At 40.5% G+C, this 71167-nt stretch overlaps 5 protein-coding genes, 1 long non-coding RNA gene and 3 pseudogenes across 17 annotated transcripts in view; 2 read left to right on the plus strand and 7 right to left on the minus strand.

Annotated features, from left to right (window-relative positions):
- Positions 1–17136: 17136 nt before the first annotated feature.
- Positions 17137–22060, minus strand: LOC133717977 (TMV resistance protein N-like). 2 transcript variants are annotated; one of them, XM_062144744.1, is made up of 5 exons: positions 21436–22060; positions 20099–21194; positions 19555–19830; positions 18384–19463; positions 17137–18297 (listed from the first exon to the last, which is right to left on the minus strand). In XM_062144744.1, exons 1-5 carry the CDS (start codon positions 21936–21938, stop codon positions 17677–17679), a joined length of 3576 nt encoding a protein of 1191 aa, XP_062000728.1. In that variant the 5' UTR covers positions 21939–22060; the 3' UTR covers positions 17137–17676. The 2 variants fall into 2 exon arrangements, with proteins under 2 accessions (XP_062000728.1, XP_062000729.1); XM_062144745.1 differs by having other exon boundaries at positions 21440–21567.
- Positions 22061–36743: 14683 nt separating this feature from the next.
- LOC133717176 (calcium-transporting ATPase 5, plasma membrane-type-like) lies at positions 36744–40411 on the minus strand. 6 transcript variants are annotated; one of them, XR_009849449.1, is made up of 8 exons: positions 39865–40411; positions 39695–39761; positions 39462–39533; positions 39008–39107; positions 38467–38533; positions 37649–37765; positions 37427–37525; positions 36744–37045 (listed from the first exon to the last, which is right to left on the minus strand). XR_009849449.1 is itself a non-coding variant. In XM_062143840.1 (7 exons), the coding sequence occupies exons 4-7, from the start codon at positions 38482–38484 to the stop codon at positions 37037–37039; spliced, it is 243 nt and encodes an 80-aa protein (XP_061999824.1). In that variant the 5' UTR covers positions 38485–38533; positions 39008–39107; positions 39462–39522; positions 39695–39856; the 3' UTR covers positions 36744–37036. The 6 variants fall into 6 exon arrangements, 3 of the variants coding, with proteins under 3 accessions (XP_061999824.1, XP_061999823.1, XP_061999822.1); XR_009849451.1 differs by lacking the exon at positions 39865–40411 and having other exon boundaries at positions 37649–37719; positions 38467–38527; positions 39695–39856; XR_009849450.1 differs by lacking the exon at positions 39865–40411 and having other exon boundaries at positions 37649–37719; positions 39695–39856.
- Positions 40412–42505: 2094 nt separating this feature from the next.
- Positions 42506–43431, plus strand: LOC133714267 (uncharacterized). The gene is made up of 3 exons (XR_009848528.1): positions 42506–42751; positions 42867–42983; positions 43071–43431. It is a non-coding gene; the product is annotated as an uncharacterized LOC133714267 (long non-coding RNA).
- Positions 43432–49633: 6202 nt separating this feature from the next.
- LOC133718406 (transcription initiation factor TFIID subunit 4b-like) lies at positions 49634–51006 on the plus strand (annotated as a pseudogene).
- A 618-nt stretch (positions 51007–51624) lies between these two features.
- Positions 51625–52955, minus strand: LOC133716135 (DNA (cytosine-5)-methyltransferase DRM1A-like; annotated as a pseudogene).
- LOC133718205 (DNA (cytosine-5)-methyltransferase DRM2-like) lies at positions 52773–53857 on the minus strand. The gene is made up of 2 exons (XM_062145024.1): positions 53690–53857; positions 52773–53580 (listed from the first exon to the last, which is right to left on the minus strand). Exons 1-2 carry the CDS (start codon positions 53690–53692, stop codon positions 52981–52983), a joined length of 603 nt encoding a protein of 200 aa, XP_062001008.1. The 5' UTR covers positions 53693–53857; the 3' UTR covers positions 52773–52980.
- On the minus strand, positions 53711–61132 carry LOC133718199 (TMV resistance protein N-like). Its single transcript, XM_062145009.1, has 9 exons — positions 60636–61132; positions 59245–60340; positions 58796–59071; positions 57570–58703; positions 56659–57467; positions 54965–55008; positions 54354–54453; positions 53996–54123; positions 53711–53739 (listed from the first exon to the last, which is right to left on the minus strand). Exons 1-5 carry the CDS (start codon positions 61130–61132, stop codon positions 56847–56849), a joined length of 3624 nt encoding a protein of 1207 aa, XP_062000993.1. The 3' UTR covers positions 53711–53739; positions 53996–54123; positions 54354–54453; positions 54965–55008; positions 56659–56846.
- A 2450-nt stretch (positions 61133–63582) lies between these two features.
- On the minus strand, positions 63583–64307 carry LOC133718204 (urease accessory protein F-like; annotated as a pseudogene).
- Positions 64308–64821: 514 nt separating this feature from the next.
- Positions 64822–71167, minus strand: part of LOC133718202 (disease resistance protein RPV1-like) — a 13709-nt gene continuing 7363 nt past the window's right edge. For 2 of the 6 annotated variants that reach the window (XM_062145022.1, XM_062145019.1), the window contains one exon: positions 70991–71167. This exon is cut by the window's right edge and continues 182 nt beyond it. The gene's annotated coding sequence lies outside the window, so the exon portion shown is untranslated. The other 4 variants (XM_062145017.1, XM_062145018.1, XM_062145020.1 and 1 more) reach the window with 4 other exon arrangements.

A 71167-nucleotide genomic window follows, 5' to 3' on the forward strand; every position in this document is an offset into this window, starting at 1 on the left:
ATTAGATTTATTATTTGAACATAATTAGAATTTTCGGGTAAAACCGAACCTATTGGGCCTAAACGATTGTCGGGTTTTTGGGTGTGGACTTGGGCTTCACTAAATGAGATTTAAATGAAAGCCCAAGACACATTTTTAGTGCCCAATAACATGTATGGACCAGCCAAAATATTGGTTTTATGAAAGTCAATATTTTCTTTTAGTAATTGGAGTTATTTCCTATTATATAAAAGTGAAAGGATAGACATAATAATGGTAGCATCTCTACACCATTATTTTCAGATTAGAGAGAGAGAAAGAGAGTTCTCTCTTGGTCCATTTTTCAGAAAAAAGGAAAGAAGAACACTTGCATAATTTCTTCTTTTCTTTCATCTTTCTTCATCTCTTGATTCACTTGGTGAAGATCCTTAGAGGCCATATATTTTTGTGGCTTTACTTGTTACATCAAGGAGGAGATTACAAGCACAAGAAGGAGTACAAGAAGGAGTTCTTAATTCAAGGTGCTTCAAGGTGGAGGAAACACACACAAGGAGAGATCAAGGAGAGGAACTTTGGTGGTTCACTTGGATCGGATTAAAATCACGCTCCAAGGGTGAGTAGAACATAAACTCCCTCTTTGTTCTTCCTTACTATGCATGCTTTGTTTATATACATATCACAATAAGCCAAGATCATGGGTTAAAGGAATGGATTTTATGTTTAGTTAGTAGTTTAATTGTTAAACTTATTCCGCACTAATTAAAAAGTTTTGAAATCCATCCATTCCTTCATACAATTGTACAATTATATAGCTAAGATCTGCTCTACTGTTACAAGATGTTACCAACAGAATTCAATGCTATAAACACAAATATTCAAAACTAATCTACAGTTACACAATCAGTTTTGATTGTGAATAGGTTACACAATTAGTTTTGATTGTGGAGAGGAAATCAATGTAGGGGAGTGATTTTCTCTAACACCCCCCTTCAAACTGGGCGGCTTGGGACGCACAAGTTTGATACACAGGAGATTATGGCGCTGCTTGTGAGTGGTTTAGTAAGAAGATCAGCTGGTTGATCGACGAAAGGGACAAAATGAACCTGACGACTCCCAAGTGCTAACTTTTCACGAACAAAGTGATAATCTAACTCATTGTGCTTGGTGCGAGCGTGGAAGACCGGATTAGAAGCCATGTATGTGGCGCTTAGGTTATCATAGTAAAGCAGAATGGGGTACTGAATATGGACACCAAGTTCATATAGAAAGAATCCTAACCAAGTTGTCTCGACATTGGAATGAGCAAGGGATCGATATTCAGATTCAGCACTGGAGCGAGCAATGGTAGGTTGCTTTTTGGAACACCAAGAGACAAGGGTGTTTGGCTCCAATTTTGTTGCAGCTGGTCAACAGTCTCTTTTATGCGCGGGCGTGCCAGCACCGTTCGGGTGCGGTCGTCGGGGGTGTCCCTTGACCTGACTTCTATCAAGCGATTGTAGACGAGGAGAGCACCAACCTCGTCGTGGGATTCTTCTTTGCCTCGTGGTGAGGACTTTATCTTGTGTTACCAAGTCGATACTCAATATTGCAGATTGAGCAGAGCGAAATCACCGGGAAGTATTGAGATCTTGCTAAAGCGTGACTTTAGCTTGGCTGGGTTGCTAGGGCGTTACCCTTGCTTGGCTGGTTCTGTAACCGTTGTGGTCGCGGCACTACCGTCTGCTCCCGAGGAGACTAGGACCGAAGCACGTTGACAGAGGGTTTGGTGGCACTGAAAGTCGGCTTCTGAGAAGACTAGGACTAGGAGTGTGATCACCGATAAGAGAAAGAGAAGGAGAGGAGTTGCTCTTAGAGAGGTTTGCTCTAGAGAGAACTTAGATCATCTTAGAGATGTTTTGATGTATGAATTGGTCTTTTGTGGTGTTTTTGGTCGTGGTACTACAATCGGCTCCCAAGGAGACTAGGACCGAAGTACGTTGACAGAGGGTTTGGTGGCACTAATAGTCGGCTCTAAAGGAGACTAGGACTTAGAGTGTGATCACCGATAAGAGAAGGAGAAAGAGAGGAGTTGCTCTTAGAGAGGTTGCTCTAGAGAGAACTTAGATCATCTTAGAGATGTTTTGATGAATGAATTGGTCAATTGTTCTATGTTGTAGCCTCTATTTATAGGCTACCAAGCAACACTATTTGGCCTTAAAAACAAATCATAATGGGTTAGGTTTGAGCACTTAAACACTTAATGGAATGTTAGGTTTGAGCACTTAAACACTTAATGGAATGTTAGGTTTGAGTCATTTTCTGCTCCCTTATCCTTCAATTTTTATCTCCATCAAGCACTCAGTTTTTGACCATGACTTCTTCATACGAAATGTTCCACTATGAGTGTAGATTACCCTGATAAATTTTCAGAGCTTTTCATATAGTGGTTGGGCCGAAAAAACCGCTGGACCTCTTACAGGTCCAGTTTCCAAGTTTTGCTTCTGCAGAAAATTGGACTGTTTGTTTGAAGGTTTTCCACTTCGAACGAGCTTTGGTACTCTTCATAAGAAATGATCAATGGGATGTCTAGAATTAATCTGGAAAGTTTCAACTCATTTGGAGTTTGGATGGTTAGTCCGCCATCCCTCATTTCTTGTCTAGCTCGCTTTCTCCTAGCCGAAGTAGGAAAATGTGCTAAAGTTGATTTTTCATTTCCATGTTTGGTAGGCCTTATTTAGCCTCTTAATAATATATTTTTGAACTTATCGAAAATATATATGTGAGCCACTGATATTGGCTCAATTTCTCCAAGACACGCTTTGTCAAACCAAAATGCTCATTTTGGGTCCAAACAAAGGGTATTGCCAAGGTAAATGAGATAGCCGGAAGTTGAACGGCGAGATTCTGGGTAGCCGGCCCAATCGGCATCAGAGTAAGCAGAAAGGTGGGCAGGTTGGCGTTGAGGACTAAAATGGAGACCATGGCCTAGTGTGCCTTTGACATAGCGGAGAATACGTTTGGCTACAATGAGATGTGGAGCACAAGGTTGACTCATGAATGGTGACACAGAATTGACCGCAAAGGCGATGTCAGGGACTATAATGGTTAGGTACTGCAAGGAGCCAACCATCTCACGAAAGACAGTTGGATTTTCAAGAAGCTCCCCATCATGTGTGGTGAGAACATCCTTTGCCGACATTGGGGTGCTCACTGGTTGACTGAGTAATAGATCATGCTTCTCTAAAATATCATGAGCAGACTTGAGTTGATTGATGTGAATGCCGTTGGAATGAGGCTTGACCTGTAAACCAAGGAAATAGTGAAGGGGACCAAGATCCTTAATGTCAAATCCACGGCCCAAGGCATCAATAAAACTTTGAAGAAGCCGATCACTGCTGCCCGTAATGACAATGTCATCAACATAGAGTAAAAAGAAAATTGTATGCAGTCCATGTTGATAGAAAATCGCTTTCTCCTAGCCGAAGTAGGAAAATGTGCTAAAGTTGATTTTTCATTTCCATGTTTGGTAGGCCTTATTTAGCCTCTTAATAATATATTTTTGAACTTATCGAAAATATATATGTGAGCCACTGATATTGGCTCAATTTCTCCAAGACACGCTTTGTCAAACCAAAATGCTCATTTTGGGTCCAAACATTGCCCCCCAGACCTCGAAGTCAAAGGTCTTCGTCTTGACTGAAGAGGTCTTGAATCAGCACTGCTCTTATAATGTTGTTGCTCCAAAAGCCACTGGTATTGACTTGACTGATTCCATATAGGCCTCTAAATAGGCCATAAAACTTGAATGCCATAATCTGGATTGTCTTTGTCATGAACTGACGCATCCTTTGCCAACTTTATTGCCCCCCATGGATCTGGCGAAACTTGGGCAGGTTGTAGGAGATCAGAACTTTTGCGTGCCCCCCATGTCTTATGCGAAGAAACTGTCTACGACTCCTCCGAGTCCCAGACATTGGGAAAGTATTTCTTCAAGTATCTGCCATTGATAGGGTTATGATGGACAACTCCATCCAGGTCCTTGAGATGAAAAGCTCATTTCTCTAAGATTTTATAAATGAAAAGCTCCAGATATTTCTTCGCTAACCACTTCTAATGTTGCGACTCGATCATAGGCCTCTTTCTCCACTAAGTACGAAGATAACCTATCGTACAAGGAGTGGAAGGCCTCTACCCTTTCCTCTGGAAGGTCGTAATCCATTAATTATCCATTGCGTGGGGCACAGCATGGCCGGGCCTCGCTAGGTCTTTTTTTGCAAGCGTGAGCCCCCACTGTGCCAACTCAGAAGCCGTCACTCCTGTGGGGCGGCCCTTGTTGTCGATGTTACTGACTTGCAATGGAGTAATTGGCTCAAAATAGTACCTGGCATCTACGTAATTCGCGGAAACAGGGAAAGGGCGAGGGTCTGCTTTAATTATCTCAGCCTTATCTGTCACCCTGTTCCACATGATCAACTCTTGGTGGAGTGTTGACGGAACACAATAGCTCCGATGAATCCAATCTCTTCCCAGGATGGCACTGTAGGCCGCGTAACAATCCGTAACGAAGAACGCATAAACGCCTTCCGCGGGACCCACCTTGATTTTTAGGAACAGTAAACCTAACGTCTTGGTTACTGTGCCCGCGAAGTTCTTCAATGTGAGAGAGGTAGACTGGATCTTCTCCTTCTTGATTCCCAAAAGCTGCATGGTCCTTGTAGTAATGACATTCACAGCCGCGCCGGTATCAACCATTATCTTGCTGACCTTAGTCCCATTAATTTCCACTGTGATATACAAAGGTCGCATGTGTTGCACCATGGCGGGCGTGGGTCTTGTGAAGCTCATGAAGAAACCCTTGCTGTTAGCATCTTCAGTCTCAAGGAACACTGCTTTTTCCACCGGTGTTGTTGCGGCTGAAGTGATCTGCAACTGCTGTTCTTCAATCGCGTTAGTTTCTACGCATTCCTGCGCAGCGACTGGTAAGGCATACTTAGCAGGGAGCACATAAACCATATTGCAAGAGGTATCCACCATTTCTGTTTCGTCCATGTCATCATCAAGATTGAGCTTGGGTTCATCTGCTGGGATATCGGCGTTGAACCTTTTAACCATGAAAGCAACCAATGATTCCTCTGCGGGGTTTACCGCCTTGGCTTGTTCGTGCTCCTGTACCATGGGAACCTGGTTCAGCGACTCTGAAATTTGTTTTGCCGCTGGCACTTCCTCTGGGAGAGCGACCACCAAGCTTTGAACTTTCTTACGCCTCCACTGAACAGTCGCGGACCTATTGTTTTTGCCCCCCAGCCTGTCAAATATTGAAGGCTCGCTATCTCTTCCTTCGAGAGATATTCTCCGCCAAACGCTAGGTTTGCGGGTTGGTGGTGATTCTCGCTTCGCGGGAGCTAGGGACTTCTCCTAACTTTCCTTCTGGCGAGCGCTGGTTTTTGAAGCCCGTTGCGACATCTTAGGAAGCTGCTGGAGAACCCGCGGGGCGATGAACCTTTTGGAGGTCAGTGCCTCCACCTGTCTCTGGTATTCTTCTGGAGATCTCACCAACTGCGATGGTTTAATCAACCCCTGATCCAGCGCTTCCAAGGTTCGCTTTGCTTCTCCAAACCTCCGTTGGAGTTTTCTCTTCCTTGAAGAGCTCATTTCCACTGCCTTGCCCTTCTTCTGGGTATACCATCTCCCTTCCTTGATAGTGGACGTCGGCACCGGAGGAATATACGGTCTGGTCATAACGTCTGACCGCTCGTTTGCTCTTTCTTCTTCCCTCGCAACCTTCAATTTTTTGAACAAATTAGAGTCCCTTGGAGAAGAAGTTCCTGACCCAGCGTGCATTCTCAGACTACCTGGTTGGAAGCTTCTAGAATGTGCTGGTAACTTTATTGGTGGTAAAGTACCAAAGTGAACGGTATGTTCTTCCTCTTCGTGCAACGCCTGGATATCGCATTGCTCCTTGCACCTTGAACATAGCACGACAGGTGGAGCCGGCTTTGATCTCCGCTTTACGGACTGCTCCATCACCTTTTCTAAGCCCCCAGTGGTACGATTTGGGCTCAGCCTCTGTTGATCCTTTGTGTCCCAAACTACGTCAACCATGTTGACTCTAGTGTCTGGGAAAGGATCCAAATCTACCAGCGCCGCAGCTGTTGCTGGCGCTTCAACCTGTAAGCTACCATTATTCAACCAGATCTGAATCTGATCCTTCAACCTGACACAGTCGGCTGTGTTGTGATTCCACAAATTGTGGAGCTTACAGTATTTTTTCCCCCTTAATTGCTCTGGTTTGGGGAATGGTCCGAAGTCGGTCTTCACCATCTTCGCAGCGATCATCTCATCTAAGATCTCATGAGCTTTATTCGCATCATAAGTGAAACTTGAGAATTCAGGTTTGGTGAAGACCACCGACTTGAGTTTCATTGGCTCTTTACACAGCTTCAGCTGTTTTAGCGTTGATGCCTTCTTCCCAGTGAGCTCAAGCGCTGCTACCTCGTCCTCTTCGGACTCTTCAGCCTCTGCCAGTCCGGATTCCTCACACCTATAGTAAGGATCAAAGGAACCTGAGTAGTGGTTCACTGCTGTCACAGTCCTCCGTTTCCCCGGAATGTATGTCCCTTTGGAGGAGTTCTTCACAGCGTCCATTTCTCTAAGCAAATGCTCAAAGCTTCCTACTTCTGTGATCAGTTCCCCCATAGAGTTGAACATGCTTCCATTCTGCTTCTTGCGTTGGCGAGGCTCTAAGCCTTTGATTGCCAACTTTACCAGCTCTTTCTCCGGAAGAATCACGTTCAGCTTCCCTTTTTGGATCTGGAAACGCTGAAGGTATGCAACAGCGGATTCAGTTGGCTGCTGAGCCATTTGAGTAAGTGAAGCCAGATCTACCTCCGGCTCGATAGTCCCAAAGGTTTCTTTAAACAACTTTTCCATCGCGGGCCAACTCGCGACAGATCCTGGTTGCAGCTTAGTGAACCAGGTGAAGGCAGACCCTGACAAAGAAGTGGCGAAGATATTACACTTCAGGTTGTCATCGTTCTGGTACTGGCCACACTGTACTCGAAACCTGACCAAATGGGTCGCGGCACTTTCGACTTCCTCTCCCGAGAAAGTAGAGAACGTGATGTTCTTATATCCCCTAGGATAAGGTGATTGCATAATGTGCGGTGGGAAAGGCCCGTGATAGGCCTCCTCCAAGTTAGGCCTTTGGTTCGCGGCCCTAATCATCTCCTCTACCTCTTCTCGTCGCACATAACCTGGGCCAGGAGGAGGAGGTGCAGCCACCGTCTGATGGGTAGTTTGCACAGGAGGCACCGCGTGGCTAGTAGTTGCTGTTCCATCTTCCAGGCGAACGACCCGAGGAATACTGTGTTGTTGAAGAGTAATCGCTGGTACGGACACATCCTTGGCCAAAGCAGTGATTTTGATTGGAGTGCCCGTCTGATCAATCCCATAGTAATTCCCTGGGAGCTCTTGGTAGACATTCTCTGCCCCATCGCTATCATACTGAGCAAAAACAACAGGATCAGCCAGGGTACCGTCACCGAACTTCAGAGTTTTGCTCTTTTGCCCAATCGATGGTGTTGCTTTGTCTTTGCCACCAATCAACAACGCTTTGTCCTTGGTTTTGGTAGACATTGCGGTGGCAGCTGCAGAGGGTGTGGCAATACTGCTGATAGCCTTCTCGCGGGCATTAGGCGGAATGTACTTACCGGATGCAGAGAGTTGGTCAAGGGAACCGAGGATGGCGTTGGGATCTCCCAATGCTTTATTCAGAACCTCCTTGGCATGTCCCAATTCGGCTTGCTGCATGGCAACTTGGGTCGCGAGATTGGACCCCTCTTTGCGCACTGCCGCGATGTCAGCTGCAGTATCTTTGCTTTGTGTGTTAAAGGTGTTAACAGCACTTAGAAGCTCCTTATATTGCGTGAGATTCGTGTCAGCAATCTTATTTGCGTGAATCCTGGCTTCATTGGCAAGATTTTGTGCATGCTCCTCAGCCTTCTGGGCTTTCTCGTTCATTCGTCGATCGAAATCGCGAAGCCGCTGCTCAGTCCTCGCAATTGACGTGGCCAGGTGCCTCCTATAGTTGTCGCTGTTGACCGTAAGGATGCGGAGTCGTTCATCGATGCTAGCATCCTCTGGGATGACGAGGGGGGTGAACTCATCGCTCTCAATTGTTTCGCTAACCGCAGCAACTACTGTGGTAACGGGGACATTGGCCACCTTGCTAGTAACAGAATTCTTGCCCTCAGTAGCGGGCTGTTGACTTTCTCCTCGTTCGGTCGTCATCTCTGTTGATGGCGTGTGGAGAAAAAATCTTTGAATTACTAATTCTTCCGAAAGACCACGACAGTCTGCACGCGAGTGCGGTCTGTAACTGGAGGTCTTGTGTTTCGGGCAATTAACGTAAACCTTTTGATAAGGGTTTGCGCTTGACTTCCCAATGGCTTCTGGATGTCTGAATTGAAAAAGTAGCTGAATTCAATAAAACATTATGAATCAAGGTTTAGACATGCGGCCCAAGTATAGTTGCCTAGACACAAATTTTCTTTCAAATCCTTTGGGCAACCTTACTGAAATGGCCAGGTAGGGGAGGGCGAACAAGAGAGGCAGAATCTATTTTGGCATGAGCTACTCCCACTTAGTGGTTTAGGCTCATTTGCACGCACTTCTGGATTCAAGAACCTGTCATGAACGTTGTCCCCTTTCTAGACACCATTTCACATAGGCTATACTTACTAAGATGAGAAAGATCATAAGTGTGAAGACAGTTCAACAAGTGTTAATAAAAACCGCCCTTAACCTTAAGGGAACTGAATTAGGCACCAATAAGGAGTTTAGGTCAATATTAACAAAAGAGACTTCACCTATTCCGTTATGATTCACAACCCCTTACTAACCTCAACTTCTTAATAGTGGTGTGATTTACAGCTCACAGGAGGTCCCACCGGGTGTGCCAAAATGTTTGTTTTGAAGCCCGGTGGTTGAATGTGCTTCAAGAGAAAAGACTCTTCTGATGTTGTCCCACTGGGCGTGCCAAAATGTTTGGATTCAATAAGACAATGTGAATCAAGGTTTAGACATGCGGCCCAAGTATAGTCGCCTAGACACAAATTTTCTTTCAAATCCTTTGGGCAACCTTACTGAAATGGCCAGGTGGGGGAGGGCGAACAAGAGAGGCAGAATCCATTTTGGCATGAGCTACTCCCACATAGTGGTTTAGGCCCATTTGCACGCACTTCTGGATTCAAGAACCTGTCATGAACGTTGTCCCCTTTCTAGACACCATTTCACATAGGCTATACTTACTAAGATGAGAAAGGTCATAAGTGTGAAGACAGTTCAACAAGTGTTAATAAAAGCCTCCCTTAACCTTAAGGGACCTGAATTAGGCACCAATAAGGAGTTTAGGCCAATATTAACAAAAGAGACTTCACCTATTCCGTTATGATTCACAAATGACGAAAATAAAAGTGAAAACTGAAAATTGACAGGAAATTTAAAACAAAGAAAGAAGTTAGCAATACTATGTTTGGCTAACCTCCAGAAGGCCACGGGGGAGGCCATCTATGCTTCATTCCAAGCTCAGATGCGTAAAAATTTATAGCATGAAAACCCCCCTTGTGAGAGCTTGAAGGAAAGCAACAAAGATACTTCGCGTGCCAAAATTGGAAGAAATTTAGCTTGTAGGAGGAGTAATCTTGCCCCCCAAGTATCTTTGTTGGTTGGCGAAACATGATCTTCAATTGCACTTTTGGAGATGAAGATGTTCCAAGATCGGCTTTGTCGCCAACTACCATGTCATAGAACATGGTGTCTTCAGGATTAGCCACAGATTGGCCATTATAGACGACCACTTGCTGGCCACAGAACATGGTGTGACGTGTAGCAGAGTCACAATTAAAATGATCATGAACTTGCTTCTTTTGATCAAAGGGATGATCATGGGCCATATCTTGCCCCCCATGCATCTGATCAGTAGCCACGTATTTGGCTTGATCAGTGGAGAAATTAGATATTTGTTCAAAGACAATTGTATTGTCAGAAGAACAACCTTGTTGATGACCTTTTCCATGCACAGCCTCTATGTAAGGCTGTGACTCACCAGTGAGACCCTTAGGTTGATTGCCACCTATAGGCAAGTTAGTCTCAGAAACAACCTCTTCGCGTGCAGATTTTTGACGTTCGAATTCGCCTTGATGCGAATTAGCCAAGGTAGAACCTTCCTCGCGTAAGGTCGTGAACTCAGATGTGATGTTCGCGGCAGGTTGGGCAGTCTGTTTGTCTCTGCTCGAGAAAAGCTTTTGTGACTGCTCTTAGCTTTCTGAGCATTCTGATTCATTCGCTGCTCCAACTCGCGAATTCGTTGTTCCCTTTTCGCGATCGAAGCTGCCAGATGCTTCCCATAATTTTCACTATGCAGTGTAAGGATGCGAAGCCTCTCATCCAGGCTAGCATCTGGTGGAATGATGTGACAGGACCCGCCCCGGATTTCACCCCGAAATCCGAAGTGGCCCTGCGGGGCCCACCTTAGAAGAAACTCTACCAAAAATTTGGCAGAACTTCCCCTAAAAGTAGGCTACCCAAACCCTGTAGGAAAACATTTACACTTCTAAATTAACCCATCCTTATCCTCCTGGAGCCACCTGCTCCCCAAAACACAACTCCAATTTCATCGGATAACAGTCTCAACCCACATTACAAGATTAATTTCACAAATTATCAGAGCAATACTATTCCATTAGGTAACAAAGAACACAGAAATAGAATGAGTACGCGGAAGCAATGCTGTTGGCTATGCCTCGACTCCATGTACGCCCGACCTCATCTAATTTCGCCTGCAAACTGGGCATTTGAAAACCGAAGGGCCCAGGGAAAAGTACGTAAAAACGTTAGCGTGAGTGGACAAAAATAAACAATTTTAAACCAAATGGATTTTATACTTTCCCACATTTATTTCTTTAAAAAAAATTCCCGATGCATGCAATGATTAACGAAAATAAAATAAGAGGAGTTCCGCTCATGAAAACCGACTAGCCCCGCTAGTCACAAACGATTAAAAGAAAAGGTTGAAACTCTGATACTCAAGGAAATAAAACCAGCCCCGCTGGCTCAAATAAATCGGACTAGCCCCGCTAGTCGAAAATAGTATAATGAGTAGGGGAAGACGATAGCCATACGAGTGAGCCTCCCAGGCTCGGGTGATAGCCTCCCAGGCTAAAGTACTCCCATTACTCCCGTAATATACCCTTACGCCACTATGTGTAGCGATAAGATACTGGGCTTGAGAATTACTGTCACAGAGACAGTAACCAGCGCCACAAAGGCGGAGGGCTTCGGTGATCCCATCACCTCGCCACAAAGGCGGAAGATCAATGCTAGCAATGATAATAGTCACCCAAAGTATGGCAACAGAAAATCCGAAAACCAAGTAAATCCATAAATACATAAGGCTCCCCCATCTCTCGTAAAAGAATTTCCAATGACGTGTCCCACACGCCAAGATAAACTCAAATTCAAAAGTAAATAAAAGAAAATAAGCATAGTCCAATGACGTGACCCCGCACGCCATAAAATCTTCAAGTAATCAAAGTTCTCAAACCGACATTATTGCTAAGGCATTCCCAATGCCAAAACCAAGGATCAAATAAATAAACAAGAAAATAATTCCATCGAAATCCCATTTCGAAAACCTTTCCAAAAATCTCAAATCCATGATTAGGAATATAACTAAAAAGTAAAATTCCGGAAATCACCTCGGAAATAAATAATTCATCAAATAAAATTATAAATCATAAGCAACTTCGGAAACGAATCATTATCGAAAGTAATTATATGAGATAAAACGAAATCCATCTCCGAAATCGAATCACATGCTCGAAATGTAAAATGATAAATAATTAGAGCATAATCAAAGAATAAATGCATGCATCATTTACTTAAAAACAAAAGTCCACTCACAGTACTATTCTGACGATCACGTATACGAGTTCCTTCATCGAGCCAGAGCTCGGTACGACATCCTGTACACGATTATATTCCGTGAATAATTATTCAACAATTTAATACGATTCCTAAAATCAAATCCTCATAATTACATCTCCCATTCTCCTCGGATTCAGCCCAAATTATACCACTAATACCAATTCGTTAATTTAAAGGTTCTAAGGCAGAACCGAGAGATATCCGACGGTCGGATTCTCGTAATTCGATAATCGAAACCCTAAACTTCAAAATTCATAATTAATTCCAAGTTTCTCCAAAAATTACCAACTTCACATACAAGCTCTACACAATTTATAGGATTTAATGGGCTAAAAACCGGAATTAAAACACTGCCCTACACGCCTCCACGCGCCACCAACAGTGGCAGCACGTGGGCCCCACGCGCCGGCGGCCGCCACCTCTGATGGCTACCAAATTTTGGCAGCACCACCTACTCAACAGACCCAACATTTTTCACAACTACAACAAGTTCCAATTTTACCTTTAAGTGCACGAAATCGACCGGTGAAGAAAAACCCAGAAAACTCAAGAACCCTAGGATCGGGTTTTGATTAATTCTCCCTCTACACTGCAAATCGTGGCTCAAGGCTAGGGGCAAAGCGATCCTTGGCAAAAACCGCGCCTTCGACAGTGGTTTGGTGGCCGGAAATGGCCGAAATCGTCGGAAATTGCCGGAAAACGTCAACTGCTACAGCAAACTTCCAAGCTTCAAATCGTGCTTCTCCGGCCAAATCGTGACAACCCACGACCACCAGCATGTAGAGGAGGAGGAGGCGAGTCGGCAGCCACCAAGGTCTCGCCGATTGATGGCCGGACGACGGCAAATCGAAGGAGAAAGGGAAGAGGGCCGACGCGGGGAGAAAGAGGAAAGAGAGAGAAAATCTCGGGGGGGGGGGGGGGGGGGGGGATAGGTTTCCGAAAATGGAAACCTACCACAGTAACTTTCCATATATATAGAAAGTTACCATAAACAGTAACCGTGAACAGTAACTTTAATCTTTCCCTTATAACTTTCACGTACGAACTCCGATTTTTACGTACCATATATCCACGCGCTCGGTTTAACGTCCTCTACAACTTTCATGCAGAACATCTTCTCAAATTTTGACCCGAACAAAAAGTCAACAATTTAGGGCCACTAAAAGTATCGTAACGACGGTAAAAGTGAAAGTAATTGTCGTTTACCGTCCAAATGACTAGTAAACGGGTAAATTAAGATACAGGACGTTACATGATGAGTGGTTCGAACTCGTCATCAATGTCAATATTGCCAATGGTGGCAACATTGGCCATCTTGTCACTTTAGGAATTTCTTTTGGTAAAGATTTTCCCCTGACATCCCAATGATGGCGAACACAAAAAGACTCTAGTGTTATCCAGATTGTCCCACTGGGCGTGCCAAAATGTTTGGCTCCAATTTTGTTGCAGCTGGTCAACAGTCTCTTTTATGCGCGGGCGTGCCAGCACCGTTCGGGTGCGGTCGTCGGGGGTGTCCCTTGACCTGACTTCTATCAAGCGATTGTAGACGAGGAGAGCACCAACCTCGTCGTGGGATTCTTCTTTGCCTCGTGGTGAGGACTTTATCTTGTGTTACCAAGTCGATACTCAATATTGCAGATTGAGCAGAGCGAAATCACCGGGAAGTATTGAGATATTGCTAAAGCGTGACTTTAGCTTGGCTGGGTTGCTAGGGCGTTACCCTTGCTTGGCTGGTTCTGTAACCGTTGTGGTCGCGGCACTACCGTCGGCTCCCGAGGAGACTAGGACCGAAGCACGTTGACAGAGGGTTTGGTGGCACTGAAAGTCGGCTTCTGAGAAGACTAGGACTAGGAGTGTGATCACCGATAAGAGAAAGAGAAGGAGAGGAGTTGCTCTTAGAGAGGTTTGCTCTAGAGAGAACTTAGATCATCTTAGAGATGTTTTGATGTATGAATTGGTCTTTTGTGGTGTTTTTGGTCGTGGTACTACAATCGGCTCCCAAGGAGACTAGGACCGAAGTACGTTGACAGAGGGTTTGGTGGCACTAATAGTCGGCTCCAAAGGAGACTAGGACTTAGAGTGTGATCACCGATAAGAGAAGGAGAAAGAGAGGAGTTGCTCTTAGAGAGGTTGCTCTAGAGAGAACTTAGATCATCTTAGAGATGTTTTGATGAATGAATTGGTCAATTGTTCTATGTTGTAGCCTCTATTTATAGGCTACCAAGCAACACTATTTGGCCTTAAAAACAAATCATAATGGGTTAGGTTTGAGCACTTAAACACTTAATGGAATGTTAGGTTTGAGCACTTAAACACTTAATGGAATGTTAGGTTTGAGTCATTTTCTGCTCTCTTATCCTTCAATTTTTATCTCCATCAAGCACTCAGTTTTTGACCATGACTTCTTCATAAGAAATGTTCCACTATGAGTGTAGATCACCCTGATAAATTTTCAGAGCTTTTCATATAGTGGTTGGGCCGAAAACGCTGCTGGACCTCTTACAGGTCCAGTTTCCAAGCCTTTCTAGACAAGGAAATTCCTTCAATTTTATCTCCATCAAGCACTCCGTTTTTGACCATGACGTCTTCATAATAAATGTTCCAATATGAGTGTAGATCACCCTGATAAATTTTCAGAGCTTTTCATATAGTGGTTGGGCCGAAAAAACTGCTGGACCTCTTACAGGTCCAGTTTCCAAGTTTTGCTTCTGCAGAAAATTGGACTGTTTGTTTGAAGGTTTTCCACTCCGAACGAGCTTTGGCACTCTTCATAAGAAATGATCAATGGGATGTCTAGAATTAATCTGGAAAGTTTCAACTCATTTGGAGTTCGGATGGTTAGTCCGCCATCCCTCATTTCTTGTCTAGCTCGCTTTCTCCTAGCCGAAGTAGGAAAATGTGCTAAAGTTGATTTTTCATTTCCATGTTTGGTAGGCCTTATTTAGCCTCTTAATAATATATTTTTGAACTTATCGAAAATATATATGTGAGCCACTGATATTGGCTCAATTTCTCCAAGACACGCTTTGTCAAACCAAAATGCTCATTTTGGGTCCAACTAAAGGGTATTGCCAAGGTAAATGAGATAGCCGGAAGTTGAACGGTGAGATTCTGGGTAGCCGGCCCAATCGGCATCAGAGTAAGCAGAAAGGTGGGCAGGTTGGCGTTGAGGACTAAAATGGAGACCATGGCCTAGTGTGCCTTTGACATAGAGGAGAATACGTTTAGCTACAATGAGATGTGGAGCACAAGGTTGACTCATGAATGGTGACACAGAATTGACCGCAAAGGCGATGTCAAGGACTATAATGGTTAGGTACTGCAAGGAGCCAACCATCTCACGAAAGACAGTTGGATTTTCAAGAAGCTCCCCATCATGTGTGGTGAGAACATCCTTTGCCGACATTGGGGTGCTCACTGGTTGACTGAGTAATAGATCATGCTTCTCTAAAATATCATGAGCAAACTTGAGTTGATTGATGTGAATGCCGTTGGAATGAGGCTTGACCTGTAAACCAAGGAAATAGTGAAGGGGACCAAGATCCTTAATGTCAAATCCACGGCCCAAGGCATCAATAAAACTTTGAAGAAGCTGATCACTGCTGCCCGTAATGACAATGTCATCAACATAGAGTAAAAAGAAAATTGTATGCAGTCCATGTTGATAGATGAATAGAGAGGAGTCAGCTTTACTATGTCAAAAACCAACAGAAAGCAGAAAAGAACTCATGCGTTGAAACCAAGCACGGGGTGCTTGTTTGAGGCCATAAAGTGCCTTGTGAAGCTTACAGACATAGGATGGCCAAGAGGAATCGACGCAGCCAGGAGGCTGGGTCATGTAAACGTCTTCCTGAAGATAGCCATGGAGGAATGCATTTTTGACATCCAGCTGACGGAGAGGCCAACCCCTAGACACAGCAACATAGAGAACGGTTCGAATGGTAGCAGGCTTGATAACAGGACTATAGGTTTCACCATAGTCGATCCCGTGCTGTTGATGGAATCCTTTGGCAACAAGATGGGCCTTGTAACGCTCGACTGAGTCATCTGGGTTTCGCTTAATGCGGAACACCCATTTGCACCCCACAATATGTTGAGATGGAGAGGGAGGAACAAGGGACCATGTATGGTTTTTCAACAAAGCATTAATCTCCTCGGTCATTGCAGCTCTCCAATTCACATCTTTGGAAGCCTCAGTATAACAAGTTGGTTCCATGAAATTAATAACAGATAAAAGAGCTTTTGGAATCGGATACTTTACAATGCCATCCGTGCGAATTCTGGGCTGGATGATGCCATCTCGGAGCCGAGTTAGGGGCGGCGGAGGAGGCAATCGGACTAGTGGAGGAGCTAGTGCCGGAATTGGTGGAGGAGCAGGTGGAGGTACTACAACCGGCGATGGAGAGTCAGCGGCGACAGGTGGTTCGGCAACGATTGGAGGATCGGCGACGACTAGAGAAGATTCATCGTTTGGTGGCTGAGCGACGGTCGATTGAGCAGGCAGCTCAGGTGCAGCTATCGTTCGATGACGGCGGCGGTAAGTGACGACCGGAGTAGCACGACTAGGGGGCGGCGATGAAGGAAGTGGAAGCACGAGATTGATGGAGTGCAGGTCTTATGCGAAAGACGCCAAGGGTGGATTTTGACCAGAGAGTGAACTTGGGTCATTAGGCTGCAGACTTGGACTTGGGTCATTGGGCTGTGAACTTGGACTTGGGTTATTGGGCTGTTCTGCACGAGAATGAAGGGCAGATTACTCAATTTGGTGATCAATTAGGCTAGGGCCAGATGGCAATGAGCTCGGCAGGATGGCCTGTGGAGGTGCAATGTTAACTCGATTGGAGAGAAGAGTCAACTCGAAGTGATCTGAAGATAAATTTGTGCTGGTTTTTGTAGGAAAAATTGGTTTCGTTAAATAAAACACGACACGAGATATAGACATGACCGGTGTTTGGATCGAGACAACGATAACCTCTGTGTTGGGGACTATAACCAAGGAAGACACACTCGACACTACGACTAGACAATTTGTTGGGAACATTTGTACCTAGGTAAGGAAAACATGAGCAACCAAAAACACGAAGAGAGGAATAAGGAGGATGATAAGAGTGATTTTGTCTAACAAATGGTACAATGATGGACTTCCAGAGAAGATTTAGCATCCATACATTTTGTGGGTTTACTGTAATAAAAAGGCCTGGTAATCATTCGCAAGGGGAGCCACATAATTTCATACAAATTGCTAAGAATGCAATGCAAGGTTACTTAAAATTCTTTGTAACAGCACACCATTCTACATGAGTACATGGTATAAAAGTATAATATTAATGGTGCAAGCCTACAAGTGTATTGATAGCTTATAGACTAATCAATATGAGAAGCTTCATATGCTTTTCCCATCAAACCAACTACAGACAGGCAATTCAGTTTATAGTAAAACTACTTTAATAATATCGGTTATGCAAGTAAGATTATAGTGTCATTTGCAAATAACTTGGGGAGTCCACTAATAACTAGGCAAAATATCAAAACTAGAGTGATCAAGACTCTCCTAACTGTAAAAGATGAAGGCAAGAGAGCTCCAGAAAGTAATTACTGCAGAAATTCAAATGGGAGAAGAGGAGACATTGTCCATTCATTATCTGCAACTCATTTCCAGCCATGGGATCAGAAAGTCCTTAATTATGGTCTTTCAGAGTGGCCAGTGGTGGATCCCCTATATTTCTGCCAGTCCTACAATTCTTCAAGCGTGCAAGTTCTGCTACCAGTGCCACTGGTTTCCCCTGCAACCGGAATGTCAAAACCAATCAATATATCCTCATAAGGAGACATCCTACTGCTTGATTGAGTGGTTGTTTGGTTCAACTCTTGCACATCTTGCTCATATATCAGACGGACTCCACACTTCTTCAGCTTCAGACCCGGCCCTCTGGTTTTAAATAAGAACTCAAGCTGACTGCAACTGTTATGCCACCACTCTGCACCAAAGTATTTATCACGAGATACATAGAATAGCCACAGGTGATCTGACTTAACCTGGCAAAATTCTTCACTAAAGCGAAATGCAGGCTGTCTGCCATATACTTGCAATTTTCTTCCATCGAGCTTCAGGCAACATATAAGATGATGTGTTGCTTTAAAAGTCTTGAATTCATCTATATAAAGCTTATCCACCCGATGGTGCTTATGGAGTACAAAAACAGCACACAAGGCAAATCCCAAACATCGCCTGTTATTCCAATGTGCAGGTAGAGATACACTTAAGGAACACCCAACACTCTGATGGCTGAACCACTCAGGAATATTACTTCCAGGAATTACAATTTGAAAAGTTTCCCTGTTATTAGAGATTCCCTGTGCAAGAAGAGATAGGTTGTTAGTTGATTAATTTCTATAAGCATATGAGCAGAAATGCGCACACACACTGAGAGAGGGAGTACCTGATATATGAATGTCTTCAGCATTTCAAATGCTAGGTTATTGCATCCTTGATTGCCATTTAGATTGAAGCAATTGATGAAATTGAAATATGATTTGTTTAGGCTGTTCAAATTTGATGCATCAAACAAGTATTTCAGTGAAGTACAACCATCTGCCCGTAAATCAAGTATACTATTTGATGGAAGGTCTGACAACTCTTGAAGTCTCTTGCAATTCTCCAAGTTGAGGTTCTCAAGCTTAGGAAGCAATCCAATGCCTGAAGGAAGGTGAACAAAATTGTTTCCACTTAGATTCAAGGTCACCAGAGAGGAAAAGTAACCAAATTCATTGGCAAATGCTCCTTCACCAAGATTGGAATTACTCAGGTTCAGATATGTTAAATTACACAAACCAGATATAGGCAAGCGGAAACTCATTGGCTCTTTTTGCACCAATCCAGAAGGTAAGAACTTATTTAAAGATCGCCTAACTACTTTGCATCCATGAAAGATTGAACCTCTCACATATTTTATGCGATCATGGGCAGATGACATTTCTATTGCAAACCCACTATTCACATCAGTTTCCTCAAAACAGTCCACCTTCCCCACATATACCTGATGTTTGCCGAGTTTCAAGCATCCAGAAAGATTAAGAGTTTCAACAGACTTCAATTTATTGATGGTGCTTGGGAGACAAACAAGATTTCTGCAGTTGCTTAGATTCAATGACACAAGGCCACTCAGCCGTTCAATTGAAACAGGCAGTTCCTCAATGGCAGTCTCATCAAGACTTAGCACCAACAAACGTTCCATATTTCCAACAAACTCGGGAATCTTCTTAACTTTTAAGCAGTTAGAAAGAATTAGTGTTTCAAGAGATTCCATTTCAATTCTACTTGGCAGAGTCTTGAGACTTTTGCAGTCTTTAAGATTCAGGAAAATAAGCCTTTTGAGAAATCCAAGGGATTGATGGATTCTTACCAAATGAGAACATCCTTCAAGATCTAAAGTCTCAAGATTCTGAACACCTGCGAGGTCTGGGGTCTCCACAATGTTTTGAGAATGGCACAGTTTGATGAACTTCAACTTGTCGAAATTCTGCTCATAAAATCAAAACAGTGAGCCACCACACAAAACAAACAATTTTCATAATAGAGACAAACAAGTAGACTATAACTAATAGCCATACCTTTGTTCCCTTCCAAAGCTGTTTAATGTTGCTGTGGCACAAGTTAAGTTCAATAAGTTCATCTGCTTCAAAATTTTGTGGGAGAGATCTTAAGGGATACCCAATCCATTCGAGCAGTCTCAAGGAATTAGAAAGATGAGTGAGGCCTTTGGGAAGGTCCACATTACGAATATGGAGAAGACTAAGTTGAGACAAATTTGAAAAGGCTTCTGGCTTCCAATGAGCCACTTGTAGTTTAGTCAACTCCATTACCATGCCTTGGATTGAATCTGTTCCCTGATAATGAAAAACAAGAATAATAACTTAAGTGCAGAACACAAAGAATACCAAGACCTAAGCAGATTACAAGTAAATCTGCCTTGGATTGAATCTGTTCTCTGATAATGAAAAACAAGAATAATAACTCAAGTGCAGAACACAAAGAATACCAAGACCTAAGCAGATTACAAGTAAATCTGCCTTTTTTTTTTCTACACAATAATTGAAGTGCATAACACAAATAATAATAATACGCTTATCTTTTTTTTCATTATCAAACTCTTACCTTATTTCTCTTCATCACATTGTTGATGTCTTCAAGAGACCATAATCTACTACGTTTGCCTGGCTCTTTAGGAGACTGTTGACGAACAATTTCCCAGCCCATTTCTTGGAGCAAATCATGCATCAACAGTTCGTTGTTATATATAGTTATGAGAGATCTATCAGCAAGAACATCTAAACCAATGCTAGGGTCTAGCTGGCAGTAGTCTAGTATTTGTGTCACACGATCCTTATCCTTCCCCTTGTAAAAGCAAGCAATGTGTAGGAATATTTCTTGGTCTTTTTCATCCAGTCCATCAAAACTAATCCGAAGCACCTCAATAATGCGTTTATCTGGTGTGTTCCTTACCCTATCTATTGCACTTGCCCATTTATCAGCACTTCTACCAAATAGATAAGAACCTAAAACCACGAGAGCCAACGGAAGTCCCTGAGCATACCCTAAAATATGGTAGCACAGATGCAAATAATCTTCTGGTGGGGGACATTTCTTAAAAGCCTTCAAACTCAAAAGTTGAAGTGCTTCACCAGAGTTTAACCCGTTAGCCTTGTATGTAGCATCGACATCATGTGCCTTTAACAACTGAATATCTGTGGTGGTTATGATAATTCTAGTCCCTGGACCAAACCAGTTGCGACTTCCAGCCAATTTCTCTAATTGCGTCAACTGATCCACATCATCAATAACAACAAGTACCTTCATTCTACACAACCGCCTTTTTATCATAGCAGCTCCTGTGTATTCATCCTCTATATTTTTAATTTTTGCCATTTGGATTTTGGAAAGAAGTTTTTCTTGTAGAGAAACTAGGCCATTGTTTTTAGACATTTCTCTAACATTGGAAAGAAAGCAGGCTTGGTCAAAATCCTGACAAATTTCATCATGGATAGCTCGAGCAACTGCTGTCTTACCTATGCCTCGCATGCCATGAATCCCTATAAAACGCACCCCATCAAGCTGTGGACATATGTAATTGCTTAATAAATCATCAATGCGGGAACCCATTCCTATGAAGCCCCTGTCAACACTTGAAGATGTATACACGGACCTCTTTAGTATGTGATTAGCAATTTCCTCAATTAGGATTGTTGGATTTCTGAGAAAATTTTGATAAAATTGTGAGTTAGAAACTTAGTAATGTAACATAACCGGCAGAAACAATATTACAATTTGGCAACATTAAGTAAATGGAAAGTGCTAATCCAGTCTCTCAGATTTACTGGATGTTCATTACTCTCGATTCGTATCAGAAAAAAATCATAAAGAATAGTTCATTTAAAAAGAAGAGATCAAGTAAACATATTAAGGTATGAGTAGTATGGAGGAAGGGGACTTACCCACCCGTCAAATGCCAGCCAGAAAGATTGGCCACCTCTGTCAAAGCAGCTCTCCACGCATTTAGTCTCCCCTCAGTCTTCCCATAAACTTCTTCATGTTCCCTTACTTCCAGATCTACTTGGTGTTCCCATTTGATGAGCTCAAAAAATCCCCTTTGGTGCCGCACATCAGAAGGATCCACCCTGAAGAAGACAGGGAGGATTTGTTGGCCCATCTCCTTCATGCATTGAATAATCTTGACGAGTTCATCCAAGCACCACGACGAACGAGCATATCTGCATGAGAGAATGACAATCGCAGATCTAGAGTCCTCAATTGCAGCTAAAAGTTCAGGCCTAATGAATTTTCCTTTCTCAAGCCCTGGGTCATCCCGAAAGGTGAGAATTCCTCTCCGTTCTAGTGCAGAATACAGATGAGCGACAAACTCCATGCGGGTATCTTCCCCCCTGAAATTGAGAAACACATCGTATTTCCATTCACGACGAGAAGAGGTTGACTCCATCGATCTGAATCAGAGTCGCCTGTTGTTCACGGAAATACTCTCTTTCTAGTCAATGACCGGACTTGATTCCACTCTCCAGCTAAAAGGATGCTTAATTTCCACCCAACATTGTACTTCGAATATTCAACTTGTCTTAGTTGTCTATATCTTTTGTCAAATATAATATTCAACATTGTCCTTTGAATATAATATTCAACTTGTTTTTTTTTTTTTTTTTTGATGACATAATATTCAACTTGTTTACTCTATAATTGATTCTAGTATTTAGGTTGTACCATCTTTTGTCAAATTATTTAGGTTCTAGTAATTATACTTTTGTCAAGTATAATTACTGAGAATGATAAGTTGGAATGGTGAATATTAAGTCTAATTACTAGCATTTTGTTTGATTGGATAACTGAACTTGATTGCTCGTCTTTGCAGGCAGCAACAGCAATAGGCAGCTTCTCTGACGCTCCTGAGGCACAGGGGCTTGCACACTTTCCAAGTCCGTTTTATATGTGCGCATATGCTTAACCAAAGCGTGGTTAAATTTTTGATGTGCGGACTTTAACTTATACATTGCATGCTGTGCGTGCATAACACATGTACAGAATTTCCAGATGAAAATGAGGTATGTTTGGCAATCGAGTATTTTCTTCTTGCTAGTTAACTTGGTTTTGATTCGCAAATCTTTGGGAATGCACGTGCTCCTTTGTGTTCTTTATCATAAATTGAGGTTTACTGTTTCTTTCTAATACAGGTTACTACATGGAAAATCAAGAATTATATATATCTACTTGTCATTTACCTACATGGCTACATCCTCAACTCGCCTTTCTATCCATAAAAGTAGGGGACACCTTGCTTGTTCTTTTTGCTGCAAAACCGCTCGCCTATATGTCAGGCTGCATTTAACAACTAAGTAAATGTTGTGATTTCTTTAACTATCAGTGTTTAGGAGATTAAAAGATAGGTTTTTGTGTTATTCTCACTTGATTAGGAAATAACTGCTGTTTCGTTCAATTTGTTATGCCTTGAGAAGATTTAATGATGTTTAGGGGGACACAGCGTATGGTACTGTGAATTAAGAATCATCTTAGCTGTTTGACTTATAACTTACTGGATTGGATACTAATAGTTTATCTTGGTTAATGGTAAATAGTTTTTGAATAAATAGCGTTTACTTGATAAAACTTTCAAAGCTTGCATGCAAGTTAATATGGAAAATTATGTGCTACACTGCTATAGTGCTATGTTATGGTTATCACTTGTACTTGTTCTGACTCGATTCTTTGCTAGCACGACAGTTACTTATCCAAGCACGGAGGGTGTTCAAATGCATACACGGAAGTAGAGCATACTTGCTACCATTTTGAAGTGAAACGAGAGTTTCTCAAGGGTGCCTTGAGAACAAATTATACAAAAGGAGAACAAAGAATGGCACTGATGTTTTGAACGAAATGCTACAAAAACATGAAGTTTCCTAGCATGTATAAGATCAGCAAAACAGGTATAACCTGGTAAAGACTACTATATAGAGAAGTACTGTCGCTTAGTTGTCCTGCATTGAAATCAAAGAAGCGATTAAGCGCAGTTTACTGAAAAGAAATCGATTTTAACAGTTGAACATAGGCAATGCTGTTATATTTTTTTAACAAACCCACAGTGTAATGACACAGATAATTGAGACTTATAGATTGAGATATATTGTTCTCTTCCTACCCAAATCAAAACCCAATAATTCCTCAATAACAATAAAAGAACAAAGTAAGACCATGAATTTTCAAATGGCTAAAGACTATGACTTTAGCTGAAAGACTAACCAAAAATCAAACTGAAATTAGCAAACAACTCACCTCAAACCAGTCCAATCAATTACTGAGATCTCACACTCCAACACAAAGAAAACCCCTAAAAAATCAAACCCCCAATCAGTTCAAAACCAACGGAAACAGAAAACAAAACCAAAACCAAAACCAAACCCATCAAAAGGACAAATTGGATATCGTCGAAGACAAACCCAAACTGATTCATCCTTTTATCACTCAAAATCCAAACTAATGAAACTCAGCAGAAAAAAACATCATTGATCATTTCATATATCGCCAATCAGATCACTGCAGCTCTTCTCATTCGTCGAAATCCAGATGAACAAAATAGCTAGGCGAACGATTAACACTCTATTCTATTTACGAAATTAAACTAAAACCTTGGAATTATGGGAAACAAATGGAAGTGAATTACCAACCTTTTTGTACCGATCTCTCTCTATATCTGCAGCGAAACTTTTGTGCCAATCTCTCTCTGCACCAATATCGAAGGTTTTACACCAATCTCTCTCTATCTCTGAAGGGTTATTTGGTTTCCTGGTAGTTTTAGGATTATTGCTGATTGGGTTTTAGTTTCAGTTTAAATAAGTCCCTAGTCTTCAGAAGGTTGTTCACAGCTTTGACACTTTCTTCAGGGATTTCTGTTTTGATTTTTTCCTTGTTGCATCTACCACGTTTCTGTAAGCGTGGGCTGCTTTCTAGCTATTCTGTTTATTCATGTAAGGCTATAAAATAGCCACTGTTATTCAATAAAGAATCAAGTCATTCAATCCAGTTATTGTGTTTGAGTTCTTTGTTCTCTTGTTCTCATTCCCAACAAACTGGTTTCAGACTATCAGAGCCCCCACTGGGCCTGAAAGAAAAGCTGCAGTCTTTTCGAGTGATTTCCAAACCACAGAGTCAGGAAGTGAAAAATGGCAGCAGAGTCAAGTAACTTTGCGCAACCTTGCATCCCAAAGTTTGATGGGGATTATGAGCATTGGAACATGCTAATGGAGAATCTCCTACGTTCAAAGGAGTTTTGGAGTGTTATTGAGACGGGTTATGCAGAACCTGCTACTGGAGAAGTTTTAACTGGTGCACAGAGAAAAACCTTGGAGGAGACAAAGCTAAAGGATCTGAAGGCCAAGAATTATCTTTTCCAATCCATTAACAAGTCCATTCTGAAGACAATTGCTCAGAAGGAGACGGCAAAGCAGCTGTGGGATTCCATGAAGGTCATGTACCAAGGAAACGCTAGGGTGCAGCGTGCCCAACTTCAAATCCTTCGCAGGAATTTTGAAGTGTTGGAGATGAAACTTGGAGAATCTGTCACAGATTACTTTGCAAGGGTGATGCTGGTGGCAAACGATATGAGGAATCTTGGAGAGAACATGCCTGATGTGAAGATCGTTGAGAAGATCTTGCGCACACTCACTGAGAAGTTCAACTACATAGTTTGTTCGATCGAGGAGTCGAAAGACATCAATCGTCTTTCAGTGGATGAATTGCAGAGTTCACTACTTGTTCATGAACAAAAGTTTCGAAAGAATGAAGGAGATGACCAAGCACTGAGGGTCTATGATGAAAGAGTTGGAGGAAGAGGCCGAGGAAGAAGCAATTACAGAGGAAGAGGTCGTGGAAGAGGACAAGTGTTTAATAGGGCCACGGTGGAATGTTTCAAGTGCCACAAACTTGGACATTTCCAATATGAATGTCCAAGTTTGAACAAGGAAGCCAATTACGCAGAGCTGAATGAAGAGGACGAGATGCTACTGATGTCGCATGTTGAATTACATGATGTGAAACGGAATGATGCGTGGTTTCTTGACTCAAGGTGCTCCAATCATATGTGTGGATATCGAGGTATGTTTACCAATTTAGATGAAAGTTTTCAACATTCAGTTAAGTTGGGAAACAATAGTAGAATGAGTGTGGCTGGAAAAGGGAATGTGAAGCTATTATTGAATGGAGTTAATCATGTTGTCAATGAAGTGTACTATGTTCCAGAGCTCAAAAATAATCTCTTGAGCATAGGACAACTTCAAGAGAGAGGTTTGGCAATCTTAATTCAGGGAGGAGTCTGTAAGATCTACCATCCAGAGAAGGGTTTAATCATTCAAACCCTAATGAGCGCCAACAGAATGTTCATCCTGCTAGCACAGACTCAAGTTCAAGTCCCTACACAAGTTCAACCAGAAAGATGTTTTCACACAAGCTCTCAAGACCTCTCCTACCTTTGGCATAGATGATATGGCCATTTGAGCTATAAAGGACTAAGAACCCTGCAGTGGAAGAAAATGGTACGTGGACTTCCCCAATTTCCTGCCTCAAGCATGACCTGCGTGGATTGTATCAATGGCAAGCAACATAGAGATGCCATGCCGAAGAAAAGCACTTGGAGAGCAAGTCAGAAATTGGAGCTGATTCAAGCCGATATTTGCGGTCCTATCTCTCCTGAGTCTAATAGTGGAAAGAGGTACACATTGTGTTTCATTGATGATTTTAGTCGGAAATCATGGGTGTTTTTATTGGTTGAAAAGTCGGAGGCACTGAATTGCTTTAAAAGGTTCAAAATAATGGTGGAAAAGGACACAGGGATGTTTGTGAAGTGTTTACGGATTGATAGGGGAGGAGAATTCACTTCCAACGAGTTCAATGAGTTCTGCAGGCGAAAGGGAATCAAGAGGCAGCTGACCACGGCATACACTCCACAACACAATGGTGTAGCCGAAAGGAAAAACAGAACAGTGATGAACATGGTCCGATCGATGCTTTCTGACAAAGGAATTCCGAAGACATTTTGGCCGGAGGCAGTGAATTGGACATTCTATGTTCTAAACAGGTGTCCGACATTGGCAGTAAAAGATATTACACCGCAAGAAGCATGGAGCGGGATAAAACCCACAGTAGATCACTTCCGAGTCTTTGGCTGCTTGGCTCATGTACACATTCCAGATGTGAGAAGAGGTAAGCTTGATAATAAAAGTTTTCCTTGTGTATTTTTGGGAGTTAGTGAGGAGTCAAAGGGGTATAGATTGTTTGATCCTATCACTAAGAAGATTGTAGTGAGTAGGGATGTGGTTTTCGAAGAAGAAAAACAATGGGATTGGGATGTGTCTTATGAGAAGCAAATTCTTTTAGACTTAGATTGGGGTGAGAATCAAGAAAACAGTGAGGTAGATAGGGAGAGTGACGGTGGAAATGAAGATGTTAATAATGGTGAGGAGAGAAACAGTGGTGTAGAAATTGGTGAGGGAGATAGAACTAGAGATGAAGTAGGGGAAGATGAAGGAAGAGAGAGGGGTCCTCCGGTGTGGATGCAAGATTATGTTACTGGGGAAGGATTATCTGAAGATGAAGCAAACATGGCATTAGTTGTGTCAACTGATCCTATTCATTTCGAAGAGGCAGTAAAGAATGCAAATTGGAGACATGCTATGGACTGTGAAATCAATTCCATAGAGAAGAACAAGACTTGGTCACTCACTGAGCTGCCGGTTGGAGCAAAAAAAATCTGAGTGAAGTGGGTGTACAAAACGAAGTACAATGAGCATGGGGACATTGATAAGCACAAGGCAAGGCTAGTTGCTAAAGGGTACTCACAAAAGTATGGCATAGACTACACGGAGGTTTTTGCACCGGTGGCAAGGTTGGATACGGTGAGGATGATTATTGCTTTAGCAGCGCAGAAAAGCTGGAAAATCTTTCGGTTGGATGTCAAATCAGCCTTTCTTCATGGTGAGCTGAACGAAGATGTCTATGTTGAACAACTGAAGGGGTATGAGAAAAGGGGCAGCGAACATCTAGTTTACAAGTTGCATAAAGCTTTGTATGGATTAAAGCAAGCTCCACGAGCTTGGTTTAGCCGAATCGAAGCACACTTCAACAATGAAGGTTTCCAAAGGTGTGACAGCGAGCAGACATTGTTCACTAAGAAAAGCAGAGAAGGAAAGATCATCATTGTAAGTGTTTATGTTGACGATTTAATATTTACTGGTGATGATGAAATTATGTTGTCCGAGTTCAAGAGTTCCATGATGAGAGAGTTCGACATGTCGGACTTGGGGAAGATGCGTTTTTTCCTTGGGATTGAAGTGTTACAGAGGTCAGATGGTATCTACATATGCCAAAAGAAATATGCATTGGAAGTTTTAAAGAGGTTTGGTATGATGGAAAGCAATTCAGTTAATAATCCAATAGTTCCTGGATGCAAAATCAACAAAGATGAAGATGGCATTACGGTGGATGAAACGTACTATAAGAAATTGGTGGGCAGTTTGATGTATCTCACGGCCACAAGACCGGATATGATGTTTGTCACTTGCCTCATAAGTAGATACATGTCTAAACCTACAGAGCTTCATCTACAAGTAGCAAAAAGGGCACTTCGACATTTGAGAGGGACTGTAAACTTTGGAATTCATTACAAGAAAGGAGGAAGTGGTGAATTGCTTGCATTTACAGATAGCGACTATGCCGGAGATATGGAGGATAGGAAGAGTACAAGTGGGTATGTATTTTTGCTGAGCTCTGGAGCAGTTTCGTGGAGTTCGAAGAAGCAGCCAATAGTGACTTTATCAACCACAGAGGCAGAATTTGTGGCAGCTGCAATGTGTGCTTGTCAAGCTCTCTGGATAAAAAGGATTTTGAATGAATTGGGGCATTCTGATGGAGGGTGCACACATGTAAGATGTGACAACAGCTCAACTATCAAACTGTCTAAGAATCCGGTGATGCACGGGCGTAGCAAGCATATCGATGTGAGGTATCATTTCTTGAGAAATCTTACTAAGGATGGTACGATTGCTTTGGTTCATTGTGGAAGTCAGGATCAGGTGGCAGATTTGGTGACCAAACCGCTGAAGCTCGATGCTTTTCTGAAGTTAAGAGAGTTGCTGGGTGTTGGAAAAGTTCCTGATGTAAACTGACTGCAATTTGCAGTAAGTTTAAGGGAAGGAATGAAGGGTTATTTGGTTTCCTGGTAGTTTTAGGATTATTGCTGATTGGGTTTTAGTTTCAGTTTAAATAAGACCCTAGTCTTCAGGAGGTTGTTCACAGCTTTGACACTTTCTTCAGGGATTTCTGTTTTGATTTTTTCCTTGTTGCATCTACCACGTTTCTGTAAGCGTGGGCTGATTTCTAGCTATTTTGTTTATTCATGTAAGGCTATAAAATAGCCACTGTTATTCAATAAAGAATCAAGTCATTCAATCCAGTTATTGTGTTTGAGTTCTTTGTTCTCTTGTTCTCATTCCCAACAATCTCTGCAACGAAAGTTTTGTCCCAATCCCTCTCTTCACCGATGCCTCGTATGATGACTGCCTTCAATCGAGCCTTCCTGAACGCACTATATCAGGCGTTTTCTTTATTCACTAAACTCAAGAGCAAAACCGGCATTCACAAAATCAAGCATTTTCTTCATCCATTACACTCGAGGGATTTTGTTGTTAAATGAATAGTATGAACAGTACCGCAGACTGTAGATGTATGTACAATGTATATAACTGTAGATGTATGTGTAAAAAAGACAGTTGGCTATTCTCAAAAAAGCACAAAAGGTTACTAATATAAAATACAGGCTTGGTTCAAAGCATTGTCGAAATTAAATCTTAATGACAGTTAAGCTATGAATCTTAATGACAGTTAAGTATTCTACTTTTCGAAATTATGAATGTTGTGCAAAACCCGCCTCACAATATTACCCACAGCAAGTTCTGCAATCATGTTTACCTAAGATCACCAGGGAAAATAGAATAAGTCAGCCTCTAAATATATAAAGATTAAAAAAAAATTAACAATAAATAAATAGATACAGTGCTTCTGAGATGATATTTCTGAATTAGAAAATCCCTGCATGATTAAATTGGTGAGTACACTTAGCAACATGAGTACTTTACTACCATGAAAGTAAAATTCAGTAGGCCTGACATGTTTGAATTAATAATAGCCAAAGTTAACACAGATTTAAAACTATGGATTAATTTCAGTTTACCCCCCTGAGGTTTGGGGGTGTCATCATTTCACTCCCTGTACTTTCAATTTTGAATTTTTACCCCCTAAACTTTCCAATTTCAATCAACCGTGTCCAATTTCTCCTATTCAGTCCAAAGTCAACGTTAACTTTGACTTTTGAGGGGTAAAATGGTCATTTCAAGATAAATAAATATATAAAATATATATATATATATATATATATATATATATATATATATATTTATTTATTTTTCTGTTTTTTCGTTTTTTTTTTTTTTTTTTTTTTATTTTGTCTTCAACCTATACACTAAAAGTTATAATAGGTTTATAAAAACAAAAAAAATACTCTAGGTGGTTGAAAGCCACTCGCTAGTCTACGATATTTGTGATATATCTCCGATAAAGTGAAGAATTTTAGAATATATCCCCAATAAAGTGAAGAAATATCTGTAAAAAATAATTTTACACTTTATCTATAAATAAATATCTGTAAAAAATGATTTTACACACTCACTGGTCTACGATATTTGTGATATATCTCTGATAAAGTGAAGAATTTTAGGATACATCCCCAATAAAGTAAAGAAATATCTGTAAAAAATAATTTTACACTTTATCTGTAAATAAATATCTGTAAAAAATGATTTTACACAGATATTTCTTCACTTTATTGGGGATATACAGATATTTACAGATAAATTGTAAAATCATTTTTACAGATATTGCTTCACTTTATTGGGGATATATCCTAAATTTTTTCACTTTATTGGAGATATATCACAAATATCGTAGACCGAAAATGATTTTACACAGATATTTCTTCACTTTATCGGAGATTTATCACAAATATCGTAGACCAGCGAGCGGCTTTTAACCACCTAAAGTATTTTTTTTCTTTTTATAATAACTTGTGGTGTATAGGTTGAAAACAAAAAAAATAAAATAAAAAAATAATAATAAAAATTAAAAATAAAAATGAAGAAACAGAAAAAAAAAATAAAAAAAATAAAAAAGATTTTTTTTATTTTTATATTTTTTTGGTCTTGAAATGACCATTTTACCCCTCAAAAGTCAAAGTTAACGTTGACTTTGGACGGAATAGGAGAAATTGGACACGGCTGATTGAAATTGGAAAGTTTAGGGGGTAAAAATTCAAAATTGAAAGTAGAGGGGGTGAAATGATGACACCCCCAAACTTCAGGGGGGTAAACTGAAATTAATCCTAAAACTATTCAGAGAATGCTTTATAGATAGGAAAGAAATTGTGTAGATTATTTTCACTAAGCTAGGTGGGTATATCTCAAATTGCATTTGCATTTGTAAAACATATAATTTAGTCGTAAAGCCATATTCCTAGCTTCCATAGTTGTCAAAAGGTTTTCTTTCTGGTACTAGGGGAGGGGGGAGTATGGCTCCAGAGGTAGAGCACTGGAACCAACACTAACGGTAGGACTTCAACTCTACCCTCTCCCATTACAACACTTTAGTCTACTTTCACCAAACAAAAAAAGGTAGAGTTTTGTTCAAATATTGGCTTTGCTCGTCCAAAAACCAAGTTTTGGATTCCATTCAGGGGACCCACATAAAAGCTGTAGGAAAGAATTTTCTCCCACAAAGTTCCTCCTAGACAATAGAAGATAACATGCATATTTATTTTAGCATAAACACAGAGGAACATAAGACTCTTACTTTTGTCCATGTTCAAATGAAAACCAAAAAAAGATTCTTACTTTTGGGTGTTCAAGCACCATTTGCAGACTGCAATCAACTATTTAAGCAGAAAATATGTAGTAAATAACTTTTGTATATATATGTAATCAACCAAAACATTCATGAAACAAAACACTTCATTTATCATTTCTGATTTTCAAAATAGACCAAAGAAAACATCCAATTCGACTGATCCCTATATATATGGTCTAATTTGACAAGCCACTAGAAAACAGTTGCTAAAGTAGTAAAGGTTACCAAGTGACATTACAAACAAAGATGTTCAAGCAACATGAATGACTGTCGTTCTGATGACAAAATCTACTAACCAAACCAAATAATACTACAGTGGCATGATTACTGCTACTTATATAACATTTCCATACACCTACCCACAGGATTTGCAGCAATCAGCTGATCCCCAACAGCCGTTACAGCATCAATCAATGCTCCAGCTTGATTCGTGTAGGGCACACGCTGCGACGAAATCATCGAGCGAAGTAACTCAGCCGTCTGCTTCGCCATAGCCTGCGAACCCTCGATTTTACTGCCAGCACAGCACAGAGCATCCACAATCAATAATGTGAAACGACTCCTACTTAACCAAAACTACACTCTCTTCAGCCCTAAAATCAGTTCAACTAAGACTATATATAAATTGTGCTTTAATACATACCGCTTTTTCAGCTTGATAATGAAATCATTCACAAGAGTATGCACGTCTGGCATGATTATATCACTGAATTTTCACCTGAAAAAAAAAGGGGTCGTGACCACTTACCCAATTTTAGCCCAAACATTGCCCACTTACTCCACCAAGAGTTTTTTAACCCCATTTACCCAATCTAACCTATAGTGACAGTTTTGCCCCCTATTAAACTCTATCCTCCCAGACTCTCTATCTCACTCTCTCTCTCTCTCTGTGCCGCGCCCCACCTCCGGCTTCGCTCTCTCTCTATCTCTCTGTGCCATGGTTGCTCCGGCGGCTTCGGGCCACCACCTCCATCAAGTCTCCACCGCCATCAGAGGAGATAGGAGCACTGCATCCGGATTCGACCTCAACCTCCGAGCGTCGCCGTCACCCGAACCATACTCTCTCTCCCCCAGACTCTCTCTCTCTCTCTCTGCCATGGCTGCTCCGGCGCTCCACCTTCGGATTCGGGCCAACAACTCAATCGATCCGGCGGATTCTGGGCCATCTCGTCTCTGTTTCTCGATCCGGATCTTGGCCGGGTCTTAATTGGGGAACCCACGGCGACGAAGACGGAAGGTGGTTGAGGTTGAGGTCGGTGGTCCGGTCCCATCAACCTTGTTTTGCCAACTCTTCCCATCTCAACGAAGACGATGACGATCCAACTCCGCTCCCTGACCAATCCTGCACCGGCCTCACACTCCGGTGGGTGCCCAGAGCAATTTCTGGGTGCCCATATCACTTTTTTTTTTTTTTTTTTGTATACTGTGAGCTCCGAGAATGGGAAAGGAAAAAAAAAGTGAAGGTGTACAATTGAACATATAAATTGATCAATTGTGTCTTTAGTGTATTCATTTTGGTTCACTTGAGGGCAATAATATGATTATTGGAGGGTAATAATATGATTATTGGGGCAATAATATGATTATTATGAGGCAATAATATGATTATTGGGAGGCAATAATATGATTATTGGGGGGCAATAATATGATTATAAATTGATCAATTGTACCTGAAGTGTATTCATTTTGGTTTTGGGAGTTTATACAATTCACTGGACGGCAATCATATGATTATTGGAGGCAATAATATGATTTTTGGGAGGCAATAATATGAGTATTGGGGGGCAATAATATGGTTACTGGGGGCAATAATATGATTACTGGGGGGCAATAATAGCCGGATTCCGGTCATCGGTTGCCGGATTTCGGTTACCGGTCGCCGGATTCCGGATTCCGGTGACCGGAGTTGGCTGCCGGCCACTGGTCACCGGAGTCCGGCAAGGTGGAGGATGACTTCTCCCTCTAAGTGAGAAAGAAGGAAAGGGCAAAAAAGTCCCAAAAATAAATAAAAAAGAATTAATTGGGTAATAGGGAAATAATCCCTTAGAGTGTTTTGGGTAAATGAGGTTAAAAAACTCTTAATGGAGCAAGTGGGCAATTTTTAAGCTGAAATTAGGTAAATGATCATTTTCCCAAAAAAAAAAGTTGCGGAAACAATCAAAACGGAGCAGAAATGCCACTATGTGAAGCTCTCAACCTAACAGAAACTACACGAATCAAACAAACTCAATCAACTCTATTCCTCGTGACGATGAAATTGCCTATATTCACTGTTCAAAAAAACTTGACCAGAAAAGAAAAAAAAAACTGAGAAAAATTGCTTCAAATTTCTGAGTAACAAAACACAAGAAATGAAAAGCACAGAGCAAATTTTGCAGTGGAAGATACAATCATATGAATTAGAGGAAGAGAATTAGAGTAACAAAACCTAGTCCAATTTGTTGTTGGTGGGGGCATCAATTGAAATTGACACAAATATTGATGGCTCCTGACTAAAATAACATTTGTCAATAGTCGGAGGACCTCGCTTAGGGTGCATGCATCATATTGGATAGGGTTAGGCGTTTGAGGCCGAAAATTTGAGAAATCAACCTAATAGGACCAAGACCAATGGTTCGTGTGGATTTATAGCTATTTCTTCACAATTCAATTGAAGAACGAACTGAGGTGTAATATTATGATTTGGTCTAAGGTTTTAATAGGATAATGAAATTCACACTCTCAAATTTATAATCCACAATTCTCACTTTCAAAACTATGCATAAAGAGACAAAATTTAAGATACTAGTCATTAAAGGAAACATGGAGTGCGGACTGTAGAATATGGAGTGCGGACAGTAAAAGTTAAATTCCATCTAGTATGTATTATGTATACTTTAATGAATATCTTATCTTTGCTTCTAATTTTGATGGAGATAGATATAGTAAGCCATTGGATAGAGTGACAAATAAGTTTTTAGGTTTCGAGAATATTAAATTATCTTAGAGGGTGCCCTCATTGGAGCTGGGCCAATTCTCACTGGTTCTTACCCTTCTCGACAAAAGATGTAAAGGTTCTAAGCATACATAACATATCTAGGTTCTAGTGACTGAGATGCATGATTTGCAGGTACCGGATGCTAAGTCGACCATATGCTTTTGGCTGTGTACTGCGATTGAGGACATCATCTGAATTCAAAACTGGTCATTCTGTAAGTGTCCTGTTGTTTGCTGTCAGAGTCACTGCTAGTAATGCACCATTTATTATTATAATAATAGTAATAATAACATAATTCATTATTATTATTATTTGCAGTATGGTCACTTCTTTCCAGATCCACAGTATGAGAATGTTCAACACATTATCTGTTGTGATTCTTACGCCACATATGCTTATGACTTTGAGTTTGAAGCTACCAAGGAATTTGCAGAGTATGTAGCTCAGATTGCCATCATGGTATCTTCCTTTTGACTGAAACAAAATAATGCTTGATTACTATATATGATTTTGAGTTGGAAGATACTAAGGGATTCCAGTGCTGTTGGTTAAGGTTAATTTTCATAGTGAAAGCTATACTTGAGAATCATGCATGTTCCATGATTTCTACTTTCTCCATTTGTCACTTTAAAGAGCTCTGGAAGCACATTTAGATCCCAAACAACAGCCCACTTCTGTTTGTAGGAAGCATCCAGTAATGGATAATAGCTTACTGTGCAGCTGTTTTGACTTTTATGTGGTATGCCCCTCGGGTTAGAGGTTGTCCGTATTTTTAGTGCAGGAAACTCCCTTATGGCTTATTTCTCATCAATGCCGAAGCTTAGCTCTCTGAATTTACAGTATGAATATTAGATTGCTTGTAAAGTATTAGCTACCCATTGCGAGAAGATGAATCTTGTGGACATGAATATGATAGACAAGCACAGACAACGACACCCTTGTGCATTACAATAACTGTTACTATTGATTGAGGTCCATCAATGCCTAATGTTTTTTGTTTTGTTTGTATAGACACCATCACGAAAGAATATCTGCATTTTGTTGTCTATCTTGCTTACTGGACATTAAGGTAACATTGGTTTTTCTATGTTTATATTACAGGTTCTCATGGCAAAAAGACCAAAGCAAATGAAAGCAAGTGCAAAGCTCACAAAATGACAAAGTAAAATGGTGCACTTGTGATTGTTGTTTTATTTCAAGTGTGGTTATAATTTTCAATACTTGGAAATGACAACACATTTATTTTCATTTGTGTTTGTATTTGAATATGGTACGATGACTCAATGGATATGTTTAACTATATTTTTCATGAATTAATGTTAATTTCTGCAGATATTTAATTGCTTAACTATTATTATTATTATTTATTTGTTTAATTTTGTGGAAATAGGCAAAAAATAATAATAATAATAAAACAAAATTAGCATTTGCGACGGCCATTTCAGCGTCACAATTGGTATAAAATTATATAGTTTTATCTATTTATCAAAATATTTTAATAAAAGTTTATAAATATATTTGCGACGGCAAACTAACCGTAGCATCAATTTTGGCGGCAAGATTTGGCGGTTATTTTGAAAATATACACATTGCGACGGCAACATAGCCGTAGCAAATACCTCCACCTGGGCTACCCTAATGGAAATTTTGCGACGGAAGCCTGCGTAGCAAATCGCCGTCGCAAAACAATAACTGATGCGACGGCAAGAGAATACCGTCGCAATTATCTTTTGCGACGACATTTTACCATCGCAAATGGATCTTGTGACGCCACCTATTGCAACGCCAACATTTCCGTCGCAAAAGGCTCAATTTTCCGTCGCGAAAAGTTTTTTCCGTCGCAAAAGCTCAATTTGCCGTCGCAAAATAGGCGTCGCAAAAGTAATTATTTTTAGTAGTGCGTGTTCTCTCTTCCGGTTAGGTGAGATCGGCAACCAGCCCGCACCGTCTCAATCGACTCGCACATTCGACTGAGATAGATGATCGAAACTAGAACGGCGATGGGAGCTTCGATTTAGGAAGTAAGAAGATCAAATCGAAGGGGCGGTGACGATGAAGAGACACTACTAAAAACAATTGCTTTTGCGACGGCAAGAACTTTTCGTGACGGCAAATTGAGCCTTTTGCGACGGAAATGTTAGCGTTGCAATAGGTGGCGTCACAAGATCCATTTGCGACGGTAAATTTCCGTTGCAAAAAGTATCTGCGACGGAAAACTATTGCCGTCACAATGACTAAATTATTTGCGACGGGTACTTTGCCGTCGCAAAAAGATATTTCATTTTAAAAAAAAAAGTGGGATGAATTGATTGCGACAGATACTTTGCCGTTGCAAAAGAATATTTCATTTATAAAAAAAAAAAGAGGTGTGAATTGCACGCCAAAGCTAGTACCATCTATAGCAATTATTATGAACTGAAAAATATCAAATTACAATATGAAACCCATCATCTATAACCAAGCAACAATCACGAGTCAGCCAAAGCAACAGCACTGCAGCACCTTCACTTCTAAAAGATGGCCAGACTATCAACCACAGCTGCTGCCTAAGCATACTTTCAAATTTATATTAGGATCCACGCCAGAACACTTATAGCTGGAGCAGCCCCATTCTAATCCTCCTGCATAATATGTATATATCAACTTTCAAGTACAAGAAAATGAAAGTAAATGTTTGCATATGCAAAACGTCCTTATCTGACAACCTACACCAATCAAGCAAATTTCAATTATAGATGAATCAGCATTAGAGAATAAGATTAAGAATCACAATAAAGATAACAACAACAAAATAATAATTACAGCAGCAACAAAAAACAAAACTCTTCATATCCAACTCTCTTGCGGTCTTAAATTGGAATTGCAGGCCTCACGCATATCAAATCTCATGATCACTACATTGCTAAACAGACAGTTTTAACTTTTTAACTAGAGAAGTTATGACCACTGAAACTAAAGAGCAACATAAACATAATAACAAAAGGTTAAATATAAATACTAACCTTCACAACTAAAGCAAAATTGTCATCCAAGATAATGATATCAGAACTCTCTTTGGCAACCTCAGAATCTTGAATACCTATAGCAAGACCAATGTCGGCCTGGTCAAAAAAAAAAAAAAAAACCATTATAACCTAGAACACTTGAGTTAAAATGACAATAGAACTTCACCAAAGAATCGAAAAACATAATTAAAATAAAAGTACAAAAAGAATCAATTAAACCTCATGTAGTGCAGGAGCATCATTATTGCCATCACCAGTAACAGCAACAACATGTCCCCTTCTCCTTAGCGCTAGAACAAGCAGAAGCTTATCATTAGGAGAGGATCGTCCCATTACCTATCAATGTCAGATGGGGTTTATATATATAAACTTTCAAGCAGCCCCATTGTTTCATAGTACAAGAAAATGATTACCGACTCACATAAGTAAATGTTTGACAGCAATTTCAACTTTCAAGTATGCAATGCCTGACAACGGTACTGCCTGAAGTCTATTTTAGTAAATTCTACATCTCAGAGGTTATGCAGCACAATTTCAATTTAGCAAGAAAATATATCAATATAAATTTGATTCAATTAGACAGGATCATAAAACTTATAAATATATAGACTCGCCTTGAGTAAGAGACAGTTGGAAGTAATTCCTTTATAACTTGGTGAAACTTGTGTGTTAATGACAACTAATTAGAAGGGCCAGCTTAAAAGGCATATTCACAATAGTAGCAAGCACAAGCAAAGACCGGTAATATTGTTATTTCTTTATTAAGTGACCAACCACCAACTAGTAACATAGAGATACAAAACAATAACAGAACATCATTAAATCCAGCACACTAACACAGTGACTAAATCGAGAACCCTTTTTGTAAAAAAATAATCTATACTGAAAAAAGAAAGAATGTTTGAAATTGAAAGGAAAGTACTGAAGAGAGCATTACTCTTCAATTAATCAAGTAATCTACATAACAAGGTAGCTTAGTAATAATTTTCCTTTTACTCGGGTTCATATATATAAGCCTTGTATATCTTATCATATACCTGCACATGAGCTGCCATATCATCCAATTCCTCTCATTATATTGCCCAAATTTGTATGTCCCTGAAACTAACAATAGAAAACTTAGTATAACTGCTGCCAAAAAGAACGAAAAACATATGGCACCACACAATATATATGTTTGAACAAGTTCCTCTACTGAAATCTTACCATATAACATCAAAACAATTGATAGTTACAACATATTCATCTCTCATTATGAAGACAATTGATTTTTAAAGCAACTCATATATAGCAAGACTAGCGACCTCAATTCATTATTTGGTATCCTTGCCAATGCTCACATAGATATGCTAACCTGAAATTTTTTTAGCAAAAAGCTTCCACTTCGACACCACTCTTCCAAACAACTAAATAAACAAACCCCAAACATTATATATGAATTTCATGCAAATGAAAAATGAAGACGCTAGAACTTGAAACTAAACCAGCAAATACAAATAGCCAACTGAGACTTAGACAGAAATCCTATATGAAAATAGATAACAAATTAAATAAAACGCCTAAAAGGAAAAGGCATACCTAGTATCATCACCAGCGAAAGTTGCTTGAGTGGTTATCATAATGTTTCGGTAGAAGAGAGAGACAAAGGAGGGAATATTTCTCAAACGTAAATAAAGATCTGTAAAAAAATTTAGAAGAATATCAAAACACAATACTGAGAAATTAAAACCTAAATTGTTCAACCAACCCAAAATTTTTAATTCACAGAATTTAATCAAAATTTCTCACTCTAGCTGCATTTTCTGTATATAAAGCCTAGTACATGTATCATCTTCCCCCGATTTTATAAACTAGCAGCTACATATTGCATTTTGGACTAAATTAACACAAATGTTAAATGTCATAGACGATGTAACCATCTGATAAAGAAAAAATATAAACAAATAAAGATGCCAATGAAATTCAATTTCAGAAATAGTGCGGATTAAATAGTGACCCAATTAATTCCTATACTTCAGAGCAAAAATCTTACTTTCGATTCTTTCTCCACGCCTTCTTCTTGCCTCTAGTGGCACATCTCTTGTGCATGGAATCTAGAGAGATACTTAAGAAATCATACCAAATTTCAAGATTAGCCTCACAGAAAATCAAAATCTGAACAGAAACTGAAAGAATTTGTACAAAATCAGAGGTACCCATGACTGAAAGGAAGTGGAGAAATCGAAAAGTGGAATGAGAATGAGAGAAGAAGAGAGGAGGAGGTACCCATTTTGGCAGAAGGAGAGTTCCAAGGTTTCTCTATTCCCAGAGCTCGCAGCTGGGTTTGAGGCAACTGAATGAAGCAAGCTATACTTTTAGTACAAGTCCCAGAAAACCCACGTGCTCTAGAACATGAAACACCCAATCCAAACAGAGAAATTTCGCAAAGTGCTTACCACAGATTTGAAAAAAAAAAAAAAAAAAGGCGAAGTATTTCGAGATCCAACTCTAATAGAAAGAGTGTGAAGCAGATAAGGATTTAGAGGAGGCTTGCCACAGATCTGAAAATGATGTCGGAGCCCGGCCACAGGTAATGGCGAAAGGACGTCGGCATCGAGAGAGAGAGAGAGCGCTACGGTAGAGGCGTAGATACGAACCGAGTCCTCTTGAATAAACATTAATCAGAATACGACGTCGTGTCCATCCTTAATCCTGCTACCGCATTTGATTGCCGTAGCACACTCCCCAAATATATGCAACGGCGAAGTTGCCGTCGTGTATCCGGTCGCCAATGCTAGGTTTTTGCGACGGAAACCAATGCCGTCGTAGATTGCCGAAGCAATTGCAATTGTTTTTAGTAGTGAGAATGCGATCAAATTGGATTTCAAATTCGAAAATTGACAAGGGAAGAAAGTCGATAATCTGGAAACATTTTGGTTCGGTGGTGGAAGAAAGTGGAATAGTGATTTGAGTGATTTGAGCGGCGGCGGCGACCCTTCTGTGGCCAAGGACCTCGCTGACCGAGCAGTAGAGAGAGAGAATAAAAATAAAAAAAAGAGGAAGTGAGGGTATAATAGCCATTTTAGACATATTGTGGACCTTTTGTATGAGAATTAGGGAGAATAAGGACTATCCAGTTTAATTTAAAAGGCGAGAGACTAAACTATTTTTCAGGAAAAAGTTTGAGGAGTAACAAGTATTTAATCTTAAGAATTTCTAATACAATTTTTTTGCAGAAATCTAAGGGACAGTCCATCACCCAATATTCCAAGAAGCATTAAGAATTTTGATAATGTAACTCTACTTTTGGTGATACTCTTCATGTTGTTTTAATATTTTATTAATATCTTATGAGGTATCATGATATAAATTTAATATTACTAATTAAAATTTTAAAATATTTGAAATTATAAACTGGTCGGATTAGCAGATCGGGTATCCGTTAATCCAGTGGATACGGATTTGAATCGAACTATCAATGATCCGCAGGATTAACGGAGCGGGTTTGGATCGAATTTTTTTTAAGTAAACTGTCTCACACAGAGAATACGGAACGGGAACTAAGTATGAGGCAAGGTAGAGAGGGACAGAGAAATGACACAAGCATGTATAGTGATTCACCTTGCCCTTGAGGCAAGGCTACGTCCACTTAGATATTCCACTATGAGTGAGGCCAAGTAGCCTTTGTAGTATACAAGTGTGGGGATCATGGATCCCATCCTCATCTAAGAAGGGGAGGACTTCCTCTTATAGGTAAAGGAAGTCCCCATCTATTCTATATTTCCGATGTGGGATACAATGTACATATTGCTTCTCTTGAAGCCTCTTGGAGAGCATGGGAGGGTGGCCTTCTAGCAAGGTACCGGCCGACCTCCACCATGGCGAGGTAGCTCGGGTGTCGGTCTACCGGATGCATGTTGTAGGCGGGACCAACCATGTCGCGGGGCCCACCTAAGAGGTCGTTGCTTATGCTTGGCGGTATGTGTTATAGGCAGTATGTACAAGTCCCCCAAGTCCCCGAGTAAGAGGCGCTTCTTAGTTGGGGAGTTTAAATATGATGCCGCCAAGTATGAGTGATGACCTCGCTGAACGCCATACCCATACTAGTCCCCCAACTCCGTAAGTAAGAAGGGACTCTTCCGGGTCTTGTGAAGTTTCCATGACAAGTTGGTGCCACGGGGCCCACCATCGAGCTAGTACCTGCGAATAAGATAAGAGTGTACTACAAAGAGCATATTGATTGCGCTAGGGCAATTTAAGTGCCATTTGAGTCAAATGCATCGAGGTGCATGAATGTTTATGTGAGATGCATGCTACACATGGTGTGGATGCCCGTATGATGTAGTGTCGAAACACGACGTATGAGTCTGAAATGGATGTGGTTGTGAAAGTATAACGAAGTGCATATGATGCATAGATGTATGATGAACGCGATGACGCGTACATAATGATATGTATATGTTGTATGCATATGATGCATGTGTGAGGATCGAGAGTGTGGTTACTCACCGAGTCCCCCAAGTTATGTAGTTAGTAAAACGGAAGTTTGGTTGTGGGTTATGTTCGACGATGCCGTGGAGGTTGAGCATAGAGCTCCGGTATCGAAGTAAATATTTGCCATACTAGCAAGACTATGGCATGACCATGATAGTCCCCCAAGTATAGGTTAGAGGAAGGAACTCTAACTTACTTACCCCGAACGTATAAGCCACAACCCGATTGTTTGGCTCATGTGAGCCCCGAAAAAGTTTAACGAGCTAAATTGAGATCGTTCGATAGACTACTTAACGATCTCGGTAGTCATCAAGGTGCTCGAGAATATTTTCAGGAACGAAAAATCCTCTATTTAAGGATTGCATAATAAAGTGCACAACATGACGAGTTTGTGGAAATTTTCGGGGAATTTTTCGGATACCCGAGCTAATTGTTATGAATTTCTGAAGTTTTGGAATTGTGAAAAAATATTAAATGGGGAAAAAGAAATTGGGTGGTGTTATCCTAGCCGTCTAAAATCCCCACCGCTTCATCACAGCCATTGCTTTCAATTATATAAGGGTGGGATCAGATCAAATGTACTAGATCTACCTAGAAGCTTCCGAGCTCTCAATCCGCAAGAGAGACCTGGCGACCCGATCATGTGACCCGGCCACAACTCCGGCGTCCGGTCACCCCACGACGGCGAACTGGCACCGTTCTCTTCGTCTTGTCGTCACCGTCACGGTACTGTCCCTATCTTGATCGTTCGTCGACTGTGGAGGTCGAATCGACGCCGAGAAGACCAGACTGCTCCGGTGATTTCGTGGCAATTTCCGGCGACTCCGGTCACCGATTTGTCTGCATGTGGTATGAAACATAACCCTCTCATCGTTCTCTACGTCGTGCTATGATTGGTTTTTGGTTTCGATCAAGTCTTAATGATTGATGTTTTGGGTGTCTATGGGTTTTGTCGGAAACTCAGTGCACGGCGGCTTTTCCAATGCTTCTTGGGCTGACGTTGATGATGTTCCTGGTCCTAGAACTTAGAGTGAGGCTTGATCTTGTTGAAAAGCAGAAGTTGTATCTAATTGGAACGAAGGTAAGAAATTGTCGATTGTTTGGGTTCATTTTGGAAGACGGATTCATGATTGATTGATCACCGTACCTTAATTATATGTTAACGCAGAAGAAGAATCTCGTCGTGGTAGTTTTCATCTCTGCTGTACTTTTCCCTGCAAGACAGGATTTGCTTGAATGAATAATCTGCCTTCTATTTGGTTGGAGAGGTGAGCTGCATGTCATTCACGTAACCTTTGGAATATATCAATTGTGTTGTAGTTGATTTGTTGGGAGCACACGAGTAGTGTACGTGGAATCCTGCATTACTTGGTGTGTGTTTAGATTGGGTTGTTGCTTTCTGATTAGAATTAAAGGTGGTCTATCTTGATTGTTAATTGGACATGTGAGGTTGAATTGTACGTGGTGGTTTCCTTTTGCTTGACTATTGGTCATGGAAAATTAACCAGGGCATGCTATGATATTTTGGATTGAGACTAAATCAATATGGCATAATCATGGTTTTGTTTATCATGGTTTATGGATGCTGAATGCTACACCATGAGACCTTGGTATTTAAATAGAAAGCTAGTCATGGTTTATGTTTAATGTTGGGTGCCCTTAGTAATTTTCGGGGTGCACCTAATTGAAAAGGAAATTGTGTTGATTTGAGAAACATCTTGATATGGTTATGATTGGCGAAAAGTCTAAGAACAATAAATGGTAAAATTTTCGATAATTGAGATAATTATCGAATTTGTGGCGATTGGTCAAATAGGGTCAAATCGGTCAACACTGGTCAAACTAAGAAATGTTGGTCAAACGATAGTCAAAGTGGTCAACTCCTGGTCAAACCAGGAAAAGTTGGTTTGGACGATATATTAATCGTCGAGATTTCGTTTAACTGTTCAAAAGTTATTAACCGTTGAAAATGTTGGAACTCAGGACTCCAGTTACCTGAGGAACCGAAGGTTCGCGACTCTCGGAGTACGTAAGAAAAAGCATCGGAATCCAGGTAGGGATTCAGGACTCTCCTCGGTTAGTGATTTTCTTATATTGTTATTAAATGATGCATGTTAGTTGGTATGGTTTGGTTATGTTCAAATGCAATGCATACTAACCAAACCATGTGAGAAATGTGATGGCTTGAGAGCGAAGGGTGGCTCTGACTTCCTTGGGTTCGATCCCCAAAACCTCCGGAGGGTTAGTTACACCGGTCGGACGGTGAGCGATCGCAATGACGACCCGATCCGTGTGTGTAGCTAGGTAGCGGACGCTCTCGCTACGCTTACCTGGTGATAAATTAAATTGAGGTAAGGTCGTGTAGTGGGTCTATGGGACCGGCCATCAGGTAAAACTTGGATTTGGCGCCGTAGTTGTTTAAGCATCATGCATCAGTTTTCAAGTTGAAAAACATTAAAGTTTGTCGTTTCTTTTAAACACTTGGATTAAGCATGTTTTCATACTGAGGCCTCAATAATTTATTTACCGATTTTCAAATCTAGTCGAGATAGAGTTCCTGTTGAGCAGCGAGGACGAAAGCTCACCCCTACAACAGTGTGGATGCAGGTACTGTGCACTGGTGACGGGACAGTAGCGGACGGAGCTGGGTGTGCGGAACAAGTTCGGTAAATCATTGTTTGGATTCTGTTTCAGATTCTATTTCTCGAACTTCGTGTTTCGGAACTTGTAGATATTTAGCATCGTGTCAAATTTAGTCGAATTCTCTTTCATTGAAATTCATACTTCGTGTGATCCTTATCCAAGTACTGGACGAGTGAAATAGGTTTTAACAACTCAAGTTTTTCACCTCAAAAATATTTGTAGCTTCCGCTGTGTTTATACGAAAAGTTTTCAAACGAAATGCCTAGCGGTTCTCTAGAATGTAAGTCGAGCGTTCGGTTTATGTTTTAGAGGCTCGCGGCACTGTGACGTGCTTAAGCTGGTGAGGTGCAGCTTGGGGCGTTACAGCTCATGTGCGACGGGAGTGTAAGAGTTGAGTTGACTCACGTCGAGTGGGTGATAGGTTGTGTGAGTTTTGTCCTATGGTCCTATTAATGGGATGTAAAAGAAATTTAATTGTTGCGATCAACAATAGGTGAAAAATTTCAATATTTCCATTAATAGACTGTAGCACGAAAAGTATGAGCGTGAAGCTCAATGATAGTCCCGGTCGGGAACTACCTCCACTTGTGATATGTGGTATGAACAAGTCCCCCAAGTGTAGAGAATGCTCGGGAGGTGAGATGACTTAAAAGTAAGGGATTGTACCTTGGCTTACCCCTTGGGGGTACCTCGCTCGGGGCAAGGATTTGGATGCAAGGGACTGAACCTTGGCTTTTGTAAGGGAGCTATCAGAGGACTTGGTGACTCTGGTACCCGATGGGGTAGAGTGAGGGCTTGGTGCCTCGTGTACCCGATGGGGTAGCGTGAAGGCTTGGTGGCTCTGGTACCCGATGAGGTAGAGTGAGGACTTGGTGGCTCTGGTACCCGATGGGGTAGAGTGAGAGCTTGGTGCCTCGTGTACCCGATGAGGTAGCGTGAGGGCTTGGTGCCTCTGGTACCCGATAGAGTAGAGTGAGGGCTTGGTGTCTCGTGTACCCGATGGGGTAGCGTGAGAGCTTGGTGCCTCTGGTACCCGATGGGGTAGAGTGAGGTCTTGGTGTCTCGTGTACCCGATAGGGTAGCGTGAGAGCTTAGTGCCTCGTGTACCCGATGGGGTAGCGTGAGGGCTTGGTGCCTCTGGTACCCGATGGGGTAGAGTGAAGGCTTGGTGCCTCTGGTACCCGATGGGGTAGAGTGAGGGCTTGGTGCCTCTGGTACCCGATGGGGTAGCGTGAGAGCTTGGTGCCTCGTGTACCCGATGAGGTAGCGTGAGGGCTTGGTGCCTCTAGTACCCGATGGGGTAGAGTGAGGGCTTGGTGCCTCTGGTACCCGATGGGGTAGAGTGAGGGCTTGAGCCTCCTTAACCCGATGGGGTTGAATGAGGGCTTGTGGGCCTCCTTTACCCGGTGGTGTGGCCCCGGGTAGAATGAGAACTTGAGCCTCGGGACCCGGCGGGATCACATGAGGGCATAAGCCTCTTTAACCCAATGGGGTTGAATGAGGGCCTGTAGGCCTCCTTTATCCGGTGGTGTGGCCTCGGGTAGAATGAGGAATTGTGCCTCGTAACTCCGTTGGGGTACTCGATGACTTTGGCCTCCGGTACCCGGTGGCGTGGCCCTGGGTAGAATGAGGGATTGTGCCTCGTAACCCCGTTAGGGTACCCGGTGGCTTTGGCCTCAGGTACCCGGTGGCGTGGCCCCCGGGTAGAATGAGGGATTGTGCCTCGTAACCCCGTTGGGTTACCTCACATGGTTGGAGGGTTTTATGCAAGGATTTGACCTTGATTTACCCCTTGGGGGTACCGCGCTCCGGGCGAGGATTTTAAGTGCCGCACGTAACACGTTGTTTAGTGTCATTTGTGTACATGTAGTAATTTAATTGATTTGTAATCAAGTTAAAGTATGACATTAATATGTAGGCACAATTGATATGATATCGAAACTATCACATTTGTAAGCATATGCTTAGATTATAGAAATCGTTATTGAAGCATGTAAAGCAGTTGATTAGCTCAAATATAAAAGTGTGAGTGCGAACTTATCTTTAGCCGATTGGAGAAGTTGAAAATTTGAGTCAACATATAAGTACCAAATCATGTTGGAGTTTGTCCAAGTACGACGCTCCATGTGAGTGGATAATGACCATCAATAGTTTGCTAGGCATTGTAGGCGCAAAAGGATACCGGGTTGGGTAAATATACTTCCTCAAAAATAAATAAGTGATTAGCGACTTATTTATTTTGATGTCATTGAGTAGCCATAAGTGAATGGTTTATTGCATGCATAATTTAAATGGAAAAATATAGTAGAATGATCATGAGAATAAGGCAAATTGGTGACTTTGGCTCGGTGACATGCAGAGTCCAAGTGTGCGATTAATAATCAAAGTGCAATCAAGCGAAATTATATAGGTCAACGCACATGTAGGCATTAGAGCCTATACCCATCTATTGAATATAGGGGATATATACTGTGGCTACCTTAGTGAAAATTTGTGCATTATTCATGGAATACTATGATGTATGCTTGACTACCAAAACCGTGTGCATGGCAGTAAGATTGTTGCACGTATACATGATACCATATGGTAAAGGCATAGCATCAATTATTCAATTGTGATGCAAGAATAAACTTGGGCATAGAAAAGTCTAGACTTATATGCATCATGCATGTGTACATGGCAATGAAGCAAGTGGGGGTGCATGGGGTGTGTACGTGTCTACTGCCCATCATGCTGTAACCATCAATCAATATAACCAAGCTTGTGTGTCAACATTATATCAAAAGCATATAAGATAAAAAATGATTGTTCATGACAGCATGTACGGTTAGCACAGAATGTGTGTATAAAATGTATATGAGCAAATCTGTGGAGACGCTGAACCGCATATAATGCTAGGTGAACCACCTTTTGGGGAACCAATCAGCTGCCACCTAAGGTGGGCTCTAGGTGGTTCCCCAAAAGGTGGTTCACCTAGCATTACTCTATATATGCATATATAATTTGTAAACTAGAATTGTAATCTATATAATATGATATACATGTGAGGTGGCGGACATGGGGTGAAGACAGATCTCATATAGCAGCAGACAAGCAGTTGAGCCCACGCACGACTGTATAAGTCTCGGTGGGTATATACAAGCGATCTTTATGTTCAGTAAGATAGAAGGAAGTAAGAAGACATATCTTTTTGAAGTATTTGAGACCTCCAGGAAGAGAACTCAAACTGCATCTCAAATGAAAGCTGCTGGAGAGGCTCGATTCGATTCTTTGCTGAAGCAAGACCTGAGAGAGTACTGGGTGTACTGAGCAATTCCTTCTCCTTTTTTTTTTTTTTTTTGAATCCCGGAGTGTCTCTACTGCTTGGGAGAGCATGGGTTGGTGAAGCGTTGGAATGACTTGACCGGGATGTGAAGGTGGTACCGGTGAGTCTGTAAGTGGGAGCAACCAAGATGATGATGGTCGTGGTGATGGTAGCGAGACTCAGGTGGGATGCGAGAGTTGCCGGTACCATGAGGAGGAGTCGCCGACGTGAGATAAAGATACTGTTGGGAGGTGCCGGGATGAGTCACCAAGAGGGATGCCGGGCTCAGAGCTTGACCCATTGGGATTTAGAGACCGAGGTGGGTCAAGGTACAGAGATGGATCCTCCGGGATGTGCAGTGGATACCGGGCGGGGTCTCCGGATTAGGTCTCAGTGATGCCGGGTGCCGGTGTGGGTTTTAAGAGTGTTGACAGCGGTACCCGATGGTGAAGTGCTCGCGGTATGGGATGCCGGGTACCGGTATGTAGAAGAGGCATCGGTGATGCCGGGTACCGGTATGTAGTAGTATGTAGACTTGGTGGTGTAAACTGGTTTGGAAGTTCGGTACTGACGGGAACTAGATTGAGTCTAGAGGTAGTCACCGGGAGGTTGTGTTGGTCACCGGATGAAGTATTTTTGGGGAGTTCACCGGGATTCGTCATATGTGGTTCCCGGATTGAGACCCATTTGACCATGCTGTGGTTGTAACTTGAGGTGCTGATCGATCTGGGCTGGCGGGTTTTGTCATGGCATAATCCAAGAAGCGGGGTTGCTGGGTGTAGATAATTCCAGGGGAGACATGGTGCCCGTAGGGGGTTATGTGTGGTGTCGATGAACTTTGGTTGACATGGCTTGGGGATGCGACTTCTAGAAGTCCTGGACGTACTCCTAAGCGGGTGGTGATGTAGAGTAGTGTACATGTACCTTGATAGGCTGATTGGTGGTACCCGTACATGTGTGAGGTGTCCATAGTACCTCCTCAGAGGCTTGGGTGAGGTTGAGGGTGGGGTGTCCTGCATGTACCCATGTACCCGGTGACTCTTGGTACCCGATGACTCATGGTACTCGTACATGACTCTTGCTCAAGGTCGGAGGTTCATACCCAAACTTAGGGACCCTCCTTCTAGCGCCAATGTTTCTGTGTGAGAATACGGAACGGGAACTAAGTATGAGGCAAGGTAGAGAGGGACAGGGGAACTAAGTATGAGGCAAGGTAGAGAGGAACAGAGAAATGACACAAACATGTATAGTGGTTCACCTTGCCCTTGAGGCAAGGCTACGTTCACTTAGATATTCCACTATGAGTGAGGCCAAGTAGCCTTTGTAGTATACAAGTGTGGGGATCATGGATCCCATCCTCATCTAAGAAGGGGAGGACTTCCTCTTATATGTAAAGGAAGTCTCCATCTATTCTATATTTCCGATGTGGGATACAATGTACATATTGCTTCTCTTGAAGCCTCTTGGAGAGTATGGGAGGGTGGCCTCCTAGCAAGGTACCGGCCGACCTCCACCATGGCGAGGTAGCTCGGGTGTCGGTCTACCGGATGCATGTCGTAGGCGGGACCAACCATGTCGCAGGGCCCACCTAAGAGGTCGTTGCTTATGCTTGGCGGTATGTGTTATAGGCGGTATGTACATAAACGGATTTGGATTTAGGTCGATCCGATCTAAATCCGGTCCATTTACACGTCTACTTGTATATAAAACCTTTAGAATTCGGACTTGAGACCTGTTTTTGACTTTGCCTCTGTGCTTTGGGTGAGTTTTCTGCTTGTGCTCATCAAACTTTTCTCGTTAGAATATATATATTCGCAAGATCAGCTCTATTACATTCCATTTAACTCGAGCCTCAAGAAACCAAATTTCCTATAGAAATCTTGGGCAATCTTCATCAATGGGGTTTTCACCATTCTTCCCAAACCCTCTGTTTCCTCCTGTCACAAATCCTAACAAGCGTAGTGCTTCTCCGCCACCACAGCCATCAAGTAAGAAGCAAAAGGTAGCTGATGATGAGATCGACACAGATCAAGAAGGCATTGAGCAACTCCGCGACATTGTTTCGGTCAGTGGAGTCAATCTTGTGGAAGAGCAAGAGCGCATGTTGTTGCTTTCGGGGCCCAAGAAGCAGCAAGCATCTCGAAAACTTGTGCTTCAAGAAAACCAAGAAGGGCTGGTTTAGCAGAAGATTCCCTTGCAGAAAAAGTTGGCGGGAATCATGGGGAGGTGTGGTTTGAGAATTGGTGTTGACAAAGATGTGGAGAGATGCTTGTCAATGTGTGTGGAGGAGAGAATGAGGGGGATCATATGCAATTTGATTAGACAGTCGAAGCAGCGGGTTGATTGCGAAAAATCGAGACACCACACTGTTTCTACATCTGATGTGAAGCAAGAAATTATGATTCTCAACAAGAAAGCTAGGGAAGAGTTGCTGGAAAAGGCTCAGAAGCTTAATGAAGCTAAGGTTAGCACTAACCGATTTGACGGTGTTAAGGATAAACATGACGATGGAGATGACAAAATGAGGAGAAGTACAGCAGCAGCAAATGTTGATGCCCTTGCTGCTCTTGGAGGACATGACATATTGGTGAAATGGAAACTTAAGGCGGATCAGCTATCCCGGGAGAAGCGTCGAGGTGAAGATGTAAACCCCAAGGCTACATCAACTGTTGGAAGAACAATAGAAGCGGAGAAAAGGGGCGGTGTAGAAGCTATGGTGTCTGCAGCTGGGAGTGCTGTTGGAAAGTTTGGGAGGAATTGCCAAGTTATGATGATGCCTCAAACAAAGGTGGCTAGTACTCGTAGTATATCTGTCAAGGATGTGATTGCTGTTCTGGAAAAGGAACCTCAGACGTCCAAGTCTACTTTGATATATTTGCTAATGAACACTGCAGCCGGTGAATAATCTGAAACTGCTAAACACTATTGTGTATGAGAGATTCCTAGAGCTAGGGTCTTAAAACTGTTAATATCAGCTCCTCGATCTTCATTACCTGCAGAATGGCTGTTTGGAGTTCCTAGGATCAATTTCTTTAAGCAAGAAAATATGTCGCAGATACTGAGCACACATATAAGCTAGGCTTTCTGATCCTTGGGTAGATTGAGAACAAGATTTAATAGTTTCTATGCAAACATTAGTAGGATGAAAGGTGAAGTCGTGTATTTCGAATACTTTTTCTTCAAACTATTGTTATTGTTGCTTTTCCTTTCCTTTCAGTTTACCATCCTATCAAAACATATCGACTTTGAAAACCTGACATACACCTACAAGCCTATGTGTGTAGGCGCAAACAATCTCTACTTTTCTAATTAATTTCTATTCATACCTTCAGTTTTGCGGTTTTACCATATCTCAAGGAGAGAGAGAAGTAATTTTGGTTGAGGGGGGATTCAGACCCAAGAAAGAAGAGAACAGAGACATGATTCATACTAATGAACAAAATTTGGTGAACATGTTTGTACTTAATAGGACTCTTGTTTGGAATAGGTACATATTGGTATGGCCTTATAGTAGTCGTTACATTTTGTCTTTGTTCATTCAATTTGAGAGACACCAGAAATCACATCAGTTTATGAAGGCAAAACAAAGTGAAACACTTTCTAGCTTCGGCTACTATTTCTGGGCTGCATCTATTCTTTCAGCATACAGTCTCCAGATCCTCACAATGAATGAGAGAATAGTGATATAAACTATCAAGCTACGAGTTCTCAATGCCAGGGCCGACTGTCAGGAAGTCACCATAAGTCCCAGTTTCCGAGCTGACATCTGAGAAAGAAGAAATGTCAAATTGAGAGACACCAAAAGTCCTATACATGAGCTGCGATTAATAGACACAACATAATGGGCAAACAATAAGGGTGAAATGCATGTTGTGTCTGAATAGACGTAGAATAACATGCATATGGAATTACTTCCAAGTCATTTTCTTGCTGTTCCAATCTGGTATTCCCCCTGTTGGGAACTCTTCTTAGTATTTGTTTTTGCATATTGGACAACTTACATTACTGAAATGAAATTTCAATTATCTGGTTATTAATTCTTAAGATTACCCAAGGTATAAGTAGTTTCATATTTTAACTTTCAATTCATAGTAAAAGTCTCTTTTCCATGAATGGTTCACAACAGCCACTGAAAAGAGAAGCTAGAGCTAGCTTCTCATATGCATTCTTAGACAAGAGGGCTGGGAGTAGAAACTACTCAAACATGTAGCACAAGTTGGTTTCTGTTTTGAATCAGGACACAACACAGAGATTCTACATAAGCTTAGAAGGTCCCATGCTAAAACCATTGGAAGAAAAAAAGAAAGAAAAAGCACACGAGAAATGAAGAGATAACAAGTATCACTGCATATTTCGATATCATTTAAAAAAAAGAATAAGAGATCCAAAGTCAGAAGCAAAGAGATCCAATGGTTCATTCATCTAAAATATAGAGTTATACATACACTCAATTGTATCTTGCCATAATACCCTTGACCAAATCCAATATACGAAAATAGTCATAAAAAAGAGAAGACTCTTTACCCTCAAGCCCATCCCCATGGTGTCTGTTGCCACCCGCAAGATTGTTACATGGACTGCCACCAATCACCAGATCAAACCTGCCAAAGGAACTGATATAATGCTCTAAGCGGTCGGTCAGCATTCAACTTTTGCACATCAGCAAGGCAGCAAGGTGATACAAGTTCCCTCTCTGGTTTGTCTGCTCCCACCAACACCTCACAACGTTTCTTCGGAGGTAATCTCCACTGAAACAACATTCTTCATCGGGATACCAAGCTGATAAAGAGCTACCTCTGCACCACCAATCCCATAGGAGAGAGAGAGGACATTGATGCCATTGGGAAATCGATCTTTCAAAACTGACAGGTGATAAGCCACTGTATCATTCAGAAGAAGTGAAAATCTACTAATAGCAGAGAGTATGCGATAAAAGTGAAAATCTACTATAATAGAAATTGTTCAAATACGTAGTTCATGAGATAGAAACAGCAAAATATACAAATCTACTCAAAACTCTCATGCCTCAGCAGACAAAAAGTGAAAACTGAAGCAAATATAACTGCAAAGTGAAACTGTAGGAAATATAAATGCAAACGAATCCATGAGCGAATTTATTAGCAGAGAATATCTAAATGCGGCATTCATAAAGAACATAGCGACGGACACTTTCTGGTGGGATTTCGTCTTCGTTATAGTCTTTAAGAGCCTTCATGATCCTCTCAGTAATTGTTGCACTAGCAATGCAAGTCTGTAAGCAATTTAGCTTTGTCCGATCATCCCAAGTAGACCACCACCTCCTTGTCATCGGAAATGCATCAGATATAGTTTGTGGTAGAAGGGGAACGAGAGGAATTCTGTTTTTGATTGGAAGATTGTGAATATAACCCCTTTTTCTTGCAGCAGCACAAAAATACTTCGAACCAACAAACTCAGGCTTCACGTCATACAAAAAGCGGGATATTGTGCTCCAAACTCCTTTAGGAGTCAATGCCACATTCTCATAGTAAAAATAAGGAGGTCCTGTGGCTGCCTCTGGAAGACTTCTCTGGATTTGACAGAGATCAGCTGGAGTCCCAAACCCATTTATTGGATTTGGGAGATGAACTGCACCAGCATCTTCCCCTATGATCTGGTTTCCATGTCCCATAATCCTTTTCCTTTTCAGCAATGAAGATTCACAAAGTTTCCTTTTATTCTTCTCAGGATACTCACTTCGCAGATGTGTACGCTGTAAAAGTTGAATGAGCGGTCAAAATCTACCAGACATGGAATGTGTAGATAAACTGATTCTTAGCCCAGAAATTGACATTGAATATCAGCAAGAAGGACAACAATACCATCTCTTCAAGGGGAAGATGGCCACCTTCTGCCTCTGAAATTTGAGCAGCTGATATGAAATCAGTCAAATCAACAAGCAACAAGTCAATACCAGCAATGTTTGAATGAGAAAAAACAGGAGTAAGTAAAAAGAGACAGGTAACAACATAGATAGCAATGTTTGAGGATGGATGGCATCACCAACTGACTCAACTAGCAGGAAGTGGTTTATTGTCCAAGTCAAAGAAACTAGTAAACCTGGTTGGATTTCCTACTAAACAATAGATAATATTAGGAAGGAGTTTTGTGGCCCCAAAATCACTGACCTTTTTTATGCTATGAAAAACATTGTAGCCTAGTTCCACAAGATTCTCCTGCTATACAGTTCCAGTTACATGATTGTGATCCTGATTCCTGACTACCCAGAAAGGAGCCAATATATTTTTTGTATGCGCTGAAGATGAAATTAGTGTGTTAAAAGACCCTAAATGAAATTGTTCTAGTTATAATTCTGGAGTTTGGTTTGGAGCTCAGGATATGCATATACCTAAACTCCTAAAGCAAGTAAATAGCAGTTTACAGAATATCAACATAATAATAAAAAAGAATTAAAGCATAGAGATAAATCTATACAAGAGAATTCTCAAAATAAATAAATAAATATAAAAAAATAAAAGGTTATACCGCATCTTTCTATTGCCATTGAAGCCTCCAATTCATTGTACCTCATTTTAACCAGGGACATAAGTTTTGTCTCCGCCTCAGATGTAGGATCGATGGTTACCTGCAAAAATAGTTGATTAATTTTCTGTGAAGTCCACATATGTAACATGCAAGTGGAGTGGCATTGCCATGAACCAATATCCCATGTAAACTGATGTACCAGCCTATAGAATGATGAGGAAGTTCCATCAATATTGCAAAACAATATAATATCATGTGGCGTGGAGGACAGAGATTTTAATTAAAAAGGGCCAATGGCATCTACAGTATTCAAGACATTAACTCCCTGCAAGCACTGCCTACCCACCTTCACCCTAAAAGACCTGGTTTTCATTACGTTCAATCAACCTCGAAAATTGCCAACACACTAGAATTTCACAAAACGTTGTCATTAAGCATGTCATTGCCGCAACTCCACAAACTAATCATTTATTTTAGTTTCTTATTACTATTAGAATATCCTTTAATCACAACAATATAGTAAATTTCAAATTGAAGAGTGGGCACCTAAATATTAACCAGGGATTAAAAGAAATAAATGAATACAAGAACTTGAACAAAAAAACATGTACCATTTCTCTATATGTATGTTCAGCCCAGTGCAAAAGTTTCCAAGCTGTCCAAGTTAAACACAAAATGAATAAGTACCATAATAGAGAAACTTTAACCGTAAAAAGCAAGAAATAATTTAATCCTTGACTTGCATAAAATACTTTCTGAAACCAGGATTACAGAATTTTTTTGCAACTATGTAAAAGATATTCTTGAAGATTTAAGGTCTAGTAAAAGTTGTTGAGCCATGGAAAAAGGACTAAACTGTGCTATTTTGGCTGTGGCATACATATTTATCGTATGGAGATTGATGATGCAAACTCACATGGGTGCAAGATTAATCTGATGCCAGAATGAATATCAACCCAGGTACAGGTCTATCCCTAGCTAGCAGTGTCGCAGCAGAGATTTTTCAATAATTATCATAGTGTTAATAGAGGAATGATAAATACCTATAAACAAATTACATTACACAAACGAATACATATAACATAACAATTCCTCAATTAGAAAACTGTACTAGAGAGTAGAGACAGAGTAGCATAAAATTCATAGTGAGTCAGTTCATTGATTGCAAAGATACCGTCACAGGAAAAAAATACTTGGTGTCTATGGTTCACGGCAAACCAGTAAGATTATTTAAACATAAATTTCTATTCTTATAGTATCTTGAATCACTCTAAAATACATGCAACATTTTGTTTAGAAAATTTATAACTGAAATTGTGAGCATCTGAATTCACTATCACCATGACCATCGTATCTTGCAAGCGTATAAACGCTGAAATTATCTGGAAGCTACCATGCTTAAGGGAGTTTACTTTTACAAAAAGTAGACAATTATATGCATGAACAATCCACGAAGTTTATCAACTATGTCCAAATACTGTGTAAGGTAAAGGGAAACAATAATATACGAAATTGCTTCCGGCAGACAAGCTCTGGCAGATTGCCAAATTTCCTTTATAGTTTGGTATATGTTAAGTTATGAACTCCATGGCTGGAAGTCTGGAACCCAACATGAAGTTAGTGCAGCTGGATTCATCACTAGTTGAAATGCACTCATAAATGACTTTACCTTCTACCCAAAACAGTAAACAAGTTGGATTAACATCACAAATAACCCAATTGTGAAACATGATAATGTATACCTTGAACAGAATGATACGAATAAAGTGACATAATGTATGAAATCCAAGCAGTATTATAGGACTATTGTATGAGTACTCGACTCGATGATGAAATGACACAACAGCAGCATGAAATGAGCAAATAGGCAGCCCTATTATGAAGTGGAGCCGTCTGTTGAAAACAAACTCAAGAATCCGAAACAGGACAGGGCATAAATTTTCATAACTGTAACATCCATATTGAAAAAGTAGACATTTGTGTTGTACACATATCCTTGGAAACTTTTTCATATTGTTTAACCATAAATTATCAAACTATTTGGATTTCAATTCCCCATTTAGCCTCATTCTCTCTGACTTCAGAGTAAAAAAAAAAAAAGAACACTGGTCTCACCTTATTACAATACAGTGAGGCAATAATATCGGTTTATTGTAAAACTAACTACAGAGAGGCAATTCAGTTTATTGTAAAACTACTTCAATAATATCGGCTATGCAAGTAAGATTATAGTGTCATTTGGAAATAACTTGGGGAATCCACTAATATTAGGCAAAATATCGAAACTAGAGTGCTCGAGACTCACCTTACTGTAAAAGATGAAGGCAAGAGAGCTCCAGAAAGTAATTTCTGCAGAAATTCAAATGAGAGAAGGAGGCATTGTCTATTCATGATCTGCAACTCATTTCGAGTCATAGGATCAGAAAGTCCTTAACTGTGGTCTTTCAGAGTGGCCAGTGGTTGATCACTGGATCCCCTATATTTCTGCCAGTCCTACAATTCTTCAAGCGTGCAAGTTCTGCTACCAGTGCCACTGGTTTCCCCTGCAACTGGAATGCCAAAACCAATCAATATATCCGCATAATGACACATCCTACTGCTTGATTGAGTGGTTCTTTGGTTCAACTCTTGCACTTCTTGCTCATATATCAGACGGACTCCACACCCCTTCACCTTCAGACCCCGCCCTCTAGTTTCAAATAAGAACTCAAGCTGACTGCAACTGTTATGCCACCACTCTGTACCAAAGTATTTATCACGAGATACATAGAATAGCCACAGGTGATCTGATTTAACCTGGCAAAATTCTTCACTAAAGCGAAATGCAGGCTGTCTGCCATATACTTCCAATTCTCTTCCATTGAGCTTCAGGCAACATACAAGATGATGTGTTGCATTAAAAGTCCTGAATTCATCTATATAAAGCTCATCCACCGGATGGTGCTCATGGAGTAAAAAAACAGCACACAAAGCAAATCCCAAAAACCGACTGTTATTCCAATGTACAGGTAGAGATACACTTAATGAACACCCAACGCTCTGATGGCTGAACCACTCAGGAATATTACTTCCAGGAATTACAATTTGAAAAGTTTCCCTCTTATTAGAGATTCCCTGTGCAAGAAGAGATAGGTTGTTAGCTGATTAATGTCTATAATTAAGTATATGAGCGGAAACACACACACACACACACACACACACTTGGAGAGGGAGTACCTGATACATGAGTGTCCTCAGCATTTCAAATGCTATGTTATTGCATCCTTCATTGCCATTTAGATTGAAGCAATTGATGAAATTGAAATATGATCTATTTAGTCTGTTCAAATTTGATGCATCAAACAAGTATTTCAGTGAAGTACAACCATCTGCCCTTAAATCTAGTCTACTATTTGATGGAAGGTCTGACAACTCTTGAAGTCTCTTGCAATTCTCCAAGTTAAAGTTCTCAAGCTTAGAAAGCAATCGAATGCCTGAAGGAATGCGAACAAAATTGTTTCCACTTAGATTCAAGGTCACCAAAGAGGGAAAGTAACCGAATTCGTTGGCAAATGCTCCTTCACCAAGATTGCAATTACTCAGGTTCAGATAGGTTAAATTACAGAGACCAGAAATAGGCAAGCGGACACTCGTTGGCTCTGTATTCACTTTTTGAGATATAGGCAAGCGGAAACTCATTGGCTCTGTATTCACTACTTGCACCAATCCAGAAGGCAAAAACTTATTTAAAGATCCCCAAACTACTTTGCATCGATGAAAGATTGAACCTCTCACATGTTTTATGCGATCATGGGTAGGTGACATTTCTATTGCAGACCCACTATTCACATCAGTTTCCTCAAAACAGTCCATCTCCCCCAGATTTACCTGATGTTTGCCGAGTTTCAAGCATCCAGAAAGATTAAGATTTTCAACAGACTTCAATTTATTGATGGTGCTTGGAAGACAAACAAGTTTTCTGCAGTTGCTTAGATTCAATGACACAAGGCCAGTCAGCCGTTCAATTGAAACAGGCAGTTCCTCAATGGCAGTCTCATCGAGACAAAGCACCAACAAACGTTCCATATTTCCAACAAACTTGGGAATCTTCTTAACTTTTGAGCAGTTAGAAAGAATTAATGTTTCAAGAGATTCCATTTCAATTCTACTCGGCAGACTCTCGAGATTTTTGCAGTCTTTAAGATTCAGGACAATAAGCTTTTTGAGAAATCCAAGGGATTGATGGATTCTTACCAAATGAGAACATCCTTCAAGATCTAAAGTCTCAAGATTCTGAACACCTGCGAGGTCTGGGGTCTCCACAATTTTTTGAGAATGGCAGAGTTTGATGAACTTCAACTTGTCAAAATTCTGCTCATAAGATCAAAACAGTGAGCCACCACACAGAACAGACAATTTGCTACATAGAGATAAACAAGTAATCTCTTAACTAATAGCCATACCTTTGTTCCCTTCCAAAGCTGTTTAATGTTGCTGTGGCACAAGTTAAGTTCAATAAGTTCATCTGCTTCAAAAAATTTTGGGAGAGATCTTAAGGGATACCCAGTCCATTCGAGGAGTCTCAAGGAACTAGAAAGACAAGTGAGGCCTTTGGGAAGGTCCACATTACGAATATGGAGAAGACCAAGTTGAGACAAATTTGTGAAGGCTTCTGGCTTCCAATGAGCCACTCGTAATTTAGTCAACTCCATTACCATGCCTTGGATTGAATCTGTTCCCTGATAATGAAAAACAAGGAATAATAGCTCAAGTGCAGAACACAAAGAATACCAAGACATAAGTAGATGACAAGTAATTAAATCTGCCTTATTTCTTTTTTTTACACAATAATTGAAGTGCATAACAGAAATAATATATGCTTAGCTTCTTTTATTCATTATCAAACTCTTACCTTATTTTTCTTCAGCACACTGTTGATGTCTTCATGAGACCATAATCTACTACGTTTGCCTGGCTCTTTAGGAGACTGTTCACGAACAATTTCCCGGCCCAATTCTTGTAGCAAATCATGCATCCATAGTTCGTTGTTGGAGATAGTTATGAGAGATCTATCAGCAAGAACACTCAAACCAATGACAGGGTTTAGCTGGCAATAGTCTAGTATTTGTGTCACACGATCCTTATCCTTCCCCATGTAAAAGCAAGCGATATGTAGGAATATTTCTCTATCTTTTTCATCCAGTCCATCAAAACTAATCCGAAGCACCTCAATAATGCGTTTATCTGGTGTGTTCTTTAGCCTATCTATTGCACTTGCCCATTCATCAGCGCTTCTACCAAATAGAAAAGAACCTAAAACCACGAGAGCCAATGGAAGCCCCTTAGCATACCCTGTAATATTGTAGCACAGATGCAAATAATCTTCTGGTGGGGGACATTTCTTAAAAGCCTTCAAACTCAAAAGTTGAAGTGCTTCATCACAGTTTAAGCCATTAGCCTTGTACGTAGCATCAACACCATGTGCCTTTAACAACTGAAAATCTGTGGTGGTTATGATAATTCTAGTCCCTGAACCAAACCAGTTGCGACTTCCAGCCAATTTCTCTAATTGTGTCAACTGATCCACATCATCAATAACAACCAACACCTTTTTTCTACACAACCGCCTTTCTATCATAGCAGCTCCTGTGTATACATCCTCTATATTTTCAACTTTTGCCATCAGGATTCTGGAAAGAAGTTTTTCTTGTAGAGAAACTAGGCCATTGTTTTTACACATTTCTCTAACATTTGAAAGAAAGCAAATTCGGTCAAAATCCTGACAAATTTGATCATGGATAGCTCGAGCAACTGTTGTCTTACCTATGCCCCGCATGCCATGGATCCCTATAAAACGCACCCCACCAAGCTGCGGATATATGTAATTGCTTAATAAATCATCAATGCGAGAACCCATTCCTATGAAGCCCTTGTCAACACTTGAAGATGTATACACGGACTTCTTTAGTATATGGTTAACAATCTCGTCAATTAAACTTGATTCATGTCTGAGAAAATTTAGATAAAACTGTGAGTTAGAAACTTAGCAATGTAACATAAGCGGCAAAAACAATATTCGCAGTTGGCAACATTAAGTAAATGCAAAATGCTAATCCAGTGAGTCTCTCAAATTTACTGGATGTTCATTACTCTCCATTCGTATCCATCCCTCAATCAGAAAAATCAAATCCAATTTAAATCATAAAGAATAGTTCATTTTAAAAAGAAGAGATTATCCTGCTCTCAAAAGGATGGGGTTGGATATATCTATCTACTTTAGTAGTATGGAGGAAGGAGACTTACTGATAATTCTTGGAATCCCAGCCAGAAAGGTTGGCCACCTGTGTCAAAGCATCTCTCCACGCATTTAGTCTGTCCTCATTCTTCCCATAAACTTCTTCATGTGCCCTTACTTCTACTTCGGGGTCCCTTTTGAGCTCAAACCTTCCCCTTTGGTGCCGCACATCAGAAGGATCCACCTTGTAGAAGACGGGCAGGACTTGTTGGCCCATCTCTTTCATGCATTGAATAATCTTGACGAGTTCATCCAAGCACCATGACGAAGAAGCATAGTTCTCTGAGAGAATGACAATCGCAAATCTAGACTCCTCAATTGCAGCTAAAAGTTCAGGCCAAATGGATTTCCCTTTCTCAAGCTCTGCCCCATCCCAAAAGGAGAGAATTCCTTTCTGATTTAATTCAGCATACAGATTTCTGGAAAAATATTTGCGGGTATCTTTCCCCCTGAAGTTTAGAAACACATCGTATTTCCATCGACGACGAGTAGAGGTTGATGCCATCTCCTTCGGAATTGAATAAGAGTCGTCTGTTGTTGACGGAAATACTCTCTTTCTAGTCAATGGTCCGACTTGATTCCACTCTCCAGCTAAAAGGGTCCTCACATTCTACTTTATATACATCTTTCTGACAATTTTTAATTTTCCATCTCATTTGGAACCAACCCAAATGACAATTTTTACAGAACGGCCGCATCAAGGGGTCCAACAAAATTGAGCATTGTTGCAGCAGATACTTTTGATGACATTGGTTTCATCCCTGAAAACAACAAACCGGGAAAAAATAAAATACTGAGTTATATATCAATTGCACTGTTGAAAAGTCCATTGAATCCAGGCTAAGACGAGTCTAATTCAACAACAGCCACACTTGATTTGTTTCTTAATCTGTTCATAATCACCATGAATTAGTATTGCTGAGTCTATGTTTTTCAACATGAATGGATCAGAAAACAGAGTAGTGTAATGTATGTAAGTCGACGAACAAAGCCAGAAAGACAAGTTTGTCAAAGCATTGCTCCATTTCGAAACTTTGTCCCCATTATTCAAATAAACTTCTTCATGCTCGGTAAACTCCTGCAAAAATTGCCCTATTTCTTGTGCCTTACAAAGTTCTTCCGACAAACAAATTTGTTGCAGATGTCTTCCCCTCTAAAACATAGAAATACTTCATATTTGCATGGATGACGATGATGATGGCACTGTTTGAATCCAGTGCCGTTCAGCAGCCACAATGCATGTAACGCCGCCCACGTAGCTCAACGGTCTGTCATGAATGTGACCGCTATAGCTGCATATCAGGCAAAGCTTGGTTTCCACAGTCTTCGATCGTCCGTCCTTCCGCCCCATGTCTTCCATATAATTGAAATACAAATATGAATGTGCTGCTGTGCTGCTCTGGTTTTGGATGTGTACATTCGCATACCCACTGAATTTCATTTTAGTTTTACTCATTCACTCCACTCAATACTCTGTTTTGGTTTTAGTCAACAGTAAATAACAGCATACAAAGTAAGCAATCTATGCTTTAGATTTGAATTTGTTAAAATATCGATTATTTGAAGAGTGAGTGTCAACAGACATGGGCTAATCTTCTTGGTCATAGTTTATGCCAGCAGGTGGGGATTTGAGGAATATCCCCTTTGGTTTTGGCGTCGCTACATAGAACAGTTTGCTTTTCACACCTGAATATTAATAGTGAGGGAGAAAGGGAGGGAGGGAGGGAGGGGGAGAGAGGTATATCATGTCCAATTGAAAAATTCTCTCAAACTTATGCACAGACAAGACCATGTTGCATGCAATTAATGACTAAATCAAAACTTGGAGCAGATTGATAAAGGATAAGGACCTGGTTGCAAATCTTTAGGTAGTAGTTTCCACAAGTTCTGCTGTAATATGAACCAAAATAATACAAAAAGAGGTACTCTTTACTATCAAAGAATTCAAAAATTGAGCTATGCTTATTAGATCCATGTTTGACAATAGGCTTTTTCTTTTTCCTATTACCTTCTTAATGGCGTGTCTAAACACTAACAAAAAAGGCAGACCCTATTCTAACGAATTATGCAGCCCGCCAATTTGAGTTTTTTCCCACCTCCACATGATCAAATATAAAACGGTACAAATTTCTAAATACATGGCTCTGAAAATTTGGAAGAAAATCTAAGAGTCATGACCCAGATATAAGGGAAACAATTAATCTGAAATCAAACAATAGAGCAGTTTAAGCTAATAGATTTCCATGACGACCTAATTAATATGATATGAGAGATAGAGATGAAGAAAACGACTAACGGGCTTCCCTATATCACTTAACATGAAAATTGCTCATTGACGTCCAAAGCTTGACTATTGTAATAATAAGACCAGTGACTGAACCATTAAGGTTAACAGAAGTATCCTACTACCATTTTATCCCTACTCCAATTGCATAGATTTACATAATAATATACCTATAGCATCACTCAACAACTAGCTGTGATCAGATATATTTACATGCCATAAAATTCAGCCTATATGATCTCCAACCCTCCATATGCCATAAAGTAAAAGATATGAACAAAACTCCTAGTTCACTTGCAAAAGAAATTGCACAGTGGACGGTAAATAAGCATTACTGAATGTATATGTAAATTAGAATAGGACTTCACTGAAATTTTATCCAATATCCACTTATAATTAAACCAATTACAAAACTAACCATATTTGTGTTGGAGTGTCGCTCTTTAATTCTTGAATCCTCAACAAGAACAGGTGCATAAAATGCTTTATGGTACTACTTTTGGATTCAACACGATCTTCTAAGATGGCAGAACAGTTAAGTCAGCTATGTACAAAATAATGCAAACCTGGAGAGTTCATCCGGCGTTTCCAATATCACCAAATTTTCAGGGCTTACAATATATATGAAAATTTCAGGCAGACTCCACCAGTCAATGCGTCTATTTGGGCCTTCAGGAACAGAATAGTCTAGAAAACAGGTAGCTATGACAACCCTGCACGATATCAAGCAAAGGAACAGTTAAGGCATGCTTCCTCAACTGGAAGGTCCTTGCATGCATTGATTCAGTATAGCTTCAGAGATAGGAGCTATATGATGTTGCAGAACAGCCGCACCAAGGGGTCCGACCAAATTCAGCCTTGTTGCAGCAGAAATAACATCTCTCATTGTGATAAACATGAAAACTCTTTGAGAAGTACTGCTATCCAACCCAAGCAATCCACATATAAGCCCATATATAGGAGCACGGTGAAAAGAAACAACTCCATTACTTAAAGAAGTTTCCCTCATAGATTTAAGAAACGGTATTTCTGAATACACTGCTGCAGCCACTCTCATGAGTGCAGACCCTTGTGCAATTGATACCTTTCTACCCACTTCATTAGTTAGCATTGCGTCCAACATCTTGTCGTGTTTCCGCAAGGTCTCCAAATCAGGTGATATTGTTGTAGAATATACAAAAGGAAGGAGTAAGCTTGCAATATTCTCTAACAAATGAATTACGAAAGTTTGGAGATTTTCAGGACCCGAGACCATCCGAGCTTAAATTGCAGCCTCAAGACCAAAGGAATGAGCAAAACCACTGGTTGGGAGGATAGAATCAAGCAGTTGTTATTGTCCCCATTGTAAAAGGGAGTCTGAGAAAGAAGGCTCCTTGGTTTCTTTGTTTATATCCATCCCACTTCACTCTGGAAAAAGGGACTGCTCCCTGATACACAATGAGCAACAAACATAATCAATTGTCTTTAAGAGGAAAACAGTATAGCCCTCAATCAATTTTCTTCCCCCCTAATATTTGATATTGATAGTAGACGAAAAGCCTATGCACGGATTCAAATTCAAATAACAATCCAAAATATTCGCCGCATAATCCTAATGTATTATGATTTCTTACGTTTTGCCTACTCAACTGTGTTGGTAACTTAAGTTCATCTTAATGCTTTCTATTGACTAATCAAGTATGATTTCACATAGCATAAACCAACTGGATATGGTAATTCTTACGACACATAGTCATCAACAATAGCATTGGAGCATATGCCATTTTAAGCTTCACATATTATATAATAATCAGACTATCCTAAAATTAAATGAAAAGAAAGCATACCTTTTTCAATCAAGCACATACATGCAAGATCATATATAGTTTCTGAAGCTTGCAACCTAAATATGCATAAAGAAAATGAAAAGTTCATATATAGTTTCTGAAGCTTGCAACCTAAATATGCATAAAGAAAATGAAAAGTTATTAAATAGAAAACTCTACCTCTTTCTAAGCTGAAAAGATTCAGACTTTCACCGCTTTTAAGAGCCGAGATTAGATTAGCCCAGAATCTCAAAGCAATTGAATTTTCTTAGGCCCCGTTTGGATACTGAATTTCAATTTGGATTTGGATTTAAAATTTTCAGATTTAAAATCTCTAGGATTCTGAATTTACTGATTTCAAATGTTGTTGTTTGGAATATAATTTTTTTAGTGTAAGGATTTCATGGGAAGAAATTTACCCAGATCGTTATGAGAAAACATCAACAGAGAAAGAGAGTTTGACGCCGTGAGACGCGCCTCCGACAATCGACCTAACCTCGAGTTTGTCAACTTCAGCTCCGGGTCGGGGTCATCGACCCCTGGGTCCGACTTCGGGCTGATTTTGCAGTTGCTGCAGAGAGGGTTTGTGATGTTGTCGACCGTGGAGGGGATCGGGAAGTGTAGCAAACCGGAGGTGGAGTCGGAGTGAATCACAGAGGACGCGAACGCTTACACAGCGTTGGCCGCGGCGATGGATCTCAGCACGGAGGAGAAGGACGGTCATCGGAGACGATGGAGAGAGACGGAGTGGTTTTTTTTTTGGCAAGTGATTTCAAATAACTACCCTTGACTAGTTATTTGAAATTCTTAAGAAAAATGGGGTGTGGATTTGAGCAAGATGATTTGAAATCCAAATACACGATCTGCCAAACGGATAGATTTGGATTTGAAGGGTCCAAATCCAAATCCTCAAATCCAAACAGGCCCTTAGTTGATTCAGATAAACATTCAGAAATGGGAGCCCAGAGAACCCAGAAGATAGAAAATATTAACATTTAACCATCAAGGAGAAGTTGACTCAAACTGTAAAGACAGAAAGGAGAAGAACTGACCTTTCCGAAAGGGTTTTTGTTTTCAATTTGGTGAATTTGAGAAGAGAGCCACGGCCTAAACAAAGGAAACATGAAACGGAATAAACAGCAACAGTTACAATTTGCAGAATTTACTGATACAGCCCCTCAATTTCGAAAAGTTATAATTTAATTTAGAAAAAACAAAAATTATGAGATTTCAAATCTGAAAGGTGCGGCAATTTTTATCCTATTATTTTCTTTGTTTATCTTACCCGGTCATTATACTATACATTTTAATTTGAATATTAAATTTACTTATCTAACTCATTTCTTTTTTTTAAGAAATATTCTTTTATGACATATCCATCAACGATTAAAATATAGGGGCCGTGACCACTTACCCAATTTTAGTCTAACAATTGCCCACTTGCTCCACTAAGAGTTTTTTAACCCAATTTACCAAATCTAATATTTGATGACAGTTTTGCCCTTAATTCAATTAATTAATTACATGTGCATCTCTTTGTCTCTCCCCACTCTCCCCGATATGCTATTTCTCTCTCATCCCCCATTCTCCGTCCTCTCTCTCTCTCCCCGATCTGCTCTTTCTCTCTCATCCCCCATTCTCCGATCTCCACTAAGAGTTTTTTAACCCCATTTACCCAATCTAATATTTGATGACAGTTTTGCCCTTAACTCAATTAATTAATTACATGTGCATCTCTTTGTCTCTCCCCACTCTCCCCGATCTGCTATTTCTCTCTCATCCCCCATTCTCCGATCTCTCTCTCTAACCCATGGCTTCTTTGAAAAGAGCCCATGCATTACAGATCTACGGCCAACGCCGCACCAACCACAGCCCATCTCCCCCTCTGTCGGTCCCAGCGCTCCACAACACCACCACCCACGCACCCAGAACGGAGAGATGCCGGGCTCCAAACCAAAAACCAAAGCGCCGCCGTCAACCGACCCCTCAAGCCAAAGATCTCGTCCCGCCCTCCACCAATGGCGTCTCGTTCCAGTCCAGATCCAGTTACAGTCCAGATCCCCTCCGATACCTTCCCACTACCATGCCTCTGCCACAACGGCAGCCACCGCCGTTCGCCAATGAGTTCGATGAAAATCTCCTCCCAGCCCTTGTCTCTGATCTGGTGCCCAGAGCACTTTTTTTTTTTTTTTGGTATACTGTGAGCTCCAAGAATGGGGAAGAAAAAAAAAAGTGAACTTGTACAATTGAACATATAAATTGATCAATTGTGTCTGTAGTGTATTCATTTTGGTTTTGGGAGTTTATGCAATTCACTTGAGGGCAATAATATGATTATTGGAGGGTAATAATATGATTATTGGAGGGTAATAATATGATTATTGGGAGGCAGTAATATGATTATTGGAGGGCAATAATATGATTATTGAGGGCAATAATATGATTATTATGAGGCTATAATATGATTATTGAGAGGCAATAATATGATTATTGGGAGGCAATAAAAAGAGTATTGGGAGGCAATAATATGAGTATTGGGAGGCAATAATATGATTATTGGGGGCAATAATATGGTTACTGAGTATTATTGAGGGGCAATAAATTCAGCCGCCGGAATCCGGTCACTAGTCCGGTAGCCGGATTAGGGATTCCGGTCACCGTTTGCCGGATTCCGGTCATCTGTCGCCGGATTCCGGTCATCGGTTGCCGGAGTCCGCGGCCGGCCACCACTGGTCACCGGAGCACAGCAAGGTGGAGAATGACTTTTCTCTTTAATTGAGAAAGAAGGAGAGGGCAAAAAAGTCCCAAAAATAAATAAAAAGAATTAATTGGGTATTAGAGAAATAATCCCTTAGAGTGTTTTGGGTAAATGGGGTTAAAAAACTGTTAGAGGAGCAAGTGGGCAATTTTTAAGCTGAAATTGGGTAAATGATCATTTCCCCTAAAATGTATTCAAGTTTCCTAAAAAAATCCATGTCAAAAGATTGTTTTTTTTTTTTTATGGAAATAAGTCAGCCCTTTCATTAATATTCAGCAAGCAGTACAAAAACGAAACACCCCTATGGGGTCGACAGTAGGGCTGTCAATGGGTCGTGTCGAGTCAAGGTATTTGTCATGTCGCAAGATATAAACCCAAACCCAACCCATTTAATAATCGTGTCAAAAATTTAAACTCAAACCCAACCTATTTATTAAACGGGTAACCCGTTTCCAACCCGCTTAATCCATTTAACAAATATGTCGTGTCGTGTTAGACAAAATGACCCATTTAAGGGTTAACAATGCGACCCATTTAACTAAAAAAATGCATAAATTGATTAAATTCACTAAAAACTCCACAAGAAGAAGAATATAAATAATTATATATATTCATAAATAATTAAATCCAATAATTGTAAAGCAAAATATTTCAAATTGTCTAATCTTATGATCAAATACTCTCAATGTCCAAAATTTCAAGAAGAAGTATAGCATAATCGGGTAATATGAGTTCACTTCGTGTTGGCGGGTTGACCCGTGGCCGACCCATTTATTAAATGGGTCATGACGGGTTGACCCACGGCCGACCCGCTTTTTAATCGTGCGGGTTTAACCCGGTTTATTTCGTGCGGGTTTCAAATCGTGTTATCAGGTCGTGTCGAAATTGACAGCCCTAGTCGACAGAAAGAATCGTTCCTTAGAACCTCATGAACCCTATTCTAGAAGAATAAAATCCCAGAAATCCCGAGTACACCCACCTTTTAGTAAATTCACGCCTTTTAGTAAATTCACGCACCATTATTCTAACAAAAACCAAGAAACCTCGAAGCTTACATTAAAAAGATTCCAACTAAGGCACTGGTTTTTGCGACCCAAATAGAAATTAAACAATGGTATGGGCCATAGAGACCCTACTCATAGAGGGAATAGAAAGTGAGAAATCACCCTCCACCCCCATTCCAAAGATAGACCAGGCCTTGAAAAGGCTTAAGAACCAGCCTACCCCCTTCCAGCCATGGGACAAAGCCCATCCTGTCAACCCTAGCCCGGAAAGCCCAAAGCAAGGATCCCAGAAGCAGTCTGCCCAGCAAGGAGACAAGGCAGCCCACTCCGGTCGTACGCCGCCGTCGACCTCCGTCACCGTAGATCTTCGGTCTTCCACCCTAGAACCTCCGCCGGCATCCCTTTCAAGTACAGCCCATGCCCAACCTCGAAAACCTGCATGCCCAGTCGACGGAGCCTCAGCACAATCCGCCATCAATCTTCGCTCCAAATTCGCCTCAACCACCAGAAATCAGGTCTTACCGACAGACCAACCCCGACGACCTCCGTCGGTTCCACAATCAATTCCATCCGCCACCAGACTGTCTCCCAAACGAGACGACGCTGGAGTCAGCCAATATCCTGCCTCCATCACGATCCTTGGACCGCGAAGAAAACCACATAGAAAAGTAAGATGGGCACGCCGGAGAGCACCCCCACCACCACCGCCCACGAACCAGCCAGATAAAAGAAAGGATGATATACCCACCATCGTAGTCAAAGATCACCGTTGTCAGATTGAAAATTTTGTCGAAGGTCGTCGCCGTCGAGTAAACCCTAGCAGAGCTAGGTCAAGATTTTTTTTTTTTGTTTAATGAAATCTCTCATTTAGTTTTCTCTTTGAGAAATTTTAAATACACACTCCTACTCACTTAATACACATCCCTATTGTTTTATATTTCAAATTAGATTTTGTAGGTAGGTTAAATGACCAAAACAGACATCTATGCATTAAAAGAAAAAAAATAGTCATATTTTCCTTATATTATTCTATTTATGTATAAATAATTTGATAAGCACAACAAATTTCTATACATGGCCTCCCAATTTAATACAAGAATAAAGTTAGAAACTATCAAAAAAGTTTCTTAAATAAATTGTAATTAAAAATGAGGTTAGAAACGATAATATTTAGAATTTCAAAATCAATGACATTAAATGTTTTTAAAACATATCACTTTACTCTCATTTTTTACTTAATTTTCTTTTTTGTTCTAAGAGTTATGTTTAATCAATTTATTTTCTAATATAAAACATCACCGGTGAAAAAAAATTGTAATCATTAATTTGTTTGGCCCCTCTAATGACAACTTTTTAGTTCTGTCACTATGGAGAAACTACTGATTAGTTTTGGTTGAATGTTCTTGTCAACTTGTTGTGAGTGATAGCCTTTCTCCTATTCTGTTTGAGTATGATTGTCAGAAATTGGTGAGGGATATAATTAAATCCAATAACAATCCAAAATATTCGCCGCATAATCCTAATGTACTATGATTTCTTACGTTTTGCCTACTCAACTATGTTGGTAACTTAAGTTCATCTTAAGGCTTTCTATTGACTAATCAAGTATGATTGCCAAGCCATAAACCAACTGGATATGGTACTTGTTGCGGCACATGTTCATCTACAATAGCATTGGAGCATATGCCATTTTAAGCTTCACATATTATATAACTAGCCTTTCTCTACACATGCTCTGCATGTGCAAGTTTTTTTTTTTTTTTTTTTTTTTTCTGAAAATAAAAAAGAAAACGGTTATTGTAGAGGAGATAATGGGAGAGAAAAGTGGGTTGTGGGTTATATTTTTATTTATTTTTTTAATAAAAATATATTTTGTAAATGTCATAATTGTCCTCGTGATTTAATTAATTCTCAAAGTTTTTTAATCTTCTAGGGTCATTTCCGTCAAAATTTTTGATTTTGGCTAACAAACCTTCTTCTCTTAATAATAGTATAGAGTAAAAATGCATGTGGATGATATTCAGGTTTCTGTAGATTATTGGCTTTTTTTTTTAATTCTTTTTCCTTGAAAAGCAGTGATTGAATATCTCAAATATCATAATTGAGAAGCAGTGATTGAATATCTCAAAGACAATCACAATTATGATATTTGAGATATTCAATCACTGCTTTTAATTCTTTTAATTATTTTTCCTTGAAAAGCAGTGATTGCATTTTTACTAGTTAATTAGATGCAGAGTTTTCAAGAATATCCAGTGAAGAAACACTTTGCACAGTTGATAATGTACAAAGCAAGCCAGTATTTCATCTGCCCCAATGAACTTATCACATAATAGATTCATATCATAAATCTTCAAAGAAATATGAATCTGTGCGTCAGATATAAGGTTTACCTCCCCAGAGCCTGGATTAGCTGAAGAAGATAAAGTGAAGTTTTCAATCTCAAGCTCATCATCAGTATCCCAGTCAACATCATCACCATCTACCTGAGATGTATTTCCAACCTTTACAGGATATATAAACATAAATGAGAAATAAAGAAGTACATGAACTTGCAAATACTACAATTTTTACATACACAAAGCTCAAAAATTTAGTCTAATTAGGGTTCACTCAAGCATTATAACCAGAGTGAACCAGCAATACAATTAACAAATATAGGTCGGCAGACCTTATACCAAAGAGCCAA

The sequence above is a fragment of the Rosa rugosa genome, chromosome 6, assembly GCF_958449725.1.
Source record: "Rosa rugosa chromosome 6, drRosRugo1.1, whole genome shotgun sequence".
Classification (NCBI taxonomy): domain Eukaryota; kingdom Viridiplantae; phylum Streptophyta; class Magnoliopsida; order Rosales; family Rosaceae; genus Rosa; species Rosa rugosa.

Excerpts from the sequence above, each read along its gene's own strand:
- LOC133717977 (XM_062144744.1), bottom strand. The coding sequence starts at position 21,938 with ATGGAGTCAACCTCTTCTCGTCGTGAATGGAAATACGATGTGTTTCTC. Across the intron at positions 19,831-20,098 it reads ATGTGATGAAGAGAAATAAG|GGAACAGATTCAATCCAAGG; the intron begins GTAAGAGTTTGA and ends TTTCATTATCAG. Across the intron at positions 19,464-19,554 it reads AGCTTTGGAAGGGAACAAAG|AATTTCGACAAGTTGAAGTT; the intron begins GTATGGCTATTA and ends TTTTATGAGCAG.
- LOC133717176 (XM_062143840.1), bottom strand. Across the intron at positions 37,526-37,648 it reads ATGCTCCTGCACTACATGAG|GCCGACATTGGTCTTGCTAT; the intron begins GTTTAATTGATT and ends TTTTTTGACCAG.
- LOC133718199 (XM_062145009.1), bottom strand. The coding sequence starts at position 61,132 with ATGGCATCAACCTCTACTCGTCGTCGATGGAAATACGATGTGTTTCTA. Across the intron at positions 59,072-59,244 it reads GTGTGCTGAAGAAAAATAAG|GGAACAGATTCAATCCAAGG; the intron begins GTAAGAGTTTGA and ends TTTCATTATCAG. Across the intron at positions 58,704-58,795 it reads AGCTTTGGAAGGGAACAAAG|AATTTTGACAAGTTGAAGTT; the intron begins GTATGGCTATTA and ends TCTTATGAGCAG.